The 68,290-nt window shown below is 35.2% G+C and overlaps 6 protein-coding genes and 1 pseudogene across 9 annotated transcripts; 2 read left to right on the forward strand and 5 right to left on the reverse strand.

Moving 5' to 3' along the window:
* Positions 1-6,728: 6,728 nt before the first annotated feature.
* On the forward strand, positions 6,729-8,856 carry LOC107950222 (tubulin beta-8 chain-like). The gene is made up of 3 exons (NM_001327567.1): positions 6,729-7,196; positions 7,293-7,562; positions 8,012-8,856. The coding sequence occupies exons 1-3, from the start codon at positions 6,803-6,805 to the stop codon at positions 8,680-8,682; spliced, it is 1,335 nt and encodes a 444-aa protein (NP_001314496.1). The 5' UTR covers positions 6,729-6,802; the 3' UTR covers positions 8,683-8,856.
* A 1,252-nt stretch (positions 8,857-10,108) lies between these two features.
* Positions 10,109-11,149, reverse strand: LOC107950223 (DNA-directed RNA polymerases I and III subunit RPAC2). Of its 2 annotated transcripts, none has more exons than XM_016885039.2 (4): positions 11,037-11,149; positions 10,790-10,910; positions 10,611-10,687; positions 10,109-10,530 (listed from the first exon to the last, which is right to left on the reverse strand). In XM_016885039.2, exons 2-4 carry the CDS (start codon positions 10,888-10,890, stop codon positions 10,355-10,357), a joined length of 354 nt encoding a protein of 117 aa, XP_016740528.2. In that variant the 5' UTR covers positions 10,891-10,910; positions 11,037-11,149; the 3' UTR covers positions 10,109-10,354. The 2 variants fall into 2 exon arrangements, with proteins under 2 accessions (XP_016740528.2, XP_040946196.1); XM_041090262.1 differs by having other exon boundaries at positions 10,790-10,916; positions 11,037-11,089.
* A 1,074-nt stretch (positions 11,150-12,223) lies between these two features.
* Positions 12,224-13,951, forward strand: LOC107950226 (mitochondrial import inner membrane translocase subunit TIM10). Its single transcript, XM_016885040.2, has 6 exons — positions 12,224-12,382; positions 12,464-12,518; positions 12,860-12,912; positions 13,208-13,246; positions 13,376-13,445; positions 13,709-13,951. The coding sequence occupies exons 2-6, from the start codon at positions 12,477-12,479 to the stop codon at positions 13,760-13,762; spliced, it is 258 nt and encodes an 85-aa protein (XP_016740529.1). The 5' UTR covers positions 12,224-12,382; positions 12,464-12,476; the 3' UTR covers positions 13,763-13,951.
* LOC107950224 (serine/threonine-protein kinase BSK5-like) lies at positions 13,902-16,227 on the reverse strand (annotated as a pseudogene).
* Positions 16,228-16,693: 466 nt separating this feature from the next.
* Positions 16,694-22,701, reverse strand: LOC107949956 (serine/threonine-protein kinase BSK5). Its single transcript, XM_041090263.1, has 2 exons — positions 22,484-22,701; positions 16,694-17,115 (listed from the first exon to the last, which is right to left on the reverse strand). The coding sequence occupies exons 1-2, from the start codon at positions 22,554-22,556 to the stop codon at positions 16,853-16,855; spliced, it is 336 nt and encodes a 111-aa protein (XP_040946197.1). The 5' UTR covers positions 22,557-22,701; the 3' UTR covers positions 16,694-16,852.
* A 3,208-nt stretch (positions 22,702-25,909) lies between these two features.
* LOC107950227 (uncharacterized) lies at positions 25,910-30,731 on the reverse strand. Of its 3 annotated transcripts, none has more exons than XM_016885041.2 (4): positions 30,346-30,731; positions 26,590-29,183; positions 26,242-26,489; positions 25,910-26,117 (listed from the first exon to the last, which is right to left on the reverse strand). In XM_016885041.2, the coding sequence occupies exons 2-4, from the start codon at positions 29,038-29,040 to the stop codon at positions 26,072-26,074; spliced, it is 2,745 nt and encodes a 914-aa protein (XP_016740530.1). In that variant the 5' UTR covers positions 29,041-29,183; positions 30,346-30,731; the 3' UTR covers positions 25,910-26,071. The 3 variants fall into 3 exon arrangements, with proteins under 3 accessions (XP_016740530.1, XP_040946198.1, XP_040946199.1); XM_041090264.1 differs by lacking the exon at positions 30,346-30,731 and adding an exon at positions 29,982-30,091; XM_041090265.1 differs by lacking the exon at positions 30,346-30,731 and adding an exon at positions 30,005-30,023.
* A 27,496-nt stretch (positions 30,732-58,227) lies between these two features.
* LOC107949957 (uncharacterized) lies at positions 58,228-58,794 on the reverse strand. The gene is made up of 2 exons (XM_041089901.1): positions 58,590-58,794; positions 58,228-58,493 (listed from the first exon to the last, which is right to left on the reverse strand). Exons 1-2 carry the CDS (start codon positions 58,792-58,794, stop codon positions 58,228-58,230), a joined length of 471 nt encoding a protein of 156 aa, XP_040945835.1.
* Positions 58,795-68,290: the final 9,496 nt, after the last annotated feature.

The raw sequence follows: 68,290 nt of genomic DNA on the forward strand, positions 1-68,290 counted from the left end.
CCAGGATCCAGATGATGATTCAACTGAACTAGAAAGAATCCGATATGCTCGGGCATATATTCTTCAGATAATTGGAGGTTATCTGATGCCAGACTTGTCACGAAACCTTGTACATCTAAGATGGCTGCTGAAACTCGTTGATTTTAGAGTAGCCGGTGAATTGAGTTGGGGGTTGACCGTGTTGGCAACACTGTATTGGGAGATGTGCGGGGCGACGCGACCCAATAAAGTGAAAATCGGAAGTTGTCTGTCACTACTGCAGTCATGGGCACGATTTCGCTTTCCATTTTTACGTCCTCGAGTGGACCACCTATATACATTCCCACTCATAACGAGATATATTTTATATTAGATTTTACAATTATTACGTAGATTTAAAATATAATAGTATGCTAAAAATTTATTTAATTAGGTGGAACCATCCGACAAGTTATGCTGGATTACCTAGCTGTCTTGAAGATATACAACTTCTATTAGACCAAAAGTTGGAAGCACAAGTAAGTATTAAATAAAATTGATATTTTAATCATGAGCTAGTCGATTGGTATTTAGTATTTAGTATTATGTATTATGTATATAACTAATATTTCCATCATGTTCGTATAGTTTGAATGACACCATACGAGGATCCGGCAATTCAGGCAGTAATTTCAGATGAGTACTTCCAAAATCCAAACGCTTGGCACATGAAAGTCACGTTGGTCAACTATGCGACCGTGGAGATGCACCAGTCGGACAGAGTATTACGGCAATTTGGATTCTGACAACTGATCCGCTTGGCACCTGAGGTGTTGGATGATCATCACAAAATCGACATACGGTAATTGCATACGGATTGGCTGAGATTCTGGTCACACTACATCCAAATGTGGGAAGATCGGTATGATTATATACCTACTCGGGAACCAGTCATCCTTCCTGAGTTAGCGTACGTGCCGGAATACATGCCATGCTTTAGGATTCATAGAAAGCCGTATTTACTGTCGGCAGATGAGAGGCAACAACAATTACGTGTTCAAAGGGAACGACGTGGCCCTTTAAATCCAAGAAAAAGGGACGACGACGCATGCCCATCAACGAGGCCCAAACATTCACCTGGCCTATCATCAGCGGCCATTCAATCACCAGGCCCAGCGAGAGGATCGACACAGCCACCCGACCTAGCAATTCAACTGACGATATCCACAGCACAGCCTTTTCAGATGATGCCAGGTGCGTATCCTAGCCCTTTTATGTATCCTAAACCTTATATGTTTCCTTTTTCTAATCATATGGCAGGTTGGAGTCAATGGCCCGGTTTATTTCCATTTTTCATTTCGCCAAGTGAACTACCGATGTACGTGCCAATGTCGCACGAGAGATCGCAATAGGGGCTGTCGGAGAGCTCTTCTTTTTACTAATCGCCGTCACCGTATGAGTTTCAAACAGCTTCGCCGTTGGTGATGCAAACACCTACACAGTCACTATTCTATCAATGTGGCTCATCGTCCTAACACCGACAATAAGATACCCTACTGGAGGAACCAAAATCCCCACCGGAGCAACCACAACCCCTGTCGGAAGCTGGACAAAGGAGGAATCCAGCACGTAACCGTCGACGGCCGCCTTGGCACTGACTCCGGCGGACACAGAAATTGATTTTTATTTTAATATATTTGTACAAACATTTTGAATAATTTGATATTATTTGATGTAATAAAATAGAAATTCTTCTATATTATTTCATGTACTAAAATAGAAATTTACTTTTACATTTTTAATATAATAGAAATTCTTTTAAATAAGGCAATATGTTGAATAAAGTAATTATAATTTACTTTAATATTTTTAATATAATCGAAATTCTATACAATAAAGTTTTAAATAAGGTAATTTTTTATTTTAAAAATATAAATAATACAAAGTTTTTTATAATAACGTTTAACTATTGCAATTTGGGCATGATCGGCTTGTATGGCCTGGGTTCCTACACCATCCGCACAACTTATGTTGACTGACTGTTTCTCGGATATCCATATTGTTACGTATTCTAGTCAAGCAAGGTCGACCCTTTGGCTTGCGACGTAATTCTCTATCCGGTAACAGCTTAAAGGGAGCAAGCAATACAGACGGCCACTTACATTCATCTGGGACCGGTGGGAATACGCGTCTCTAGACGTTGTACATGTTTTCTAATTTGTAGACTTTGTCGACATAACTCATCGGATCCAGACGGAGATTCTGACAAGCTATAATTACATGAGCGCATGGATAACGAAGTGCGTCAAACATCCCACAATCGTAAGACTTATTTCGCAAGTGTACCCGATATTGCCCGCTAATAACACCTTGGTGCGGTCTGTCAAACTCTGTCGCGTGAAATCATAAGTTGTCTCGATCGTGACAGACTGTGTGCATGGTGTTCGCCCGCGCATTGGCCTTGTTAATTTCTTGCACTACCTTACTGCACCACACATGGCCTCCCTGCATCTGGCCTGCATAACTCCCTGCTCGCTTTGGAAATAGCGCCGCTAAATGAAAATATGTCTCTCGCACAACCAATGTTATCAATAGATAGTGCGTTCCTTTTAGAACGAAATTTATGCATTCAACCAGGTTTGAGGTCATATGACCATATCGTAGGCCGCCGTCGTATGCTTGTGCCCACTGTACGAAAGGTATGTTGCAAAGGTAGTCCACGCCTTCACCGTTAATTGAACGTAAAACTACCAACATCTCATGAAAACAATCTTTATTTATTTTATACCCTGCCAATATAAGTTCATAGTGAATATTACATACCACTCTTTCAATTAGAATAAATTAAAAATGACAAACGAAATTATATTAATTGAGACTAAATACTCATGTTGGTCACTTGTCGTCATTTACTCTTAGATGGATATTGCCTATGGTAGTTGGAAACAACGTGCCTTAAGTAATATCGATGGTGTGTGCGCTGCCATAAGCTTCCCTGTCGATCAATTATAGCTAGTATGACGGTGTCCCGATTTGAAATTACATAGATGTCAGGTTGGGGGCACACATGCCTCCTTAACCTAGATAGAAAGAAATCCTAGTCATGAGCTGACTCCCCCGGAGTTATTGCAAACGCAAGTGGAAGAATTATCCCACTGCCATCCTGTGTCATTGCTACCAATAGCCGATGCGTATATCTACCGAACATAAATGTACCGTCAATTTGTACCAATGGTTTACAGTATGAAAATGCGTCTCGACATTGCTTAAAGGTCCAAAATAGGCGTTTGAACACTTGGCATCCACGTAGCAATCAGTCGTTGTAGTACGCATGTTCAGTTTGAAGGTCCGTTAAGCAACCTTGGACGTATCTCTCTAGGACATGACACCACTGCCATATTTCATTATATGAAGCCTCCTACCCACTATGCATCTTCTCCTACGCCTTCTGCTTAGCTATCCAAGCCTTGCGGTAAGAGGGCGTATACCCCATTTGGCTACAAATATTGGTAATTAACACCGGTACTGAAGTTATGGGATCTGCCTTCACCGTGGGCAGTATCAAGCTAGCTAACATAGCTGAATCTATCTTGGGATGATCTTGTAAAATACCTATAAATGGAGTACATTAAGTAATGCAACATTACATAATAACAGTATTATTCAGAAACCCTAAATACTGTACCTGCAACACATGTATGTGGACCTTTGTACTTTTTAGTCTCCCACAACTCTGTCCTTTTTCCTTAATGAGGCGTAGATTTTCCATGAACATGTATAATCTTGCACTGCACACTTCGCCTCAAACTTATCAGTTTTGGACTTAACGACGTGGTAGTTAACGCCGTTATTGATGCTATGTTGTTTCAAAGCACCAATAAAACTATCGTTGTTGGAAAACTGATTACCAACTTCAATTTCACCCGAATCCAGTACCAAACTTGTACGATCATGCAATCGGTGTGTAGGTTTAGAAACTCTTAACTCATCATCTGCAGATAGATCGACATTATGCATGTGGGCTGGAGGTGAGTATGCCCTGAATTGTGGATCTTTTTCTTCATCTAAACCCTCTTCAACATCTTCAGGTTCGGTTGGAATAGGCTTCAGTTCAGAAAATAATCCAACTTCTGCACCATTGGGCCCGGGTTCTCGAGGTGGATCCACATCAGAGTCATCTTCTAACCCACCATCATCTACAACGTACGAGGTCCGCTCACCGGTGGACATCGCAGGGAGTACATCATCCCTTCTTCTGGGCGTTTCATAACGTCCCCAATTGGATGTAGATTGTCAACCAGTAGAAGTTGATGCCGTTCTCCAGTACGTATTTCCAGTATCAAATATCGACCCACCAATGTGCATGTCCCATCCACCGACAGAGTGTCTTGCACGGGTTGTGTATTCCACACTGCTACCAAACATAGGTCGCTCCGTGTTTTGTAACCCACTAACCGAGTGTCGGGCAGGGGTCGCGTATACCTCTCGAACACTAGTCGCAGGTGCATCATTTGACGATGTAAATTGTACATATAACTCAATATACGGTGCTCCACTAGCGAGATAAGTCTGCACCATTGCCTCCAAGCTACGAGCACATTTTATGTCGAACGAGTCATATGTCACCGGATCGACAGAAGAACAAAATCGATACGTAATAAACAGAACTTTCATTGGCGTCGTTCTGGATATTTTATGCCTAATTCTTTTACGAAGTTCTGTCAAATCTATGTTCTGGTTAAAAACCAGTCACACTGTATTCTCCGACAAAAAAATAACACCGTTCTCAGTGTGGCAAACCTCACTATCATAGTAAATAACAACACTAATACGTTCACTCATCTTCAATTTCTATCCTTCTTAGACTCTCTAAATTTCTTTTGTTGTAAGTAACTTATGCAATATGAGGAAAATTTTTACCTTATTTATAGCCTTAGGCCATGCGCCAATGTAGCAAAAGTGCATCCACGCGGGAGCTTTTTTCAAGAGCTACTGTAGCAAAAAACGCGTCCACGTGGGAGCTTCTTTCAGTACTTCTGTTGACAAAGCATCCTGCTTAAAGCATTTTTGACACTGTTCGCTCAGAAACGTCTACTCGAAATTATTTTTTCAAGAGCTATTGTAGCAAAAGCTCGTCCACGTAGAAGCTTTTTTCAGTACTTCTGCTGACAAAGTATCTTGCTTAAAGCATTTTTGACACTGTTTGCTCAGAAACGTCTACTCGAAATTATTTTCTCAGGAGCCACTGTAGCAAAAGAGCGTCCACATGGGAGCTTCTTTAAATTAATAATTTAATTATGTAACCGTAAACCCCAAATCCTAATTTATTTAAGTTTTTACTTAAAAACTCTAAACACTAAACCCTAAACTAATTTATTATAAATTATAATTAATTTACTCAAGTAACCAGGCAAAAACTAAAAAAAACCCAATTTTTAAAAAATTTACCTAAATGGGCTCGATAATTAAAAAAATCCTAAACCCTAATTTATTTAATTTTTCTTTAAAAACCCTTAACTCTAAATCCTAATCTGATTTTTAAAATTTTTTAATTAAATTACTCAAGTAACCCTAAACCCTAATTTAATTGATTTTTTCTTAAAAAATAATAAACACGAAAACTAATCCAATTTTAAAAATTTTTTAATTAATTTAATTGACAGAACCTAAACCCTAATCCCTTATTTATTTAATTTTTTCTTTAAAACCCTAAACTTAAAAATACCAAAACCCTAACTCTAACCCTAATCCTAAACCAATAACCCAAAACCCTACCGCAGGAGACACAGGCAAAACGCGTCCTTGAGGGAGCGCTTTGCCTACTTGGACATAAAGCGCGCCCTTAAGGGAGCGATTTTTGTCCACGTAGGCAAAACGCTTCCTCAGTGACGCATTTTCCTGCCACGTCCCTTGACATCGCGCTGACGTGGACGCGCTTTCGAGAAAATAGGACCATTCCGGTAAATAATTATTTATTGGGACAATTTCAATAAATTTTTTAAAAATTGAACTTTTTTTAGTGTTTTGCCCCAAAACTATAAAACATTTTAGAAAATTTGTATGAAAAATAATTATAAAAGTTGGTTAGTGATAATTTATACTTACAATAAAATAAAAAAGAGTCGATATTGATGGGGGTAAGGGACATGCAATTGGGACTTGCCAGCTGTGTTTTAAGGTAGAGGTAGAAGGCGCCACCCTCGTAATTTGAATTTTGTTTCAGCTACCCGACAATGCCATCCAGCTGTCTCTTAAAATTTTTTGAATTTTAAAAATTCCTCCTTCTTATTTCACTCCCGCTTCTAGCCGTTGCCTTTTTCTGCCCGTTACCCGTACCTCGTAACCTCCCCCATCATTAATAAAAAAGCCTAATTCTATCTCAAGTCCTTATACTTTTCAAACTTTTAAAATTCAATCTTTTGGTTTTTAATTTCAGAAACTTAATTTTTTAATTGTGAATTTTAAAAATTAAATTAAAATTAATAATTTTATTTAAATTTGGTTAAATTTGAATATAATTTACGAACAGAAATTTAATTTTTAAACCAAATATTAAAATATTAAAATGTTATATAATTAAATTTACGAAAATAAAAAATGGACTAAATTTCAACAGTTCAACGAGTAAAGGGACTGGGGAAAAATTAAACAAAAAATAAATAATTTTTTATGAAAATAAATCAATCTTATCTCTTCCATCTTTTAAAATATATAAACCCTAGCTCTCTCTCATTTTCCTTTTCAATTTTATACCCTGCAGCAACTCTCATCCACCCATTTCTCTAAATTTCCTACATTTTTTTCTTTAGAAAATTTCAGTTTCTCCTTCTCTTCACAAATCAAAATGCGTGAGATCCTTCATATTCAAGGTGGCCAGTGCGGCAACCAGATCGGAGCGAAGTTCTGGGAAGTGGTTTGCTCAGAACACGGCATAGATCCCACCGGTCGTTACCAAGGAGACTTGGATCTTCAACTCGAGAGAATCAATGTCTACTACAATGAAGCCAGTTGTGGTAGATTCGTTCCTCGTGCCGTCCTCATGGATCTTGAACCCGGTACCATGGACAGCATCAGATCTGGTCCCGTCGGCCAGATCTTCCGACCCGATAACTTTGTTTTCGGTCAGTCCGGTGCTGGTAACAACTGGGCTAAAGGCCATTACACTGAAGGTGCTGAGTTAATCGACTCTGTCTTAGATGTTGTTCGAAAAGAGGCCGAAAACTGTGATTGCCTTCAAGGTAAATGAAAGATCTGAGGGAAAGTGAACTTTTTTAACTTATTGTGTAAATAATTGGTGTTTAAATGGTGTATTCTGTTGCTTTGGTTCTTTGTAGGGTTTCAGGTTTGTCATTCTTTGGGAGGAGGAACTGGATCTGGAATGGGAACACTTTTGATATCGAAGATAAGGGAAGAATACCCAGATAGGATGATGTTGACCTTCTCTGTTTTCCCATCTCCTAAGGTCTCTGATACCGTCGTGGAGCCTTACAATGCTACTTTGTCAGTTCATCAGTTGGTTGAAAACGCTGATGAGTGCATGGTTCTCGATAATGAGGCCTTGTATGATATTTGTTTCAGGACACTTAAGCTCACCACTCCCAGCTGTAAGTCTTCCCCAGATTTAGTCCTTTTTCATTTAATATCTTTTATTAGACTCTGTTTGTATGGTTTTAACGTGGTAGCAAAGGTTCAGAACCATGCATTTTATTTGCAATTTTAGTACCGTTCAATCGTTGCTGATCTGGGTTGTGAATGACAATAATTTCCTGAAAGGTTAAATTCGAGTTAGTAAGAACTGGGATCTGTTTATTTAGCTTGGGGATCTTCAGAGTTCTTACATTGTTTCATTTGATCTGTGAATTGTTTTCTTGTTTCATGTTTTAGTGCTTTTCCTACCTAGTGGATGTAGGATTTTGCCTTATGATCTGGCCTAGGAATAAAAATAGTTTCCTGAAAGGCAAAAATTGAGTTGGTAATAACTAGGATCTGTTTATTTTAGCTTGGGGATCTTTGAATTCTTACAGTTTGCTGTTTTCTTTTTGTTCTTTGACAGTTGGTGATCTGAATCACCTGATATCTGCAACAATGTCTGGGGTTACATGCTGCTTACGATTCCCTGGTCAGCTCAACTCTGATCTAAGGAAACTTGCTGTGAATCTCATCCCATTTCCTCGGCTTCATTTCTTCATGGTGGGTTTTGCTCCACTCACTTCAAGAGGCTCCCAACAGTACAGAGCCCTGACAGTTCCTGAGCTAACCCAGCAAATGTGGGATGCAAAGAACATGATGTGTGCAGCTGATCCACGACATGGCAGATACTTGACTGCATCGGCTATGTTCCGTGGCAAAATGAGCACTAAGGAAGTGGATGAGCAAATGTTGAATGTTCAGAACAAGAACTCTTCCTACTTTGTTGAGTGGATTCCTAACAATGTGAAGTCAACAGTTTGTGACATTCCACCCACAGGCCTCAAGATGGCATCCACATTTATCGGCAATTCAACATCCATTCAGGAGATGTTTAGGCGTGTAAGTGAGCAGTTTACAGCTATGTTTAGGAGGAAGGCTTTCTTGCATTGGTACACAGGAGAAGGCATGGATGAGATGGAGTTTACTGAGGCAGAGAGCAACATGAATGATCTGGTCTCGGAGTATCAGCAATACCAAGATGCAACAGCTGATGAAGATGAGTATGAGGAAGAGGAAGCGGAGTACGAGGATTAGGAAGGAAAAACTTTATGCCAGTTGGGCAAATTCTAATCTCAACTTCCAGTTGCTGAAAGAAATAGTCATTATGCTGTGACTGTTGTTGCATTTATGTTTCTAAGTGAACTTTTTTCTTGAGCTTTTCATGCTCAATACTTAGCAAAGCATGCGCAGTTTATGTACTTTACTCCTTTCAAGTTTCTAAGTAACTTTTTTTGTTTCATTTGCTCTTTATATCTCGAGCGCCTTGAAAAAGATGATCAAAAACCAAGTTGGCAATCTATATATTGAGCTGATCAAAAACCAAAATACTAATCATGAAAAAGATGATGTTAATAGAGCCGAGGTGTTTCATCAAGTTAATTTTTTTAAAATTCTTGTGAATTTCACTTAGAATTTTGGCTTGTTAATAAAACGTACAAAAGAAATCATTTTGATTATTACCGGTTGCCAAGATGGAGACCTTCATGCCATTTGAAAATTTCAGGCGAACTTTCCTAAGGTTGAAGGGTGCATAGAGGCATTGCAAAGCATGGGGAATCGTTAACAAAGAGGGATGGTCCTTTGCTGTAATCTATTAATCACTAAGGAGGAAATATTTATATTGGTAGACAGTGTCATATTGGTTAGAAATTAGAATTTTAGGGTTTAACCATGGGGTTGGGGGGGGGGTCCTGCTTATTATGGTTGCTCAGTTTAGATGATATTTTTCCATTCCAGTGAAATTGGCAAGTAGACTTGTGTATGAGCTATTGATTTCTTTGTCCGGTCTCATGCTTTTCTGATGTCATTTTGATAGAGTTTATTCCCTTGACACTCTTGATCCCTGGTTGGAAAACTACTGGTTTTTTGTTGAGTTAGGAGCTCTGTCAATGGAAGAAACAAATGTGTAATGATTTGGTACCGGAAGAGACAACCGAAGCAATGAGCCCAATGAAGTTAAACACAATTTCAAATAACTTCAGAGGTTTCTAGCAAGCAGTGAAAGATTTTATAGGTTCTGGAAAACAAATGCAAACCGAAACTCAATCATTCGGTTAGTTGATTGTATGGTTCCATTTTGGTTTTAGAAGTGTTCAAACCACCGTGAGGCAATCTTAATGTAGAAGACAGGAAATATTATAGTTTGTGCGGAAATGTGCATAAGAATATTGTGTATTGTTGTTGTATTTGATTGTGGAGCATATGCACATGTGTAATCCCAGAATTTGTAATTGATAACTGAAGGAATAGATATGATTTCTGCATTTACCTGTTATAAAATGGTAGTTGATGTTTATCGATGCTTAATGAAGGCTAGCAAGCAGGCTGAGGACGCTCCCAAGAAGATAATCAGAGTTCAAAAGTGCTGTTGGAGATCCATACCACGTTTGTTGAACCCAGGAAAAACAACTCCGAACTTGATGAAACCAAACAGAAAATCCCCAAAGCCTGAAATAGTGGATGCTAACAACATGCTATTGCATTCTCCCTAACTCATTCCTTAAATATAAATAGGTTTGTGCAAGCAAGGTAAACCGAATAGCTTGCATAGGCAACTCTAGTTTGCAAATCCAATCAAAATAGTTGATGATAAGTGAGATATCAAATGAAAAGCTTTCGATATGATAACAAAAAAAAGTAATTCAGATTGAGCCAATGACCACATGATAGTCTTAAGATGTGAAAGATAGATAGCAGGAAATCATTTTCATTCACTCTCTTCTGAATCATCACCACTACTGTCTTGTGAATCAATTTTCATGGCCTTCACAGCATTGCTTGCTTTAAAATCTTCAATAGCCTTGTCAAAAGTGCTCCTCACATGCCTACACATCAACATCAGATTTTGACATGCATCTTTCAATACCTCTCTTGCTGGATCACCTGCAAATTTTCACATTGAACAACTAAAGGAACTTGAACCCAACCAAAGTACTTGAAAAAGAGTGTTATATTGAGTTTACCAGTGGTTTGAACTCTAATATTAACTCGAGCCTCAGAAGGATGAGGAATACTGTAGCCACAGAATGTAACCCTTGGGCTGCACAACATAAAAATGATAGCTTCCACTTTCAATACAATCACTTAAAACAAATAAAACCCAGCATGAATCAAAGCCAAAAACAGAGGTGAGTGAACTGACTCTTGATTCAAAGTGAATCTAACAGCGTTAGCTATGGTATGATCCTCATCAGTTAAAGAAAAAGTGGCAGCACTATTATCAGTGAAAGACCCGTGTTCCATTGTTTCCTTTAATCCAATTTCTAAATCTCCAAACCAAGAAACAAAACTATTAAAAGGATGAAATTTAACCCAATAATCATTGGGAAAACATATTTTTAAATAAAAAATCAAAAGAAAAAGAGAAGCACAAATTCTCTTTAACTTACCCGCCTGCAAAACCCTAAAGCTTTAACACCTTCTCTCTCTCTCTCTCTCTCTTTTTTTTCCAAATAAAAAGAACTGAGAAAAAGGAGTTACGTAAATTACAAACCAGGCTTTTAATTTAATTTACCATTTATTTAATTATTTATAAATAAATTTTTAAAAAAAGTGTGTATATCAATAGCTTATCATTAGCTTCAAATTAGTGATTTAATAATTTTATAATATTCATAAAAATAGGTTATCAGATTTTGATAAATTTAATAATTTTTCAAGTTAATTTTTTTCTATTTTAAATTTTGTGATTAATTTTTTTGTTAGTTTTGTGTGTTCAAAGTGTCATCAAATTATACCATTTTTATATGTCAATAAATTATTTTATATAAATATTTATTTTTCAAATGTTGTACTCATGCTATTTTTCTTGTCTATTATATTTTAATTAAGTAAGTTGGAATCTATATTTTCTTAACTATTGTAATATTATACTTAATTATTTTCCTAATTTTTAAATTAGAAGAAAAAATTAATTGGAGTTTAGGAAGTATAGTGAGGGGTAGGGGTGTTCATTCGGTTAACCGACCCGAAATTACTATAACCGAATTAACCGACCTTCCAAAAATTTTAACCGTTAACCGAACCGATTTTTTTTTTAAAAAATTTAACATAACCGAAATTTTTTCGGTTAATAAGGTCGGTTAACCGAATTAACCGAAAATTATGTATTTTTTATTTTTGGTTAAAAATTACCCGAATTACCCGAATTACCCGAATTACCCGAATTAACCGAATTACCGAAAAATACCCGAATTTTTTTATTTTTTATTTTTAAAATTTAAAAAATTTATAAATTATTAAAGTAAATTGAGTTTTAGACTTTAGTAAATTGGGTTGTCTTTTAGTTTTAGTTTTATTGGATTGGGTAATTGGGTAAACTTTAGTTTTTAGTTTTATTGGGTTGGGTAATTGAGTTTGGGTTGGGTTGGATAATTTTATTTATTAATTTTTTCGGTTAACCGAAAATTTTCGGTTAACCGACCGGTTTCGAACCGAATTAACCGTTAACCGAAAAATCATAAAAAAATTAACCGACCCCCGACCGAAAAAATTCGGTTAACCGACCGATTAACCGAATTCGGTCGGTTAACCGAATTTTTTCGGTTTTACCCGAATTATGCACACCCCTAGTGAGGGGCATATTGTAGTAAAAAGTGAGTGGTAGAGCGATTCCTAAAACCCTAATTTCAATCCTAGTAAATAACTAAGAAAACTTCTGCTGCCATTTCCTTGTTTCGGCGAATCCTTAAACCCTAACGAAAACAAAACTTTGATCCAATCAGAGGAAATTCTTGTAAGTAAATATATATTTATTCTGTCTCTGATATTGTTTAAATGCTTTCCCTTGAAATTATGGATCTTGTTGGTTGCTCAGGGTCAGGGCTGTAATGGCTGCCAACAACATGCCAGCTGGAATAGACAAAGAGCAGGTTAGCTGAGCTCTCTCTTTTTTTCCCCCATAGTTTTAAATAACTTTGCTTCGAATTAGTACTCTTGAATTGAAGAAAGACTTGATCTTTTTCCATTGATCGGTTTGGGCTTTTTGTTTTATTGAGTTCGGAGTGTTGAAGTAATGTTTGGGTCACCGCTAGTCTCAATGGATCAAGGTGTTTGTTTGTAATGGAACTGACTGGAAATGGTGTTTTGAGATTCATTTCGTTTTGGGTTTTTGTTGAAAGATTGTGAATTGTGATTGTATTTATCTGTGTTTCTTGTTTTTCTATTTTTCCGATCCGGGTGATTTACAGTTCATGTTTTGAGCACATTGCAGGCCTTTGGCATGGCGGAAACAGAGATGGAATATAGGGTAGAACTTTTTAACAGGTAAGGCAGAATTGCCCAAATTTTGATGAATATGTTTAGGGTTAAACAAGAAATGTCATAATTGCTATGCGAAATGCATGTAACCTTCGTTTCGCCGTGTAAAACTCCCTGTATGCTCGATATTATCTGCTGAGCAAGGAAAATTTCTTAGTAGAGAACTTGAAAGAGGACCTCAATGGCCCGGTTTGCTTCTGTGTTATCAATAGTGTGGCAGTATTTTCTGTTACTTTGCATGCTTTTATGCCACCAATCCTTGAATTTCTGAATTCAGCATGGTTTTGTGAATGTCGCTCAGGCTTGCACAAACATGTTTCAACAAGTGTGTTGATAAAAGGTACGAGTAGTCCCAACACCGTGTTTCTTGTTGTTTTGATCTATCTATTTAATTGATTTAGACTTGGTAAAGGGTTAATGTTTCTCCCTAAAAAGATACAATGTCCTTGACAATGCAATTCTGCTTTAGGTACAAGGAATCTGAGCTAAACATGGGGGAAAACAGTTGCATTGATCGCTGCGTTTCTAAGTATTGGCAGGTAAACTTAGGTTTCGTAGATTTTCATATGCATGTTTTATTGAACTTTTAAGCATGACTTGTACTAATTTTACGTTGTGTTGTATTTATGGCCGATATGCTTGGCAAAAGGTTTCTATAATTCAGCTTTCTTGTTTGGTTCGAACTATGCTTGGTTTGGATACTTATGACGCTTTGCCTTTAGAATCGTTTATCATTGTGTTTATTTCCTAGTTTGGTGGCTGACATTTGGCACTTATACGCACAACCTTTCGTGTTTTGTAGGTGAATAGCATGATTGGTCAGATGCTCAGTGCTGGTGGTCGGCCTCCGATGTAAAACAGAGTCATTGTCATCCTCCTCCCATCTTGAATTCGTTTAAAATGTAAAACAAGGCTAAGTCCTGCAATCGACATTAGCAATTTATCTTTGTTTGGAACAGCTAATCAAAACTTCTTATAAACCAAGCTTTCATCCATAAAAACACCATTGCTTTTTGATAAATAACACATCAAACTTGCTTGTTAACTGCAAATAATCTCAATTACATTGCTCCAATCTTTAACCAAATTGGCAAAAAAATGCGAAAGGGTGACATAAGACGGGAAGATATAAGGATATTTTAGACAGTTTCAGTTTCTATGATTTTTGGCTTCCAAGTTTGTACCGTCTTTTAGGGTTTCCTTGGCATCATTGTCCATCCCAAGGCTAAACAGAGCAGCTGCTTGGAGGTAGAATGCTGCGGGCCACTCCGGAGATATTACCTGTGCTTGCATGGCATCTCCAAGGGCTTCTTGTGGCATATCATTCATCATGTAGCACAAGCACCGTCTTGCTAACACGGTTGGCGATACCATTGTCTCGCTATCAATGAACTAACACAAGGCGCATTGTTAAAACAATTAGGCCTATTGTTGAAATTATCCAAAGGTACTGAGAATTTTGATTGCAGACAATGAAATGGTTCTGCAGATTGCCCAATTGTAAACAAGACTTACGTGAGTGTAACATTCGATGGCTGTTCCATAGTCTTTTGCTCAGAAAGCAGTATCGCCGCTTTTTTTCGAATTTAGGGTCTCCTGTATTTGATCTGTCCACATTTGGAAAGAAAGCTACAAAGTAGCAAAATACAATGCCACTTAGCATAAAGCAATTTTATCAATACATGTAAAAAGTTCACTTATATGATTTTGATGATGCTAAAGAAAGTAAATAACGCAATTCTCTTCTTCTAGCAGCTTGAATAATAAAACTGCCAACAATGAAGACAATAAGAACATTATTATATTTATTGAGTTCGTGTCTTACTAAAAATTGTTTTGTGAATTCACCAGTGACTCAGATTTGAAACAACATATAATATATGGATTGCTAACCTCATTTGCAGTTCCCTCGTCATCTTTATATCCGATCTCTTCCAGTATTTCGTGTATTGCAGTAAGATCCATTCTTGAGCATGCTTCTCTCAGAGGTGTTAGTGACATTGTATGCTTCAAGGACGTTGTTTCATGTGAAATGCCCATCAAAACATGTGATGGAACCTGTTACATAGAAAAGGTAAGGGAGCAATGGTTAATTCAACTAGTCGCATACTTACGTGTAGCAGAATAATGAAACTGGCCTCAGCACACAATGTTTTAAAGAAAAGCTACACTTTACCCCTACCATAAAGCTTCAAGCTAGTGTCAAGTACATTATTCACAAAAATTACAGAGGAGGGTCCTATCTGCCAGCAAAATCTGAAAGAGACTGATTATAAATTATACTAACAGAGCATAGCAAGGTCTCTATTTGAAGGTATAATAGTGAGGAATAATATGAGCATACCTCAGTTCCCTTCTGAAGCGGAGTAAGAGCAGTTACAAGAGACTTTATATTTGGCCTCTCACGAGGTTCATACTGCAAACAGCGAGAAGCTAAGCGGACTATTTCAGTCCCATCATCATTTGAAAATTGGCCCTCCAGACATGAGTCCATTAGCATCAGAAAATTCTTACCACGTATTAGGTCAAGTGCCTGTGACGATGATAACAATCCAGCATTTAAGCATTTAAATTATCTCCTAAGGCCATCCTACCATGCAGTTTGGATATCCACAGTTCGAGTAGTTTCTTCAATCACTATAGAAAAGATTTCAGAAGAGAAAACTCACATGGCTCGGTGGTATATGCTTGCCACTAAGAAGATCAAGTAATAGGGTACCGAAGCTGTAAACTACACTCTCTGGTATAACCCTTCCTGTCAAAATAAGGCGCCTAAACTCAGCTAAAGAGACTTTAATTCCATGTGGTATGAGAACCTAACATACATACTAAGCTTAATTGATATACCCTTATGGATGGACTATTGCAATATGTAAAAGAGTTCCATAAACTTTATCTGTTTAGCATATATTTACCGGTCCTTAGGTATTCTGGAGGGGCAAAAGCCAAGTTTGTACTATAACTTTTTCCATCTCTGCTATTCTTCATAAGGCCAAAGCTCGAGAGCCTGGGATTACCGTCCTATCAAGAAACAAACAGCTAAAGATAAACACCACAAAATTCAAAGTGAACATATGCAGTAAGGTTTTAGGTTCAAATAAGGATGATAAAGATCGAAATTACCTGATCAAACAAGATTCTATAAGCATTAAGGTCATGGTATAAAGCCCTTCCCCTACAACTACAATATTCAAGCGCTTGAGCTAGAAATAGAGCCACTCTCAATCTCATTGCCCATTTCATATGCTGATTTTCCCCTACACCCATTGCAAGTTGCAACCAAACACAAAATAATTAGTTAAGATCCATTTCATTACTCATTTCTTACACCAGTATAATCGAATCAAACTATGGATCACATATAAAAATGGTGAATTGAACTAAATGTCCCCAAACTATCACCGAGATTCTAAATTGATCCTTAAACTTCAAAAGTTTCTAATTAAGTCTTCAATTGTATCGATTAGGATATTCTGTCAGCTTAGCCATCAATTTAGTCATTAAATGCAATTCAAATGTGACAAGGATGATTCAATTGTAAAAAATATACATTTGTGCACTCTATTTACAAATTGATCTACGCATTTTAAAAAATGATCAATGTCATATTTGAGATAGCATTTACGCTCAAGCTAATGGTTATGGTACAGATATTTTGAAGGTCCAATTAAAACATTTTAAAATTTTGAGAATAGTCTCAGGACGTTTACTGCAATTAACCCATTTAGAAACCCCCGGGGGGGGAGGGGGGAAGGTTGAAGAAAAGAGTTGAAATTACAGTGAAAAAGATGCTTAGAGAGAGTCTGATTAGGCATAAACTCAGCAACCAACAATCTTTCATTTCCTTCACAGCAACAACCAATCAAATTCGCCAGCCTCTCGCTTCTTAATTGGCCAACTGCTTTCGCTTCTTCCTGTAAATCAAGAACAATAAACAAAACCACAATCAAAATAAATTATAGTAAAAATGGAGAGAAAAAAGAGAGTAAATATATACAAGGAACTGTCGAGGATCAGGCCAAGCGGATCTATTGAAGCGTTTAACGGCGACCAAACGATCCTCGCCGTCGAGCTTCCCTCGGTAGACTACATTGGGAGCTTTCTCCCCATGCTCCGATACAATGTTGTCGGTACAGAAGCCGGACGTGGCGGCTTTTAATTGGTCCAAGCTATACTCGATGAATCCAGGTAAGGATTCCTTCTCATTCTCTAAAGTAATAAGAAAGGAAGGAAATCACTAAAACAGTAAAATACTGGGGAGAAAGTGATGGAAAGGAGTCTGTTAACATTATGATTAATGGCAGACAATTTTAATGGAAAACAATCCAAGTGGTGCAAGTTTAGCACCCTAAAGTTGACTTTGAAAAAGTGGCATGGGATAATTTTTTTTGGTCCTTGAGATAATGGGCTATTTATTGTTTGGTCCTTAAACCTCAACTATAAATAGGCCTTCTCATTTCTCATTTCAATTCATCCCAACCAATCTTTCTCTCTTAGTTTTCTCTCTTCTCCCATTTGAGAATTCTTAAGGAATTCTATTTGTTTGTAATACTTTGAAGATAGTAAAGTTATCATTTGGTGTTAGTGCCCGAGGACGTAGGTATAATTTACCGAACCTCGTTAAAACTCTTGTGTTCTTTCTTGTCCTATTTTTCTTTCAATATTTGAGGGTATAATAGTAGTATTTAATTGTGCTATTAAATTACTATAGAAGGGATATTTTGTCTAAGGAAAGACTTGGTATTTAAGAGATCCATGTGATCCACCTCTCTTTCCTGGGAATTGAACTTTGTGTGATTTTTTAGTACAATAATTTACACGCTTCCGACCCTATTGGGACAACAAGTGGTATCAGAGCCGAAGGTTAATCGTAGTATGCTCTGTGGTTGCAGTTTAAACTGATCTTCCACATCAAAAAAGATTTCCTTAGGTATATTGAAAGATTATGGAGAAAACGGTCGGTGTAGGAGCTTCAACATTGTCCATGTGGACAAGACCGACAATTACAAATGCAAGATTGGCCGTGGAGATCTTTGATGGCACGGGCCATTTTGGTATGTGGCAAAGTGAGGTCCTAGATGCCCTTTTTCAGCAGGGTCTAGACATTGCCATTGATGAAGAGAAACCAGATGATGTACAGGAGAAAGATTGGAAGGCGATCAATCGGTTAGCATGTGGCACAATTCAATCATGCCTTTCTCGAGAGCAGAGGTATGCTTTTTCAAAGGAGACTTCTGCAAATAAGTTGTGGGTGGCACTTGAAGAAATTTTTTTGAAGAAAAACAGTCAAAATAAGCTCCACTTGAAGAAAAGACTGTTTCGCTTCACATACGTCCCAAGTACCACAATGAATGATCACATCACCAAATTTAATCAGTTAGTCACTGATTTGCTGAATATGGATGAGACATTCAAAGATGAAGATTTGGCTTTGATGCTGTTGGGGTCACTTCCTGAGGAGTTTGAGTTCCTAGAAACTACTCTACTTCATGGCAGGAGTGATATATCTCTGAGCGAAGTCTGTGCGGCCTTATACAGTTATGAACAGAGAAAGAAGGACAAACAGAAAAACTCAATCAGAGATACAGAAGCTTTAGTAGTCCGAGGTCGTTCATACACTCGGAAGAAAACTCAAAAGGGGAGATCAAAGTCAAAGTCCAGACTCGGGAAAGATGAATGTGCTTTTTGTCATGAGAAAGACCACTAGAAGAAAAATTGTCCAAAGCTGAAGAATAAGGGAAAAGCTACTGTAGATGCTTGTGTTGCAAAGCATGATACTAGTGACTCTGAACTATCACTGGTTGCATCATCATCGTCGTTCCATTCAGATGAGTGGATATTGGATTCGGGTTGTACCTATCATATGTCCCCTAACCGGGAGTGGTTCTCTGATTTAGTAGAACTAAATGGATGAGTTGTTTATATGGGCAACGACAATGCCTGTAAAACTGTTGGGATAGGTTCAATCCAATTAAAGAATCAAGATGGATCAACCAGAGTTCTGACTGATGTTCGGTACGTGCCCAGTTTGAAGAAAAATCTCATCTCATTGGGAGCCTTGGAATCCAATGGTTCAGTTGTTACTATGAGAGATGGGATTTTGAAAGTGACATTTGGCGCACTTGTGATATTGAAGGGCATCAGGAAAAATAACTTGTATTACTACCAAGGTAGTACAGTTATTGGAGCAGTCGCTGCAGCTTCCGGCAACAAAGAATTGGACTCAATGCAGTTGTGGCATATGAAGTTGGGACATGCCAGCGAAAAATCCTTGCAAATTCTGGCAAAGCAAGGATTGTTGAAAGGTGCAAAGGCTTACAAATTAAAATTTTGTGAGCATTGTGTTCTGGGAAAGCAAAAGAGAGTGAAATTCGGTACTGCTATCCATAATACAAAAAGTATTTTGGAATATGTTCACTCAGATGTGTGGGGGCCTTCCAAGACACCTTCATTGGGAGGGAAACACTACTTTGTTACTTTTGTTGATGACTTTTCCAAAAGAGTTTGGGTGTATACCATGAGAACTAAGGATGAAGTGCTTAGAGTTTTTCTTAAATGGAAAACTATGATCGAAAACCAGACTAGCAAGAAAATCAAGCGGCTTAGGACGGACAATGGAGGGGAATATAAAAGTGATCCGTTCTTCGATGTGTGCCAAGAGTATGGTATTGTTCGACACTTCACAGTTAGGGATACACCACAACAGAATGGATTGGCAGAGCGTATGAATCGAACATTGCTTGAGAAAGTTCGATGTATGTTGTCCAATGCTGGGTTGGGCAAGCAATTTTGGGCTGAGGCTGTGACATATGCTGGCCATCTTGTTAATCGTTTGCCATCATCTGCATTAGAAAGAAAAACTCCTATGGAGGTATGGTCTGGAAAACCGGCTACAGATTATGATTCCTTACATGTGTTTGGATCCACTGCATATTACCATGTGAAGGAGTCAAAGTTAGATCCGAGGGTAAAGAAAGCTCTCTTTATGGGAATCACTTCTGGAGTGAAGGGATTTCGTCTTTGGTGCTTAAGCACAAAGAAAATGATCTGTAGCAGAGATGTTACCTTTGATGAATCTGCCACATTGAAAAAGGTAGCAGATAAAGATATTCAGACGAGCAATACTCCACAGCAGGTGGAGTGTACTCCAAAACAGGTGGAGTTTGAGCAGATGGGGATTGCCCAGTTAATAAGTCTAATTCTCCAGCCACAATGGAGGAATTAGAGGTTGAAGAGGTTCTGACCCAAGAACCACTAAGTATACCAGAACCAGTTGCAGTTGCAAGGCCACGGAGAGAAATTCGTAAACCTGCTCGATTTACTGATATGGTGGCCTACGCCCTTCCCGTTGTTGATGATATTCCTATCACTTATCAAGAAGCAATGCAAAGCTTAGAAAGTGATAAATGGAAAAGCGCCATGGATGAAGAAATGCAGTTTCTCCGGAAGAACAATACTTGGGAGTTGGCGCAATTACCGAAAGGTAAAAGGGCAATCGGATGCAAGTGGGTATTCGCAAAGAAAGATGGATCTCCTAACAAGAAGGATATTCGCTACAAGGCAAGATTGGTAGCTAAAGGCTACGCTCAGAAGGAGGGAATTGACTACAATGATGTATTTTCCCCTATTGTGAAGCATTCCTCCATTAGAATTTTGTTGGCCTTGTTAGCACAGTTGAATTTGGAGCTAGCTCAACTTGATGTTAAGACAGCTTTCTTGCATGGTGAGTTAGAAGAGGAGATCTATATGACTCAGCTCGAAGGATACACAGATGCTGGTGGTAGAAATTGGGTTTGTAAGCTGAACAAATCGCTATATGGATTGAAGCAATCCCCGAGGCAGTGGTACAAGCGATTTGATAGCTTTATGAGAAGGCAGAAGTACACAAGAAACAAATATGACAATTGTGTATATTTGCAGAAGCTGCATGACGGATCTTTCATTTATCTACTCCTGTATGTTGATGATATGTTAATCGCTTCGAAGAGCCAAAATGAGATAGATAAGCTGAAGGCTCAGTTGAATCAAGAGTTCGAGATGAAAGATCTAGGTGAGGCCAAGAAGATTCTCGGCATGGAGATAAGTAGAGATAGACCGAGAGGCAAGCTCTGTTTGAATCAGAAGCAATATCTGAAAAAGGTATTACAATGTTTTGGTGTAAATGAAAACACAAAACATGTAAGTACCCCACTTGCTTCTCATTTGAAACTTAGTGCTCAATTATCTCCGAAAACTGAAGAAGAAAGAGAATATATGGCAAAAGTCCCATATGCTAATGCAGTTGGGAGTTTGATGTATGCGATGGTGTGTACGCGGCCTGACATTTCACAAGTTGTTGGAGTTGTGAGCAGGTATATGCATGATCCTGGAAAAGGACATTGGCAAGCTGTGAAATAGATTTTACGGTATCTTCGAAAAACCGTAGATGTTGGTTTAATTTTTGAACAGGATGAAGCACTTGGTCAGTTTGTAGTTGGATATGTTGATTCCGACTTTGCTGGTGATTTAGATAAACGTCGTTCAACTACGGGGTATCTGTTTACTCTTGCGAAAGCCCCAGTGAGTTGGAAGTCTACCTTACAGTCTACAGTAGCTGTGTCTACTACAGAGGCAGAATATATGGCAGTTACAGAAGCTGTTAAGGAGGCTATTTGGCTTAATGGATTGTTGAAAGACTTAGGAGTTGTTCAAAGTCACATAAGTTTATATTGTGACAGTCAGAGCGCTATTCATTTAGCGAAAAATCAAGTCTATCATTCAAGAACCAAACATATCGACGTAAGATATCACTTTGTGCGGGAAGTCTTTGAAAAAGGAAAAATTCTATTTCAGAAGATTCCAACAGCAGATAATCCCGCAGATATGATGACCAAGGTGGTAACAACAATCAAGTTTAATCATTGTTTGAACTTGATTAACATCCTGAGAATTTGAGCACCTTCAGGTGTATGACGCTCGAGAGTGCATTTGGAGGCACTACAAAAGATAGCTTTATCAAATTTGGGGAGTTGAAGGAAGTGTGTGAAGATGTGATTATCCTAATCAAATCTTCAAGGTGGAGATTGTTAACATTATGATTAATGGCAGACAATTTTAATGGAAAACAATCCAAGTGGTGCAAGTTTAGCACCCTAAAGTTGACTTTGAAAAAGTGGCATGGGATAATTTTTTTTTGTCCTTGAGATAATGGGCTATTTATTGTTTGGTCCTTAAACCTCAACTATAAATAGGCCTTCTCATTTCTCATTTCAATTCATCCCAACCAATCTTTTTCTCTTAGTTTTCTCTCTTCTCCCATTTGAGAATTCTTAAGGAATTCTATTTGTTTGTAATACTTTGAAGATAGTAAAGTTATCATCTGGTGTTAGTGCCCGAGGACGTAGGTATAATTTACCGAACCTCGTTAAAACTCTTGTGTTCTTTCTTGTCCTATTTTTCTTCTAAGGGAAAGACTTGGTATTTAAGAGATCCATGTGATCCACCTCTCTTTCCTGGAAATTGAACTTTGAATGATTTTTTAGTACAATAATTTACACGCTTCCGACCCTATTGGAACAACAGAGTCAACTGAACTAACCGAGATTGGAGGAGTCGTTGATGTTTGACGGGCAGCAGCAGCAAAGCGATAGTTTGGAGCAACGAGCTCCCATTGCTTAAACAGAGAATAAAAAAGTTCTCTACTTTTCTTAGCTTTTGAGATTGGCAATGGAATTTGAAGAATGGAAGAAGAAAACTGATACTGCTGCTACTACTAAAACCAACAATGGGGGTGTCTGAGAAGCGAGAAAATAAGTAAAACAAGAAATTTTTCTTTTTATGCTTTTCAATTCACACCATTTTCATCAACAAGATTTTGGCTTCAATTCATTAATTCATTTATGTTCCTCCTTATTTTATTTATTTATATTTATATTTTATTATTTTACATCAAATATATAACATGTTGAAGTCATTTATGTGCTTTAATTATTGCTGATTCTTTCGGAGGTAGGACATATATTCTTTTTCGTTCAAGTATTATTGTATGCATATGCTTGAATTATTTGGTGTCCTGCTTTTAATCTTTGATTCTGATTTTTTTTATTAATTTCGTTTTAGTTTTTGATTATATCTGTTTTTTTTTATACAATGCATTGAACTATTTATAGTCTATTTCTAACCCATAAATAAGAGGATAATTGAACACATATCGTCCTACATTGACAATAATACTTATATCAATCGAATTAAGACTCAACCGACTTGATTGAGATTTAATATTTGATATTTTTTTCGTTTTAATTTAGTTTTTTTAATGTCATTAGTAGATTTAAAGATGGGGACGTGCATGTGGTTTGGTCTTCAAAATTATAAAATTTCAATACGGTAATTTTAAAATTTTTGAAATTATAAATTAATATAAAAATAAAATTATATTTGGATATTTTTAAAATTTTATATTTTAGTTTTTTCTTAAAAAAATTATTACTTAAATAATGGTCATCGGATTCCCACATGGCACTGCCTATGTGTTTGGAAGATAATAAGAGAACTTAAGTCATCACATTAAGGAGAGCAAATAGTGATAAAAACATTATAAAAAAAATCGAACTATATCAGAGTAAAGTAAAAATAAATAAATAAATAAATAAATATAAAATTTTCAGCATAGTAGAAGGACTAAGACCATTATCTACTTGCTAAAGCAATGGTTTCACAATGCTGTGGAGTTGCTTTCAAACAGCTTTGGTATATATATATATAATATTTTTTTTAAAATCAAAATGTACATTGCAAGTAACAGTGATTAATTCTTTCATTGAAGGTATTCTCTTAAAAGGTAAACAGTTGACCATGAAATATATTCTATTCCTATGGACAACAATCAAACTTTCTATCTTATAGTTAAGGGATAACATAACCAAACACTAGACCACACCTCACGGTTCTCTTTTTTATGTAGCACATGCACTAAAAGCACTTGGGAAAAGGAAACAAAAAGGAGGAAAGTTGATGCAACTGCAACAAAATCTACTTTACGAAAAAGGGATTGACAACGAAAATGGCAAACAAAGGAGATTTTCTTGGCATGGCATCCCCCTGTACCCGTAGATTTTAGCATTAAAGAAAAAGGAAGGAAACAGTCGCTTTGATGGTGAAAGCAACTATGAAAAGCTATGCAATGTTATATGTGGCATCTCCAATATCATATCCTCCTTTGGAGAAAGAGAATATAGTGCTTATACGAGTCAGAAAATTGCTTTAGGAAGAGTTTAGAAAAGAGTTATAAACTTTAGGAGAGTGATAGTACAATTTTACTATCATATTAACTTTTAATTTTACAAATTTTGAAGGGACTAAATGAGAGATTTACCATTTTTAGGTTGGCCGACGGTTTGATGTCTTTTAGGCATATTTTATATTTGAATGAGAATGAATGTTGAGAAAAAAAATTTGCTTTAGATTCTGACCCGGTTAGACCCCAAATGAATCAAACCTAATGTGACCAAGGTATGTTTGAGAGACATTACAGAAACACCGTTAAGCAGGGTGAGTGATGAAAGTAAAATTTGGATTCCGAATCATAAATTTTATTAGGATAGATAATGTTTTTGGGAGGGGGTTATCAATTTGGTGATAAATTTAGAGGGAAAAAAGGAATAGCAATGGCAAATGGCAATTATTTAAAAGAATAATTGGTGGAAGCCAGCTTCCTATAAGCCAAAATGAAAGGCATCACATGTTATGTTCCCTAATCTTTGTCCACTGTATAGTGTAATAAAAAAGCCCTACCAGTGGCCTTCAATGTGTATCTTTCAGCATTTGCTCATTTTCTTCCTCATCTTTGAATATGACAATTGAGTCGTATATAATTGGCTATTGTGAAGAAAAATGGGTAATGGCTCATTCGAGCAACCCTTTATTGTTGGATTTCACATCGAGTGTCTCAACATCTGGAGATGAGGTAGACAAAAATGACAAAGTAACTATTCACGAGGGCATCACAAGGATGTATTAATGAAAAACAAATCTTTGAGCATACAAGCAAACTGCCATGGAAGACGTGTATATTCTCTGACACAAGGAAACCGAGTAATACTTCAAGCAGCCATTGTTTGTCCGGTTTCATAATATGTAGGCAGGGTTGACTAATCGTGACTCCATGCCATATCCCTGATGATAGGGTAGACTAAAATGACAAAGAAACCCTTGACATGGGCGTCACGAGATTGAATAGTGGAAAAGGTCACGACAAATAGTCAAATACCCTAAAAACAATATGCAGGAATGCATTAATGGTAAAAAAAAAAAACTCTGCCTACACTAGGATTATGTGTGTGTGTGTATATATATTCAATGGCCTCAAGCCCACACAAGGAAACAGAGTAACACGTCAAATGACTAAACAAAATCAATGAGAGGAGGTCACATGGAATTTGAAAAAGTTGATATTTCATTCTATTTCAAAGGGGGTTAATTACATCTTATAAGTAACCGAACAGAGTAAGAGTGTGAAGCTATCATCAGCTTGAGCTGACATAATCTAAATCACCATTTATCAATCAATCCAACTGCAATGTTGTGATTGATTGATAATACCTGATAAAAACACCTAACCAACCAACATGGATAATAACCGCAAATTTTTGCTGATATTTCATGCTGAGCTTGAAATTGCCAAAGAATTCCCATTTAGGAATGCCTAATGTCCTTTGCCATCCCTATTATTTCTAGCCAGCTTGTAATCACCTACAAGTGCAACACAGCTAATCCTACAATAGTACAATCAACCATCCAAAGGAATTGACATGTACAATCTAGCCATTGAAGTGAATGGCCCTAAAGTGACGGATACTGGATATACTAAAGTGTTAGAACTCAATGAATCAAAATTTTAAGAAAATGGTTCAAAAAAAGAACCTGGAAAAAAATCCAGCAAGTACTGACGATAAGGATTCAGTTCCTTAATGCAAGAAAGGCACCATCAAGCATGCTGAAGTTCATTGGTTAGGAGAAAAGCAGATAGCAATATCATAATTCCTTGATTATATGCACACTTACACTGATAGAAACTTTTGCTCATACTACATCAGTCATTGCTTCTTTTGTCAAAAGTGAAACAAAATATGACGACCTGAAGCTCAAAGGGAACCTGTCCCTGGCTTTCACAAACGAGCCTTGTTCATTACTTCTTATTTTTCATCGGTGATAGATATCTCACAGACCATTGCCTAACCAAAAAACAGAAATATATATGATATATAATTCTACCTTTACACTTATTTACATCATCATTCACATTAGTGAAATTTCTAGACCCTTCCAACTGGTGAAATGGGTGGATATGAGACATACCTAGCAGGGCCCTCTCCCTCAATTTGATTAGGTTCATTTGTTCCATCATTTAATATGGTTTCCCCTAAAGTTCTTTCTTCATACAAGGGAACTGATTCTGAAAGCTCAAAGTGGTTTCCACTATCCCAAACAGCTATACAAATCGAAAATGCTTGCATAAGAGAAAGCGATGAATTGAACTCAACTGAATAGATACCGTCATTGAAAGAGGCCAAGCTGAAAAAAGGCATGTTGTCTTGTGCACCTCCCTGTTAGTTATAAATTAAAACAAAGACAAGGTTCAGTTGACATTTTCTACTATAGTATAGTGGATGCTTTAGATGATTAGAATAGGATCGAAAATCATACCTGAAAGAAAAGTTCAAATTGATTAGAAATTGAAGAACCTCTCAAAGAACTAGGGCGCTGGTTGCATTGGCTCTTATTAGACAGAATCCTAAGTTTGCAACCCAAATCCCAGCCACCGCAATCACATGCTCCACCAGATTTCCATCGTTGGATCAGTGATGAAGGTTCGCCTTTATTTGGCAGGCTATGTACACCACTTGGAAGTATGACTGTAGCATTAATGTTTCGAACACCCTCAAAAGAATCCTTTTTCCCGGAGTTGAGTTCAAGTTTTATGTCTGGCAGACACTCTTTTGATGTGGCCTCAGGCAAGCTCTGACGCTTATCAATCAGATACCCATCTCTGATTGAATTTCTGCTGTTCTTTTTTGGGATCTTGACAATAATAGCTGCCTGCTCATCATTTGGCTGGGAATCAGATGCTTGTGTATGTGCCTGTCCTACGTCCAAGGTAAGAAGAACAAATTCTCTAATGCTAAATTGATCCACATAGTTTGGCCTGGACAAATGAGAAAACTCAGAAACAGAAACCTTCATCTGGGCAACAATTTTAGGGGCACAATCCTGACCTTTGCCTTTTCCTCCTTGATTTATCCACATACCGTTCTTTTTCCTGACTTCTTTAACAGCAAAGAATGTGTAAATGCATCCATAGTCACCCTTACTTGAAGAGCTTAACATCTTCACTGTAGCAGCAAGGATATTACTCTCATTATCAACAGCGAATGTGAACAGAGGTAACCCATTCTTTACTTGAACTCTGAGAAGAGCTTGAACTGCTGAAGATCCGCACTTTTTGTTCAGTGCTGAATCATTTACCATTGTGCTGGTTGTGTCTGATTTCACTTTTGCTGGCTGCATAGTCATAGTTGAATGTCTTGTCCGTTCTGATGACTTACAGCCACCCTCTGTTATAATTGACTCCTGTAATTGATTGGTAAAACTGCGACAGTTCACTGCCTTTGGTTTCAGAAGCGGCTCTATTAGTCTTCTCAAAGGGCTGGACCTTGCTCTGCTTTTAGCATTGAGTTTATCACCACAAGAAGTATCAACACCAGAAGCAACAAGATTCTCTGGCTTGGTTTTGGCAGAACTACATGTTGAGCTCATCTGAGGCATAGAAGAGGCCTCTTTGAGGCCAGAACTTTTGCCTGTCTTACCCATGCTGAAGCTAAAACGACGGAAAGGTGAAGTGCTTCGAACTTTTTCAGATGCAACCTTGGGTACTTCTGTCTCTAATCCTTTGCAAGCCTCATTTGTAGCAGAACTTGTGTTTGTTGCATGTATCATTTTTTCCTCTAGATTTCTGCTTCTGGAAGAACTAATTTCTACCTTTGCTGCACGAGGTACAGATTGAGATCTCTCTGATTTAAAGCCATTATTATTTAAATCTACCAAACCCATGGCTTTAATCTGTAAATGTTTGCTACCATCAAGTTCAGAACGCAATGGACCTGAATGATAGAAACTGGAACTAAGCTCACCACGGCGAGCCTCTTTAAATGTTTCTGTGAAGGTCCTCTGCCCAGGTTCTGTTTCCTCTTTACACAACTTCGTTGTTAAATCAGAAAGGTTAGCTGCTCCTGAATGGTTCATTTTGGCTAAATCTCTAGGCAAAAGGAGGACAACTGTGTTCCTTTTTTCAGTGACATCTTGGTTAGCCCCTTTTCCAACAACTTCTTGATATATCTCTGCCTTTTTCATAAATTCACCACGTTGGTTCTTCATTTTCACCTTCTCACATGATGCCATGTTATCTTTTACCCCACTTGGCACAGTTACACTTTCTGAAACAATCTTTGGGAGCATTTCCCTTCTCTTGAACTTGTCCGGCTTGATATGTGGATTACTTTTGCAAGAGGATTTTTCTCTGATGAATTTTTCTTGAACAGTGAAGGTGCTTCTCTGGGTAGTCTTGAGATCTTGAAACTTTCCACCACTTTCCCTAGAGGGCTTGACAAATTGCAAATGGCCCTTTTTGGGAACTGACATTGGATGAGATTCCAGTGAAGGTCGCTGTAACCTTTGATTACCGGGAGAGCAACTGTGACCTGTGCTTGAACGTGCAGATGATTCATCTGTTGATAATGAGGAAGAAGTGTTGCTACTGGAAAGAGAAGAGATGCTAGTTCTATGTGAAATCTGTTTATGGCTACCCTGCCATTTTTCAAGACGCCCCCACTCAAGGACCCCAACATTTAAAACTTTCTCTTGAGGTTTTTTTGCTCCTCTCTCCAGATAACTTGGTAATTTTGACATGTACTTCACAAGCTCTTCTTCATCATTTGCCTTGATATCAGCATGTTGCTTTTTATGCTCCCATGAAGATTCAGGTGAGACATCTTTTCCACCTTTGGTAATTTCTGGATGAAGATCGGTGTGTGACAAGTTAGGCCTTTCTGGTTTAAACCTGCCTTGCATATTTGCCCTCCAGCTTGCTTGGTGCAACATGGTCTTTACAGAAGTTCCAAAGGATTAACCTCTTGAATTCCGTTTGAGCTCTAATTGGCATTCCATAGTCTGTATAGGTATTAACAACCTCAGATCCCTTTCAGCTGCACAGTTTGATTCAGTTCATGATCATTCATACCACTCTGGACATAAGAAAAAACATTATATAAGAATATTATAGAACCAGATCAAATTGAAAACAAAACAAGTCAATCACATGCATAGTGGCATAAGATTCTTGAAGCAAATGTTGGATGAAACTTTAGTAACTAGAGCAACCAAGAGAACATAACCCCTAAAGCAACAAGCATTGATTCTCTTAACATTGATGAAGTTGTGGGATATCCCCACAAGCAGCAATGTTTATAGTATTGAGTATTTAACTAGTCCTTACCCTTTAATAGCTAAACATCATTCAAAAAATGGCCAAAACTAAAAGCTCTTAACCCTTTTTGCAATATTATTATAACACTAAATAAACTTAGCATAAGCATCCCCGAACACTTAACAGTTGACATTAAAAATACTAATACACCAATAGAATGAAGAGCAGCAAATGCCAAAACTAAAGATTGCAACAAACCAGTTACGCCATAAAACTTATTTCTCAAATAATATCTCCTAACTCAGTAAGCACAAGGGTTCCAGTCAAATTTGTTTCCTTCTGAGTACACCATAAATCAACCACAGATTGCTATGTGATTCCTAGCTAAACAATTAAAATCCATGCACTTTTCTTTTAATACTTTCCAGACTATGCATCAAAAACTAATTCACAATCACCAGAGCTCAAATCACTTAAAAAAACAAATTCACTACAAAAGTAGACCTCTAGCGAACAATTTCCGCTAAATGGTTCTAAAAATCTTATTAAAAGTGAACGAAATTCTCAAAAGTTTAAAGAGCTCAAGGTTGATAAATTGAAAAAGGGCGGTGAATACAAAATTGGAACTGAAACTGAAACCAGAGAATCTTGATGTACAGTTTGAAAAGAACCGACAGTGAACTAAAAACCTCAGCTTATTCAAACTCAAAAGCTTCTATGAACTAAAAACCTCGTTTATTTCACCAAATCAATCACACGCGATTTATTTTCTCTTTTTAGAAAAATAATAATTTCTTTAAAGAAAGATTCACTTCACTTTATCTCTTTTCTCTTTTAGGAATCCAAATTCTAACAAGTGTCCAATGTTTATCAAATCATTCTTTACAAAAAAGAAAACAAAAGAAATGTACTTGTTAACTTCAACACTCAACAGCATTAAAAAATTTCCCCGGGAACCAACCAGAAAATGAAAAACATACCGGTCCGAGTACTGGAAAATGCAGAACGGAATCGCCGTCAGTAACGGAAAACACCAACGCCTAGGGGAAGAAACGCCACGTTTCGGCCGCGCATTGGACAGTAAAAAAAGGACAAACCAAAGAAGATCAGAGGCGAAAAACGAGAGATAAAAACGCCAGAAACAATGATGAATCTCCTCGAAAACAAAAACAAAAAAAAAACAATATAGCTTTTATAAAACAAAAATTTTCACTTCAAAAATCCCAAAGCACAAAACAAAGTCGCAGCCGAAGAGAGATTTATTTATTTGGTTTAATGGCTCGAAGTGTAGACTAAAGACAGTCAAAGCGAGCCGAGAAAGTGGGTTGGGATAGTTTGTTGCAATTGATTAATGTTTTTTTATTAAAAAAGGTAGTTTTTTAATCGGACAGTTGTTAATGGAAGATTTATGAGAAATGATTAAAATCAAATGGTCACATCAGATCAGAGAGATGGGAGACGGGAGAGGGTCATGTTCGGGCGGGCCGTACATAAAAAAGCTTGTATACGAAAGTGGTGGGTCCACCGCTTGATTAGATCTTATATTTTGTGATCGGCGTCATTATTGATTGATGAACGGTGTGATGGAGTTGTTGATCATCTGTATATATGGGAGTTCTTCCGTCTTCACCATTCTGAATTCTTTCCGACTTAGGGTGAGTTTAGATACGCGATTGGTTGTAGTGCGGTGCATTTAGTTTATTTTTTGTCTCACGTTACAGTATTGTTACAATATCTAATTTCACCGCCACCGTTGTTTTTACACTAATCGCAGGTAAATGCACCGCCCATCCAAACTCACCCTTAGATTAATTTCTATAAAATTTAAATTATTTTTTTATCTATATATAACTTATATAATTTAAATTATTTTTTATCTATATATAACTTATATATAAGTACAGGCATGTCAACTGGAAAAAATATTTTTAAAAAAATTATATTATTAAATTTACATTTAAAAATAATTATGATATTTAATTTAAAATTATTAGTTAAATAAGCTTAAATGAAATATAAGTTATGAAAATTAAAACATTGAAAAATTATAATGTAATAAAAATGGTGAGAATTATATATTTAAAAATAATTAAAATTTAAATTACAAAAATAAAATATAGAAAATACATTTGTGATAATTATAATTATAATTTACAAGTATTAGTTAAAAATGTGCTAATTTTATTATTGTAAAGTAGAGTTATTATTTAAATAGAATTTTAAACATATTAATTACCACTTAATTAATTTGAGTTAATTATATTAATTAGTTATTATTTTGAATAATGTTACTTTGCATTAATTATACAGACTAAAACTATATTGTATGTTGAGTATGTTATATTTTAATTATTATTTGAAATCTTTTATTATAATATTTGAATTGTGATAAGTTAATACAATATTAAATATGTAAAATAATGTGCATGTGACATTAAAAACTAGTAAAATTTTCGATACAATTACAATTTAAAATTATTACAATTTTTTAAATACAATTTTAGGAGTAAAGGATGAGCTAACATTGTTCGAACTCGTGTCAAATAAGTGTTTAATAAATATTTTAACGATCGCTCCAATAAAATCAAGAATATTTTAAATTATTATAATTGATATTGGAATTATTTTTATTTATAGTAATTTAACTTTTTACAAAAGTAACACAAAGCATATAAAAAATAAAATGGTACACCAAATACTAAAAAATCTACCAAATATAAAACTAGATAATAGAAATGAGACACTGATTTATGATAGTCTATAAAAATAGCTAATAGAATTGATTTCAAAGTTAAATGGTAAAATTAAATTAATTCCAAAATTAGTTAGAAAATATAATTTATTGAGTAAAGTATGTTTATAATCTTTGTACTTTTAAAAAAATTAGGATTTTAGTCTTTATATTTGTATTTGTATTTTTAAGAATTTAGTCTATCTACTTTTTAAATTTCAAAATTCAGGTTCAGCTATTAAATACTGTTAAAAATTTTTTTGTTAATTTCAGGCTAATACAACATGCTTTTTTAATTACATAGCTATCAAGTGAGTAGTTTTTTTTTCAAAATGTCACAACAACAATTTTAACTAAAAAATTAATTATGTTAATAGTTGGACATAATTTTAGAAATCTAAAAAGTAAAAGGACTAAATTTCTAATTTTTGAAAAATGCAAGGACTATATGCACATTGTAACCTTATTTACTATGATTAATAGTGGATCTTAATTTTTATTTTAAGATTATAAAATTGATGGGTTCTTGGTCTTATTGCATCATGAGTTCTTCTACTTAAGCTTAGTTTAGATGGGCGGTGCGTTTAGCTCCGGTGATGTTAAAAATAATAATTGCGGTGAGATAGTTACTGTAGCAGTGAGATTAGAAACAGTGGTATGGTGTGTGTTTGGATTCAAACACAGCTGTAGTAGTGATGTGAGAATAGAAAATGACTATTAAGGATAATGGTGAGCAAAACTCTATTCGATTTGAAAAAATTGAAAAAATCTGAATTTTGAATTAATTGAATCGAGTTATTTGAATTATTCGAGTCAACTCAAATGAGTAATTCGAGTTTCGAGTTTAAACTGAGTTAAATTTTACAATTCGAATAACTTGATTAATTCGAATAATTTGAATAACAGATTGGTGTAAATACCCTTTAGTCCCTATCAATTTTGAAAATGAACAAATTAGTCTTTCTCAATAAAAATTACAAAAAAAATCAAATAATTTTAAAAATTTTAAAATATTTATAAAAATTTCAAAATTTATATTTTTGAAAAAATTATAATAATTTAAAAAAATCTAAAGAATATATAAAGAAAGTTTAAAATTTTAAAAATTTTTCTAAAATAATAAATTTAGGACCTAAATAAGTTAATTAATAATTCAAGTTTATCATCCTAAAATATCTTATTATTATTATTTTGCTTTCACAAAGTTTTCAAATATATGTGGTTTTAAATTTATCTGCTTAAATATAAAATTAGTTATATTCTAACAAGATTTTAATTTGACGTGTTTAATTTTTTTTAATTTAATTCGAATAATTTCACTTGATTCGATTTGACTCAAATTTCATTTTACTCGTCTCGACTCGAAAAGAATTTCAAATCTAGTTAGGATGATAAAATAGAACTCGTTGACTCGATTAGCTTGAAATTTTTTCACTTGATTCGATCAAACGCTCACTCCTAATTAAAGACATTAAATTAGAAATGATATATGATAAAAGTTTTTAAAATTATTTTACTTTTATGAATTTATTAAAAATATGTGAATTTATAAATCCATTTAATAAAAAATTAAAATTTATCTTCCGATATATTATTAGAAATATTTTAATTAATTATATAATAACTATTTAAGTTCCCAAATCTGAAAACAAATAAGATTGAGACAGAAATTAATTTAACTTTCAATGATTAAAAAATAAAAAAAAAATAAAAGTATGAATATTTTTGTGAGTTAAAAATATTTTCTGCTTTATTGTGCTGGACTAAAGGTAAAAGCTCTAGTCAGTTTAAAGGCTGCCAGGGTGATTGAAACTAAGTTAATCGCACTATTGAATGTCATCCAAACATTGCATCAATGAGATCGGTAGGAGTTTTTTATGCCGACTGCACACAACGACGTTAATTGCCAGACCAAGGGAGGCCTTATGATTGTTTCTTATTTTCCCTGAAATGATACGATTTATAAATTTACTGTAAGATTAGAATTTTCCAATAGAAAGGGAAAATTAGAATATGTTTATTATTAATGTGGAGTATGCCTCACATTTTTTGGCCGAAACAAAGTTGACGTCCTAACGAGGTGACATGTTATGCAATTTTCTCATTTTCTTCTTGCAATTAAATTCTAATTATTTGCCCCAGTTAAACTCTGATTAGTGTAAATTATTTTAATATTATTTGACCTACGAATTTAGCCTATAAATAGATCTATTTCCACCCTAGAAAAATAACTCATAGCACATTTAGATATTAGCTTTTACAAGCTTTCAGAAAAATTTTGTGTTTACGTTTTGATGGTTCTTATTTCAGATTTCGAGTTTAGTTTTATTTCTATATTTGTACTCTTCATTTTTGCCGTTTTAGTTAAATTATCATTGCCCATAGCTTTTTATCCTCTTTAGAGAGATCTTTTCACGTAAAATATTTATGTTCTATCCTTTCAATTTTTTTGTTGTTTTACTTATTTGTTGCTTAATCGAGTTTATCTCTAATAATTAATATTAAAATTGAAATCAATTTAATTTAAATAATTTATCTTTTATTTAAATTCATTAAATATGTAAATTTAATAAGTTTTGAATTTAATAATTTTTTAAAATTTTTCATACTTCTTTTATTACCCTATTGTCTTAAAAAAAATCCATTTAGAAATAAATTAGTGCGACAGTGAGAATAATAAAAAGAGAAAAGGTTGATTTGTAATTATTACATATATTTTGGTAAAGTTGGAAGTGATGATTAGAACTATTATTTTCAAAATCACTTCTTACAAAGCAATAAAAAAAGATATTGTTGTCATCACATCATAGGATCTGTCTTTGTCTTTTATTCCTTTTTTCTTTCTACACCTTTTATTATTATTATTATTTCTCTTTGAATTCACATATTAATTCCTATAAATGATAAATGTACGATATTAAGCCCTCGATACTTCTATTTGATGTCAGCTTATTTTGTATTTTTTAAGTTAAATTTGACGATTGATCTTTAAAAAAATCGAATTTGACAATTAATCTTTTTAAAATAGTTGAATTGTTGTTTTTTAATAAAAATATTTACTAAAATGTTAATTTTTTAAGGGTAAATTACACCAACAGTTACTCAACTTCGGGGCAACTGACAAAACAGTCACTTTGGTTTCAACTCAGTCACTCAACTTTCAAAAAATAACAAAACAGTCACTAACGTTACCGAAAAATGACAAATCAGTCACCTACTAACAATTTCCGTTATAGACCTAATGATATAGGTAATGTGGCCAGTTAACTAGCAGGCCACATTGGATGTCCACAGTGGAAACCCACCCAATTTAATAAGAAATTAAAAAAAAACCCTAATAACAGAAGAAGAAGAAGAAGAAGAAGAAGAAGAAGAAGAAGAGGCTGTAAAATCCCTCTCAAAGTCTCCAACGCCCCCAATACAAACGACCCTAGAAACAAACCAGCAGCACCGACGACAGGTGCTCCGGCCACTACCACTTGCACCACCATTAAACTGGGTTAGGGTTTTCTTCCCCAATATTCTTCTTCTTCCCTTAGTTGTTGTTGTTGTGGATAAATTTCAACCTCTTCCAACACTTGCACAGCCAAATATATAATTCACTAATTTTTCTAAGGCTAAACTTTGTTCCACGGATAAACTTCTTTCTAAAATATTAAATCACCAGGAAAAAAATAACCTTCTCTGCCTATTTTTGGTCAATAACAAGGTTGATTTACCAATAAAAGCTTAATTTTTTTTATAAATTTACCGAAATGGGCCCGATATTTTATTATTTACCGGAATGGGCCATTTTCTGGCAAATCGCGTCCACGTCAGCGCGATGTCAGTGGACGTGCCAGGAAACCGCGGCCACGTCAGAGCGCTTTGCTGATATGGCAACAAATCGCCCCCTCGTGGACGCGATTTGTTGCCACGTCAGCAAAGAGCTCTGACGTGGCCGCGATTTCTTGACTTGTAGGTTTTTGAATTTTAGGGTTTAGAGTTTTAGGGTTTTTAGGATTTTTAGGGTTTTGGAGAAAAAGTAAACAGATAAGTCGCGCCCATGTGTACGCGCTTCTTTATGGAAACATCTGCCCTTGAATCTACAAATGTTGAGCATGCATTCACTGAAGTACTAACTCAAATACATCATGTGATCAGTTGAAAAGCACTCGAATGAGGGAATGATCAAACAACATTGCCCAAGGGACAAACCATCAATGTCGGCTCTCGGGATGATGTTTCAACTGTGAAGAAAGATGGCTGCTGTTCTGCATAATTGTTAGATGATTCCGAGTGTCCAAATTTGCTTCCTCATTAAGCACAAGCTTTCCTCACCGTGATCTTTCTCGAGATCTTTCGTTGAAGACAAAGAAATCACAGCATTCCAGGGATTTTCTTATAGTTTGTTCAGACATATCTAGTTTTAGTATTTTAAATGATTTTCATTGGTTGTGGAGAATAAATTTTAAATTAGCTATCATAATGTTTTGTATTTTCAAAGGAGTATTTTATGTAATATAACAGATAAATAGGGATAATTTAGGTATTATAAATAATTTAAATAATTTAGTGCAACTATATACATGAAATTTCATTAGTTGCACTGTTCACGCGTTGGGCAAGTCGCAGCCACGTCAGTGCGCTTTGCTGACGTGGCAACAAATCGCCCCATTGTGGACGTGATTTGTTGCCACGTCAGCAAAGCGCGCTGACGTGGCCGCGATTTTCTAGCATATCCCCTGACATTGCGCTGACATGGACGCGATTTGCCAGAAAAGGCAAATTCCGGTAAATAATAAAATACCGGGCCCATTTCGATAATTTTTTTAAAAAATAGGCTTTTTTTAGTAAATTGCCCCAATAGCAATATAGAAGTAATCAAAACAATTATTGAAGGCCAATAAGAAGAATAAAACAGGAGAAAGAGAGAAAGATATGGGTTTTTAGTATTTTATCAGTTTCTAAATCCTAATTTTGGTTTCAATTTCTTTTTATTGTCTTCTCCTTTCATTTCAAAGTGATTAGACAGAGGAAACAAATAAGGTGAAAAAGAAAAACACTCAACACAGAGAAGATGAAAAAAAGAGTTTTCAGATCTAGGTCTCTCTTTTCATCTTTTGCTTCTCTATTGTTTTTCTTTTTCAGATATGAGTTTTTTCTTTTTTTCTTTTTCGTCGTTTTCACGTGGGATGCCGACATGGAAAGTTAATGGGCCACCTCATCTTTCTGTTACGTCTGTAACAGTTGTGACTGTTTTGTTATTTTTTGAAAGTTGAGTGACTGAATTAAAACTTGAGTGACTATTTTGTTAGCTACCCCAAAGTTGAGTGACTGTTGGTGTAATTTACCTAATTTTTGAACATGATAACATGTATAGCAATCTACACGTACTTCATACTAGTTTTTTTTTTTAAATTTTTTATGAATTTTTAAAATTTTTTGTACAGTTTGAATTTTTTATTTTTGAATATTTTTACAACTTTTAAAATATTTTTTCAACATGAATACATGCCAACATCATTACAAATTTAATGTTTTAGTCAATATTTTCCTTAAAAAATACATTTTGACCTTTTTTGAAAGGTGAATAGCTAAATTCATCTTTTAAAAAAACTAAATTAATAAAAATGTAAATATGAAGGACTATATTTGACATTATACCTCTTAAATTATTAAACTTAAACTATGTGAAATAGATATGTGCAGCATACATAATGTCGTGGCAACATTATCTTATATAGGCAAATCATATGTGTAGTACTTGTGGATTGAATAATTAGAATTGATAATAGTTTCGAACTCAATCATTAAATAATCTCTATCTTCGTTCATAGTAAAGAAAAACATATGAATAATATAACAGTTAAAATATACTACAAGCCCTTGTACTTTTTGTAGATTTAGAATTTAATCCTTTTTATTTTCAAAATTTTAGTCTTTTTACTTTTCAGATTTCAAAATTCTAATCTAACAATTAACCTTATTAAGCTTATTTTGTTAAATTCACTTGTCCAAACCAATACCTAAACTATACCTTTTTCCCCCAAATTAGTACCTAAACCTTTTTTTGGTCACAAGTAGTACTTAAACTATACTCCGTTATCCAAATTACCCAGTCGTTAAAAAAAACCAATTGGCCAATCATTTCATGACACATTGCAATTCTTAATTTAAAAAATCCAGAAAAAATTGAATATTATTTCCTTAAGATTTTTTTTAAAGATAAACATATTCATCTCTTTTACTTTTCAGCCTAGAACTCTGGTGACTGAAAATTCAAGAACCTGTCGAAAAATTTATCCAAACCTTATTTTTTACGGAAAAACCCAGATTGTAGCAAGCTTCTTTTCCATTTTTAAACCTCGATCTAGATTCTTTTTCCACCTGATTCAAAATCTATATATTATTTTTCTTAAAAATAACTTTCATCATTTTTTTCTATATACTTTGAATAAAATAGTCAATGTTGGGTGAACCCGTTGGATCTGATAACCTGAGTGTAGTATATTCGTTTATAAACTTGTAATTTTTTCAAACAGATTGGTTAAAAAAACAATTCATGGATTACATGAATATACTTTGTATAATTGTCCTTATATGATTTTTGCATGTAAAACAAAATAGAAGCAAATATTGGCTGTCTAATATTTAAACTAATACTAAGCGGTATTACGTAGTCGGATCTTAATATAGAAAGACAACTTATATTAATAGATGAACCTAAACATGTACTTAGTTTAATTGAAAATGAGCAAATTAATTGAAAGACTAATATGTCATCTATCAAGTCCAATTGATGAGATGTTTTGTCTTGGGTATCAGAGCGGATGACTCCTCGAAGATAAAAACATAGATGTGACTGACTGGACTGTTAGTAAATCGGACTATGTATGCGTTTATGGATAGATCCTAAATTCGTCTATGAATTTATTCACTTGTGACATTCATAGTGTGGCATACCTAAATCCCGAGTGGATGACGAACTATGTATGCGTGACTCATATACTTTGATGTAAGTAAAAGCCTAAGTTCAAATGGATAAGGAACCAAAAACTGGTGCATTGGGTATACGGCTTCTGTAGCAAGTAGCGTCATTCACAATAGTGGAATTCATAGCCCAAGACATGGGTAAATGATATCATCTCATTGGCATTACACGGTTGATGAAAAGTAAACGTGGTCAAGGGTTGTTCGTTTTTGTGATGAATAATTTGATTAGGATTTGATAGTAATTGACTTTTTATGAAGGAAGATGTAATGGTTACCATGAAATAAAATATGATCATATTGGGAGAATGAATTTTTCCTAAAGAGATTAAAGATATCCTATGAGGGTAACACACTTATGACAAGGTCATTAGACGGGCACTGATTGAGTTGCTTTCGTAATGGTATGTTGTTGGGGAGAGCTCAGTCACGATACCATAGTGGAATGGTTTAGTGGCTAAATGACTTTATAATTAATAGGTGAAAAGCTGAAACTTAATCATAAATCATTTGAGCTTTAATTGCATATGTCTAATCGATCTCTCCGCTAGCTTGTTGAAACCAAAAATAAATTACATATTGAATCAAATGAACATAAATGGATTGAAATGGTGAAAATGGAGAAATGTGAAACATTTGGAAATGAATGTGGTTTTCTCCAAAATGAAAATAAAAAATAAAAACAACCTGAAAATGAATTTATGATTTTCGAATTAAATGAAGTTTGAAAATGAGAATAAATCATTTGGTTATAGTGAACTAGTTGAATGTAAAAATATTAAATATATTTTCTCATAAATTTTTTTATGGTAAAGTCGTCATGATTTTAATGGAATTAGAATTGAGTAGAGAAAATTATTTAATTGGAAAATTAATTGAGATTTTTATTTTGGAAAATAGAAAAGTAAATATTGGGTTGAATCAAGTTATAAAGTATTGAGTTACATGTCAAAAGGGAAGGACAACAAATCCTAGTATTATTAACTAGGGTTTTCGCCCCCTATATTTCCAGTTAAAGTAGGAGTTCGGTTTTTCTATTTGAAATAGACTTCTACAATTCAACAAATGTTTCACTTCTTCTCCCTATAAATAGATGACACCGATAGGGCTAAATATACAACTCTAAGATATTGTTACTCTGCCTGCAAATAGTGAGAGTTTTATTCTCTAAATATTAAATCAATTTTCTGGAATAACAATTCTACTAGTTTCTATTAAGAAGATATTTTTTTTCATTTTCACGCTAAAACAAAGAGAACTATTTCTGGTTCTGTGTTCGATTCAAATCATTTGAGCCTACACTCAAAGCAGTTTGTGGTACCAAAATAGCGGAGAAGGTTAGTAACACCCCTAACCCGTATCCATCACCAAATCCGGGTTACGGAGCATTATTGGAGTTTACAGATCAAACAGATAGAAATTTCAAACATTTTATATCATATAATATTCAGGTTAGAAACCAATCAAACTCATACATATTGTCCCTTATTCAAGCCCTCGAGACCCAAAATACGCATTAGAAACAAGACGAGACTAATTCAGAAACTCAGAGAATTTTTCGAGATACATTAAAAATTTTCAAAGCTGTAGGGTTCACAAGCCCGTGTGGTCAGGTCATGTGACTCACACGGCCAAGTCACACACTCATGTGTCTGGTTGTGTGGGCATTCGAAGTAGGGACATATGGCCGTGTCTCAGCCCGTGTCTGTGCCCGTGAAACTCTCTGACTTGGGTCACACAGCTAAGCCACATGCCCGTTTACCTTTTGAAATGGCCTCGCACGCCTGTGTGCTAGCCGTATGTCTCACACGGCCCAAGTCACATGCTCGTGTATCTGGCAGTGTAGACCTAAAATGTGCTTTAAACAACAAATTTACCATTTCCTACAAGCTTGGACATTAAACAACTCAAAAACCATTCGTTTAACCTGTCCAAAACACAATCAAACACATTCAAAACATGCCAAAACAATCATCCTAGGTGCCTAACCAATGTACCCTCATCGGTACCACATTTATATTATCAAAACATCAACCAAATTAAAATTATAAACATGTCAAAATTCATCAATTTGGCCTAATTCAAAACTACCTAAAACATTAACTTAAATTTATATGCACATATCTAGATTTGGTTCAATTTACCATGCCATAATATGGCTTCAAACACAAACACATGTTTATATGTATATACCAAACCAACATTATATTTATAACCTCATTTACAATCCATCCACAAAATAACTATCATTTAGAAGTCCTAGGTACATGCCGACACAAAAGATAAACATCACCACATTTGAGTTCGAGATCGTTGTTAGATGTTGGATTGACGATCAAAAGTGAAGTACCTAATCTGCACATGGAAAAACAAAACTGTGAGTAAAACTCAGTGATATTTCTGTAATCCGAATATTTAAAGTCAAGATAATATAATATGCACAATTAAAATATAAACACATATTAATGACTAAGATCACAACTATCATACGTCAACCTTTTGAATTCATACATATTAGCACATCATTTCAACATCATTTCGTACTATACTCAAATTGCACATGCTAACATATTTTATTTAATTAACAATGTCCCAATTCACACAATTGCTATATAAATAGCTATTCACATATCAAACCACAATTGTTTATACATTGGCAATAGCCATTCAATACTCAATTCATGAGTACATAACTCATGTATCTCATTTAGTCACAACATATCTCATTTTCATGTTTCAAATCTCTATCCCATTTTCAATTCACATACAATATCACCCAATATCAATTATAGAACAGTTTTATTTAATTACCCCTATTAATTCGTCTTAAACTCGGATGGATACATAGATCCAGCCAACACACCAGTTTGACACTCAGTGCCTCATCGGATAATTCGAAGTAATATGCGCCTAGCGCTATGTAAATTTGACACCTAGTGTCTCATCAGTTAAACCAAAGTAAATTGGCACCCAGTGCCTCATTGACTCGAAGTCGAAGAAATATCTGAACTCTTCCTATCCTATGGCATGCCATCTATATCCGACTCAGCCCGATACAATTAATAGAGTTTAATTTCACATTTTAGATATAACCAATATCCAATATTAATTTTCATATAATCAGATATATACACATGAATTAAATTCAATCTATAATAATAAATACATTTAATATGTATCTACCAATTCAATCCATTTCAATCAATTATCAAAATGTCAATTACTCACCTCAACTCTTACCATATACATTAAATTGAATTATAACAATTAACAACTAAATTCAGATTATAGAAATACAAACCAGGAATTCTGAGCTATTCGACGTTGATTTTATCTTTTCCCTTTTTAGTTGAGGATTCCGGTACGACGTTAGCTACAGAATTAAAACAATTAAAATTCATTAATACAATAAAATTTCAATTTCATATTGAATATTAAATATTTAAATTTTTACTCAATATTTGTCTAAATTCTAATTTAGTCCCTAAACCGAGACTAATTTTCATTCTTCACCTTTAATTCTATATTTTATACGAATTCTAATTTAAACTAAATTTAACTCCCTATTTTCACTTAAACCCCTAAATTTCAAAATTTTCACAATTTAGTCCCTATTACTCAAAATTTACAATTTGTTCTACAATTTAATCCTTTTCTATTTCTAACTTAAAAATCTATCAATTTAATCCCTAATACTAAAATTATTCAACATTAACAACACTTAAAAACTTAATAATTACTAAAATTTCAACAACGGTTGGGTGATACTTAACATCGTAATTCCAAAAATATACAAAGTACAAGAAAAAAGGACTAAATTGACTATCCAATTAAACTTTGAAATTTTGAAGCACTTGGCCTTGCGTGACTTCTTCTTTGTTTCTTTCTATTTTTCTTTCAAATTTTGTTTGGCTTTATCTTTCTTTATTTCTTTTACTTATTTGTTTTATTATTATATAATATATATATTTACTTAATAGTTAAGATAACATATTATAATATATTTTAACTTTAATTATTAAATATATAATAAATTTACACATAATTTATTTAATGCCGTCCCACCTAAAAAAATAGCGTAATTACTCCTTTAGTCCCTTTAATTAATCTTTAATTTATAATTCAACTTTAATTTAGTTTTAATTTAAATAAACTGAATTTTTATAATTTAATTTAATTTAGGTTTATTCTGTTGTATTAATTTAATTTTAATTTGAAAGTGCCTCATGTCACAAAATGATTAGTTAAGAGATTTTTTTTTACGCCTAGGGTAATTGGGGTAATAGATTATAATTTAGGTACTACTTTGGACAATAGAATATAGTTTAGATGCCACTTGTAACTAAAAAAAGTTGAAGTACTAACTTAAGAAAAAGGGGTATAGTTTAAGTACCAATTTAAGAAAAGGGTATAATTTAAAAACTATTTTGTGATTTAAAGGAACTAATATTAAAAACTAATTTTTTTAACAATATCATTATAAATTTTGATTATATCTGTTCTTTTTAACACAATATTTAAAATTACACATAGCCCCTCCCCAACTCATAAATAGGAGGATAACGCGCTTCAGTGCGCTTAAGCCTACGTCCTTCTACATTGACAATAATACTTATACCAAAGAGTAAAATAATTAAAGATTAAGGTTGGAGTTAAATGAGAGAACAAACGGTTGTTTGCCTTAAACGTAGACGTCCAAAATTATGTAATGCTAAAGTCATTTGTCTCATCACAATCCACTGCTGAAGCAGATTTGGAGTTTTGTGGAATGTTACTATCACCAATAATTTTACTCCCTCCATTATTTAACTTGGTCATGCTATCATCTTTATATTTATTCATGATTATTCCACAGTCAATATTTCAGCCAAAAATTAAATGAATTGATCTTGAAATTAGATCAAATTGATAAAATTCAATAAGTACAGATGTTGTTAATCGTTGGGTTAAGAGGTCTAATAGATGTTTGACGCATTTCATCTGTACTCAATGATTATGAGCTCCTACGTGGATTTCGCACAAACTTAGTGGAGATGCATGGTACTTGAGGCTTGCTAAGCTGAAATGTGTAACCTGTTGGAATGTTAACTTCATTAGGAGACACGTATCAGGTTGTATTTAGATATATTATGAGGTACAACAAATATAAAAATTAAAATCAATTAGTTCAACCAGAATTAATTGGGTCAACGATTCAATAAAAGAAATTTAAAACTCAGTTAAAAAACCATTTAAAAGCTCAAAAGAATTTTCAAAAGATTAAAAAAAGTTATTCATAAATTTTAGTTAATTTCCATCATCATATTTTTGCAAATATAATTTTTCCTAATTTTATAAAATTTTTAATTATTATTATTTTCACTTGTCCAGATAAAAGGGTTCAACATGTTGAACCTCTAATATGATTTCTTCAACCATGCAACAAAAAGCAAATTAAACTCCATAACTAATAGATGGCCAAAAAGAACCCTCAATAACTAGTATTGATAAAAGTTTTGTTTTTCATTAATGTTATTACTTTCTTTAAAAAAGATATTGTTTTAATTACATTTCTTCTATAAAGAATAATAATGCTAATGGAGGGTCACTTACACTTAAACTTTTGCATTAAATTTATTTAATTTGAATTTTTAACTTTTTTTAATATTAAATATACAATTTTTTTATTTAACAGAGAGAATTATTAATATTTCCAAAAAATTAAAATTAGAATTATACAATTTATTCAAAGGAGTTAAAGATTTATGATTACACTTTATCTCTACTCGAATAAGTACATTTTAGAACTTTTGTTAAACTCTAGCATGGATAAAAGAAAAACTTTTAATATGTTATACATAACATCGATAATGGCAATAAAAATGATCGCAAAGCAATAAGAAAGAAAAACAATAACACACATATTTTACATTAAAAATCTTTATCAGAAAAAATTACGGGTAGAGGAGGAGAAATTCACTAATGTTGAAAAATCAATAATACAAGAGGAGTTCGACTACTCTTATTTTAAGGGTTAAACAATCCTGTTATAATCAATGTCTAATAGAAGAAGTATAGTCCTATATAGATTCAATTTGTGCGATCCTCGATCCTTCGCCCCCCACAGATTTCCCTATTTTGCCTCTTTATTTTATTTCTTTTAACAAGTGACGAGATTCGGATCACACAACTCTAACAATATAAATTCAAAAGAATTAGTATATTATAAATATGATAAATGGGTGCTTTTTGTGTGAAATTTTCAATTGAGCCACATGAGGGGGCAAAAGATGAATTGGCAATGAATTATTAGATATGATAATGAACAAGAATTCTATGAAACATTGATTACTGAAATTAACATTTGCTCCATGTTATAGTTCCTTATTGTGGTGGTGCACATGTGGGTCTTTAAATTCCCCACTCATTACACTAATCTAAAACAAAACCTTCATTATATAACATACCTTTCTTTGTAAAGGATGAAATTATTCCTACATTTTCTAGTCTTGGGAGACTATGATAGCAATTCTTCATCCTCTAACATAAATGGATCATTCATAGGCGTACTTTTATAACATTTTGAATAAAATCAATTGGGTCCTATTTAAGTGTAACAAAAAAAAATTAATTTTATGTTTTAGTTAATTGATTATTTTTTCTCTCCAATTATTTTGATCTGTGCTAATTATTTATTGAATCATGTGCGTGTTAAATCTACTTTCATGATCAACAATTTGTATTACTATGATAATATTGATTTGTCTTGAAAAAAATTAAAGTTGAGATATAAATTGAATAGATTTAGGTTAACATTAGTGGCGATAACTAATAAATTATTTGTGGGTAAGATAAGAATATGTTTGATGCACTAATCAACTGATTAAATTTGTTTTTAATGAATTAACTCAACTTACCTAACATAGCTATTGCGAACAGGGAATAACTTAGCTAGATATTGAAAAAATCTAGTTAATATATTTGTATCCTAAGTAACTTAATTAGACATTATGTTAAAAAATAAATATGATTAAAATTTATAATAAAATTATTAAAAAAAAGTCGTATAAATTAAAAAACAAAATATGAACCCTTTATATAAAATTGAGGCATTTATGGGGCGAAGCCCGTCGCTGGGGGCCGCCCTAGAAGTAGCAGTAGATAAAATAAAGGTAACCCATTGAAATGGATCTTTGAAAGATTTTGGGTTGTCTTCTTGGTCGTCTGATGGATCACTTTCATTTCCACCATCATTCATTTCACCGACAGTGGAGTGGCTCTTAAGTTTTCATGTCACATTCCAACTGTTTTTGCTTACAAATATGGTTTATATTAACACCTCATTATTTGGGTCGGGTCGATTTAAAATTTTAGATTCGTTTTTTAAGTTCACTTTAGTTAAAAAATAGGTCTAAAATTTTATTCAAATTTAGTTCAGATTAAAAATGTTAAATTTGAGTCTGATCCATCCATATTATTTTATTTTAGATTACTTTTTGTATGAAATCAATTTTTAAAAATATAGTATATCAAATATACTAAAAATATTAAAATAAATAATTCTCAAAAAATTGAAAATACATTGAGAAAAGTCTTTATACTTAAATAACACTAAAATAATTGCAACTTAGCAAGCAAATGCCTTTAAAATAGTAGCAAAATTAACAATAAAATAAGAGTTATACAATATCTAAACAATAACAACAAAATAGTAGTAATATAATAGCGAAAGGGTAGCAAAACAGCACCGAAACAACAACAAAAAATAGTAGCGAAACAATTGATTCGGGCCGGGTCGAGCTCAGGCCAAAAAATCCTATCTAGTGCCCGACCCATTTAAAATACAGGCTTTATTTTTTTATTCAAGTCCATTTTTTCAGGTTTATATTTTTGTCCAAACCCTTCCATTTTTTGAGTGGACGGGTGGCCCAACCCATTAGATCTATTCATATCCAATGCCCAATTAAATTGACGGAAGGATTTTAATGGTACAATATTAAGGGTATTTTACTAAAAAAGACCCATTTCCAACATTATTTACGGAAATGGGCTGCTTAAAACATTATTTACTGAAATGGGCCAAAAAAACTCAAAACGCCCTACGTGGAAGTATTTTAAGGGGAAATTAAAAAAAAATGCCTCCTCGAGGGAGCGGTTTTGCCATGTCAGCAAAAACACGCTGACGTGGAAGCACTTTAGATCGTGTTTTCTAGGGTTTTTGGGTTATTTGCATGTTAGTGATTAGGGTTTATGGGTAGGGTTTTAGCGTTTGGTTAGTGTTAGGGTTTTTGAAAAAATAAATTAAGGTTTTATGGTTTAGGGTTAGTGTTTTTGAAAAAAATTAGAGTTTAGAATTTTTAAAAAATAAATTTGGGTTTAGGGTTTTTTAATAGGTAAGTGATGCATTTTGAAAAAATTATTTTGACGAGATGATTTTTTTTGTACAGTCAGTAAATGTACAGAAAAAGCTTCTAGCTGGACGCTTTTTTTGTATAGTTGATTCTGAAAAAATAATTTTGAAAAGATAGTTCTGAAAAAATATCCCGGGATTCACGGGAAATCTGATAGTTGGGTTTAAAAACGCTTCAAGTAGGATGCACTGTCAGCAAAAGTACTAAAAAAAGCTCTAAGCTGGACGCTTTTTTTGTACAGTTGATTCTGAAAAAATAATTTTGAGAAGATGGTTCTGAAAAAATAGGTTGAAAAACGCTTCAAGCAAGATGCATTATCAGTAAAAGTACTAAAAAAAGCTCCCAGCTAGACCTTTTTTTTTGTACAGTTGTTTCTGAAAAAATAAATTTGAGAAGATGGTTTTGAAAAAATAGATTGAAAAACGCTTCAAGCAGGATGCACTGTCAGAAAAAGTACTGAAAAAAGCTTCCAGCTGGATGCTCTTTTCAGTAGTGTTGGTGACAGTGCATCCTACTACCTCTTACGCTATAAATGAGCCAAATTTCATTCTCTTGTTGCATAAGTTACAGCAAGAGAAGTTGAAGAAGTTCAGAAGAATAAAAATTGAAGAAGTTCAGAAGAATAGAAATTGAAGATGTTGATAAGATATAAGTTGATTTATCGTATTAATATTTATACAAATCATTATATTTTTGCATAATTTTTTTTTTAAATTTCTTTCGACAGATAATTTGGTTGAAAATGAATGAACATATTAGTGTTGTTATTTACTATAACGGTGAGGTCCGTGACACCGATAACGACGTTGTTTTTTTATCAGAGAACAGAACGTGATTGGTTTTTAACCAGAACATAGATTTGACAGAACTTTGTAAAAGAATTAGGTGCAAAATCTTCAGAACGACGCCAATGAGAGTTTCATCTATAAAGTATCAATTTTGTGCTTCAGCTGATCCCATGACATATGACTCATTTGATATCAAAGGTGCTCGTAGCTTGGAGACGATAGTGCAGACTCATCTCGCTAGTGGATCACCCATCTTGAGTTATATGTGGAATTTTCATCGCCAAAAAAAACATTTGCGACTTTAACATCTATTGTTGTTCGGGAGGAATACACGAGCCCTGCCCAACACTCAGTTAGTGGGAGGCAGAACACAAAAGCATCCGTTTTTTGTGGCAGTATGGAATACACGACCCCTACACGACACTTTGTTAGTGGATGAGACATGCACCTCAGTGAATCGATGTTCAATGCTGGAAATACGTACTAGGGAATGACATCAACTTCTAGTGGTTGACAATCCACATCTGATTAGAGATGTTATGAAACGTCCACGAAAAAGGATGATGTACTCCCTACGACGTCCATCGACTAGGGGACATCGTACGTTGTAGATATTGGTGGGTCGGATGATGAGTCCGACATGGATCCACCCTGAGATCCCAGCTCCGATGGTGTAGAAGTTGTATTATTTTCTGAATCAAAGCCTATTCAAATCGAACCAGAAGACAGTGAAGGGGGTTCAGATGAAGAAGAAAAAGATCAACGATTCACAGCATACTCGCTTCCAACCTGCATGCATAATGTTGATCTATCGACAAATAATGCATTGGAGTTTTCAGATCTACCACACATGAGGCGTGACCACACAAGTTCATTGTTAGATTCGAATGAATTGGAAGTTGGTAAGGAGTTTTCCAGTAATGATGGTTTTCTCAGTATATTGAAGCAATATAGCATCATGAATAATGTTAACTACCTTGTGGTTAAATCTAAATCCGAGAAGTTTGAGGCCAAGTGTGCAGTACGAGACGGTACATGTTCATGAAAAATCATGGCTTCGGCTAAGAAGGTGACAAGGTTCTAGAAGATAAAGAAGTTCAAAGGTCCACAAATGTATGTTGCTGGTACAGTATCACTGAGTGTTTAGGGTTTTTGAATATTACTATTATTATTTAATGTTGCATTATTTAAAGTACTCATGGGTTGATAGGCGTTTCACAAGATCATCCTAAGATGGATTCAGATATGATAGCAGACTTAATACTACCGGTGGTGAAAGGGGATCCCAAGACTGTTGTGTCGATATCAATTACCAATATTCGTAGCCAATTCAAGTACAAGCCTTCTTACCATAAGGCCTGGATAGCTAAGTAGAATGCGTTGGTTAATATGCATAGTGGGTGGGATGCTTTATATAATAAGGTGTGGTAGTGGTGTCAAGTGCTGGAGAGGTATATCCCAGGTTGCGTAACAAACCTTGAAACGATTCCTGCATACTACAACGATCGCTTGCTCCATGGATGCCAAGTGTTTAATCGTCTATTTTGGAGCTTTAAGCAATGCCGGGACGTATTTTTGTATTGCAAGCCATTGATACAAATTGACGGTACCTTTATATATAGTAAATATACCTATCGACTATTGCTGGTTGTGGCACAAGATATTAATGGGAGGATCCTTCCAATTACGTTTACAATAACATCGGGGGAGTCAGGTGACAATTGAGATTTCTTTCCCTCTAGGTTGAGGAGGCATATCTGTCATCAACTTGATATCTGCGTTATATCGGATTGGGGAGCTGGAATACTAGTCGCAATTGAGCAGCAGAAAAGTCTATGAGATCCCACACACCATCGATATTGTCTAAGTCACGTTGTGTCTAACTACTTCGGGCAATATCGGTCTACCACTGAACAACGACAAGTGACCAATATGAGTATTTAATCACCACCAATATTATTTGGTTTGTAATATTCAATATGTTTTGAATGAAAGAGTGGTATGTAATTATCATTATCCACTTATACTAACAGGGTATGAGATCAATAAGGACTGTTTTCATGATATGTTGGCGATTTTATGGTCAATTAATGATCAATGCACAAAAAGGCAGTCTACGATATGGTCATATAGTCTCAAACCTGGTTGAATGCATAAATTTTGTTATAAAAAGAACGTGTCATTTTCTGATAACCTCGACTGTGTGGGAGACATACTTCCGTTTGGCAGCACTATTTCCAAAGCGAACAACGAGTTATAAAGGCCAAATGCAGGGAGGCCATGTATGGTGTCGGAAGGTGGTGTAGGAATTAATAAGGCAAATGTGTGGGTCAACTCTATGTGCATAGTGTGTCATGATCGCGACAACCTATGGTTTTGTGTGACGGAGTTCGACAGACCGAACCAAGGTATTACCGGCAGACAATATCGTGTACACCTGAGAAATAGGACTTGTAACTGTGGGAGGTTTGACGCACTTCATTATCTATGCACTCATGTAATTGGAGTTTGTTAGAATCTTCGTTTAGATCCCATGAGCTATGTCGACGAAGTGTACAAATTAGAATACATATACAATGTGTAGAGACACTATTTCCATCAGTCTCAGATAAACATAAGTGGTCGTCTGTATCGCTTGCTTTGTTTAAGATGTTACTGAATAGAGAATTACGTCGCAAACTAAAAGGTCGATCGTGCTTGACTAAAATACGTGGTAATATGGAAATTCGGGAGATAACGAACCAATAGATGTTGTGCGGGTGGTATAGGAACTCAAGTCATACAATTCGAACATGTCTAAATCAAAATAGTTTCTAATTTATTAAATGAAACTATGAAAAAATAACTTGTATTGTCTTATTCAAAAGAACTTCTATTTTATTAAATAAGACAAAATATAAAAATAATTTGTACAAAAATATTCAAAAAAACTTCTATTTTATTAAATGAAATAATATAAAAATAGTTTGTACAAATATATTAAAAAAATCAATGCATGTGCCGATCGGAATCAGTGTCACATAGGGAGGTAGACGATTATGCGTTGGATTCCTTATTAGTTCAGCTTCAAGCCAGGGTTGTGGTTGTTCAGAATCAACTTCCGATAGTGATTGTGGTTGTTCTAGTTTTGGGTGTTGGGAAGATGACCTACCTTGATAGAATAAAGATTGCGGAGGTATTTGCATCACCCATGACGGAGGTGTTTGAATCCCATAAGGCAATGGGGATTGGAAATAAGATGAGCTCTCCAACGGTGTCTCGTGCAGTTCCTCCTGCGGCAATAACCTATATATAGTCAGTTGAATCGAAGTCATCGGGAAAGGAGATGCATTGGGTCATGCATTCCAACCTTGCACAGTACTGGGAAAAGGAAACATATAAGGGCTAGGATACACACTTGGCATAATCTGAAGAGGTTGTGGTGTAGGCATCGTCACTTGCTCCGTTGGGCCAGGTGATTGTGTAGGCGCTATTGATGGGCCCGCCCTGTCAGCCTTTGTCCTGTCCATGGATTTAAAGGGCTCTCTCGTTCCCTTTTGACATGGAATTGCCGACACATCTACTCTTTCAAGAGCAAATATGGCTTGCCATGGATTCTAAATCATGGCATGTAATTTGGCTCGCATGCTAACTCTGGAATGATAATTAGTTCGCGAGTAGGTATATTATCATATTAATTTTCCCACATTTCGATATATTCCGAGAAGAAGATTGACCAATGTGTATTCGGTCGTTGTAAGTAGATTTTGTGCTCTTCATCGAGCACCTTAAGTACCACGGGAATTGGTTGTTGAAATTCGAATTGTCGCAACACTTTATATTAATGGTAGCGTAGTTGACTAATGAGACCCTAACATGCCAAATGTTCGGATTCTATAGGAATTCTTCCAAAATTACTGCCTGAATTGTCGGATCCTCGTATAGTGTTCATTGAAACAGTAATGACCCATTTTTGCCCGGGCCCAAAACTAAATAAATAAAACCCAAAATAAAAAAATAAACAGTTTATAGTCCAAAAAAATTACAAGCCCAAATGCCCAACAATAAAAAAACCCTAGCGGCCCGATTGGCCCAAAAGCTTAAACCTATTTTCAACTAGAAACAAACCCTAGCCTTGCTGCCGCTGCCGCTCCCTCACGCTTCTAACGCTCACTTGCCACCACCTGCTCCATGACTGTCACCTACAATGAAGAATAAGCATGCAAGCAGTAGCAAACAAAAGCAAGAAACAAAAAAATATTGTAACAAATCGGCTATAAAGCCACACAAAAACCAATTGTAATAGGGGTGATTTTGAATACAAAAAAAAACAGAGAAATAAAATACAAAAAAAGGAGAACAATCAGATTCAAGCAAAAATTTTAGATCAAAAGTAAATTTTTTTTCTTTGAAGGTATATTTTCATTTTTTATTGCATATTTATTTTTAATATAGCAAATAAATATTCATATATATTTAAAATAAAAAAATCTTATCTTTTTCGCGATTAGAGAAGACAGAACCGAAAGGTTCTCTTTGTTTTTGATTTTTAGGGTTTTTTTAGGGCATTTTAGCCCCAAATCGGGGCTATACTAGAAAAGGCGAACAAAAAGATGATTTTTTTGAACTTTTCGGCCACCGTACACGGTGGCGCCGTTGCCGACGATCGACGGCCGCCACGGTGGTTGAAAATGATTTGTTTCACAAAAAAAATTTAACTTAAATAAGAGTTGAAAATGGCATCATTTAGGTTTTAACTTCAGGCGCCAAAACAGTGTCATTTTGTGATGCGACCCCGCACGGCCCGACCCGCTCCAGGGGGATCCGCGTGTTATTAATTTTTGGGCCATTTGCGCTGTAGCGACCTAAAAATTGAGAACGGGTGCTAATTGAATTGATTGCTGAAAATTTGAAAACAGAGTTTCGATTTTATTTAAAAAAGGGAGTCGCCACCGATCTTTTTTTTAGGTGTGATCGGACACCTTCAAAATTCTCTTTTTAAAAGAAAAATTTATTTTTAATTTTTTCTAAAAAAGAGGTAATTTTAGGTCTACGTTAAAATCCAAAGAAAATTAGAGTTCGGGAGTCGGTTACGCGCGAGGAAGGTATTTGCACCCTCGCGACGCCCAAAATTGGTATCTCGTTAAATGCGCGTTGTCTTAATTCTCAAAAATGCGAGTTCAATTTAATATTTTATCGTGATCCGATTAAAACACGATATTTTTTTTAAAACACGAGATTTTTGAAACACCATAATAATTTTTTGAAAACACGAAAATTTTTGAAACACGAGAATTTTATTTTGGAAACACGAAACATTTTTGAAAAATTACGAAACACGAGAATATTTTAAAAAAACAAGGATATTTTTTGAAACATAATTTTTTTTTGAAAGCACGAAGATTTTTGAAACACGAAAATTTTTGAAAACACGAAAATTTGTGAAAATATGAATTTTTTTTGAAACACGAATTGTTGAAAACACAAATTTTTTTCTTAAGGGCGTATCGTATTTAACACGAATCGGTAAAATTCATTCAACATAGCAATGAAATCAACGAATTTTTGTCAAATCGATTTGTTGCCTTATTTATTAAAATTTTAAAAAAATAAAATTTAAGAAAACATAAATACAAAAAAAATAAAAAAAAACACGAAAATTTTTGAAACACGAGAACTTTTAAGTTTCTCAATTTTTAGAAGGGCGTCTCATATTTAACACAAACCGACAATATTCACCCAACATAGCGATGAAATCAACGGCTTAATGTTAAATCGATTCGTTGCCTTATTTATTTAAATTATTTAAAATATAATAAAATAAAATTAAAAAGCATAATTACAAAACATGAAAATGCTTAAAAATACACTAACAATATTAAAAATATCATTAAAGGCGCGAATTAAATTAAAAATAGATATAAAAGAAATTTCCAAAAAGCCCAAAAATACGAGTGATAGAAAAGGCTACAAGACTCGAGCTCCTCTTTTTTTTCTTTTTCCTTTTCTTTTTTTCTTTCTTCTTTTTTTTTTCTGGTTGGGCAGCCTGCGCACTGGGCCTGACTGCTACTGGGCCTCTGGGCTTGGGGGCTGCTGGACTGGACTACTGGGTCTGGGCCTATTGCTCCTGCTGCTGGATCTGGGCCCGGAGCCTGCTGCTGGCGCTGGGCTGCTGGCCTGCCTGCTGAAACTGGTCCTGGCTGCTGCTATTGGGCCTGCTGATGTGGCCTACTTTTACTTCTGCTGCTCTTCTTTTTTATTTTTTCTGGGATTGTTGGTTTTTTTTGGGCTGTTGCTGCGGGCTTGCAGGGTCGGGTCGGTTCGGGTCGGTTTGACCCATCTGTTTTAGATTTTTTTATTTTTTTATTTCCTTTTTATCTCTACTTTATTCTTCTTCTTCTTTCTTTCTTTCTTCTTCTTTTTTCTTTTTTCACTTCTCCTTCGACAGTAGCTCCTTGTGCTGCCGATGACGCTCCCCCGCCTAGTGCAACGGTCGACGGTAGCGTGCGGTGGAGCTCTCCTATTCTCCTCCCTTTCTTTTTTTTTTTCTTTTTTCTTCTTTGCTTTTTTCTTGCTTCTTGTTTTTTTCTTTTTTTTTACTTCTTAGTTGCTTTGCTAGGTGTTGGGACGGTGGCGTTGCGGCTGTAGGGACGGTGGTGCAGGCACGACGGCGGCAGCGGGCTTCTATTTTTAGTTTTTTTTACTCAAAATTGTTGTTTTTTTTATCTTTTTTTCTCTCTTGCTTCGCTCTCAATTTTTTGGGATTGAATCCCCTTTTATTCTTGATTTTTCCTTCTGTTTGTAAGTAGCAGATGGCTAGGGAAGAGGGAGGCCATGCACTGGGCCGACGGCCGAAAATCGCGGAGGGCAGGTGCGCAAATCGCGCTTGTCTGCTAGAGGGACCAGATTGTAGATGTAACAAAAATTCTGGGGCCAAAGTGTAAATTTGGGAAATTTGGGGTCAAAATGTAATTTTGAGAAAGATAAGAGGTTAAAATGCAATTTTAAGAAAATTTAGGGGTCAAAATGCAATTTAAAAAAATAAAATTCGTTCCGGACAAAATTCAGTGATTACAGCTGCCCCTCTTTGCACATTGCTGTGAAACAAGGATAGAGCAAATACTTAAAAGCATTGAATTTTGTTCGACTGCCCAAAATTTTCTTTTTATTTGAAAAGTAGAAATCGAGAATAGCTCGACGTGCGACCCAAAGCTCAACTCACCTCTCGAATTATGAGTTGATTTTTTTTGAAAAAAACATAAATTGAAAAACACCTCGGCGTGTGACCCGAGGCTCAACTCACTTCTTGCATTATGAGTTGATTTTTGAAAAAAATAGAAATTTAAAAAGTACCTCGGCACGTGTCTGAGGTTCAACTCACCTCTCGCATTATGAGTTGATTTTTGAAAAACAGAAATTTAAAAAATACCTCGGCATGTGTTCGAGGCTCAACTCACCTCTCGTATTACGAGTTGATTTAAAAAAAATAGAAATTTAAAAAATACCTCAGCGTGTGACCTGAGGCTCAACTCACCTCTTGCAATATGAGTTGATTTTTTTGAAAAACAGAAATTAAAAAAAATACCTCGGCGTGTGACCCGAGACTCAACTCACCTCTCGCAATATGAGTTGAGTTTTTGAAAAATAGAAATTGAAAAATACCTCAGGATGTGACCCGAGGTTCAACTCACCTTTCGCAATATGAGTTGATTTTTTGAAAAATAGAAATTAAAAAATACCTCGGCATGTGTCCGAGGCTCAACTCACCTCTCGCATTATGAGTTGATTTTTGAAAAAAAAAATAAATTGAAAAATACCTCGGCATGTGCCCGAGGCTCAACTCACCTCTCGCAATATGATTTGATTTTTGAAAAATACAGAAATTGAAATGGTTTTGAGAAAACGAGAATTTAAAAAAATATATTATCAGGTAAAACTCGAAAGCCTTCTTTTGCATCGATTCATTGCAGCTGCCACCAAAATCTCTTGATCTATTAAAATACCTGTGTATGTCATGTGTGATGCTGTTATGATATGCACATGTTTGTCCTAAATGCTTTTATGCCAACATGATCATGCCATGCACCCTGGGCTGTTTGTCACGTGTCCCCTTTTTCGTGAGGGACTGAATTCATTGCCTCAATCTTTGACTTTTCTCTCAGATTTCATATTTCTCCTCAAATTCTGTGATTCCTTCGTACATCACCCTCGTGCCCCCTGTTGAACTTTGTTCTTGCTTTAAGGTCCTTGTACTTATCAAATTCTCATCCAGGTAATGTTCAACATTCCTTTTGTTTAGAGTATGTCATCTTACTATTTATCACTTAAATGAATCAAATAAGAATGCATGAAAAAAAAGGCAAAGTAGGCATGAAAGAAATACCTCACATTCAATTTTTTTCAAAAAAACAAACAAAAAAAATGACAAGGAATAGTTCAAATAAAGAAAGCATCATAAAGAAAGGAAAGTGAATTCAATTGCCACAAATGCTCTAGATATCCAATGCATGAATTTCTCCACGTTTCTTCATCCTGGGTCTTTTCGAGCACGGCTTATTGTGTAAAAGATTTCAAGTTTTTGAGAATGCTTCAAATATTGTAACCTCGACCTTCGACTCCCTGTTCAAGTTGTATTGCTCCTCAAGTCTGAATCTGCTTCATTAGGAGGCCCTTTCGGGTTTTCATCCTAATCTTTTTTGTTTATCAAGATGCCCTTTTCGGGTTTTCGTCTTGATTTTTTTTTCATTTTTAGGCATAATATTTCTTCACAACATCTGAGTCCACTGGATTAGGTAATTATTTCCCATCCATCTCAGTGAGAATCAGAGCCCTTCCTAAGAATGCCTTTTTTACAACGTATGGCCCTTCCCAATTTGGTGACCATTTTCCTCAAAAGTCTTTTTGTATCGGGAGGATCTTCTTTAGTACCAGTTCCTTTTCACAGAATTCTCTTGGCCGCACCTTTTTATCATGGGCAGTAATCATTCTTTTCTGGTACATCTGTCCATGACAAATTGCCTTCAGGCGTTTCCCTTCAATAAGGTTTAATTGATCATATCGAGCTCAAACCCACTCTGATTCTTCTAACCTTGTCTCCATCAAGACGCGTAGGGATAGGATCTCTACTTCGATAGGCAGAACGGTTTCTATCCTGTAGACCAGAGAAAAAGGAGTTGCCCCCGTAGATGTCCGTATAGAGGTATGATATGCGTACAAAGTGAAAAGTAGCTTTTCATGCCAGTATTTATATGTCTCAGTCATCTTTTCGATAATCTTCTTAATGCTCTTATTAGCTGCTTCTACTGTTCCATTCATCTTCGAGCGATAGGGTGAAAAGTTATGATGCTTTATCTGAAATTGGTCACATACTTCTTTCATCATCTTGTTGTTCAGATTAAAAGCATTATCTAAAATGATCCTTTCAGGTAGACCATATCGACATATGATCTCCTTTTTTAAGAACCTACAGACTGCAGCCTTCGTTACATTAGCAAACGAAGTGGCTTCTACCCATTTTGTGAAGTAGTCTATAACCACAAAAATGAATCGATGCCCATTGGAGGCCTTCGGGGAAATTGGCCCTATAACATCCATGCCCCACATAGAAAAAGGCTACAGAGAAGTCATGACATGAAGGGGCAAAGGAGTTGCATGAATTTTATCGTCGTAAATTTGACATTTGTGGCACTTTCGTGCGTAGCTAAAGCAATCCATTTCCATCATCAGCCAGTAATAACCAAGTCTCATAATCTGCCTGGCCATAGTGAAACCACTAGCATGTGTTCCATAAATTCCTTCATGAACCTCTTCAACTATCTTTCTGGCTTCAACAACATCCACACATCTCAGGAGCACTTGATCTTTTCCTATTTTGTATAGAATATCCCCGTCAAGAACAAATCCAATCACCATTCTCCTGATTGTTTTTTTGTCATTCTCGTTTGCTTGCTCGGGGTACCTTTGATTCTTGATATACTCCAAGATATCATGGAACCATGGTCGTCAATCTGACTGCTCCTCAATGCTAAAACAGTGCGCGAAAACCTCATATATGCTCATTTGGAGAAGCATTATTTCAGTTCCTCTGTTTACTTTGAACATTGAAGCCAAGGTGGCCAGAGCGTCAGCCAATTGGTTTTCTTCTCGTGGGAAGGAATTAAAAGTCACTTCTTTGAATTCTTTGACCAATTCTGCCACGAGATCGTAATACTTGACTAGTTTCGAATCTCTTACTTCCCAATCTCCACGGATTTGATAAATCAATAATGCTGAGTCCCCATACACCTTTAGAATTTTGATTTTTCATTCAATAGCTGCACGAAGTGCCATGATGCAAGCTTCATATTCTGCTATATTATTAGTACAGAAGAAATTCAATCTGGCAATAATCGGGTAATGGTCCCCTTCTGGTGAGACTAGGACTGCTCCTATCCCGTGTCCCAATGTTTTCGATGCACCATTAAAGCTTATCTTCCATGGTTGATCTCTTGATGATTTGCCTTCCTTTTCGGAAATGCACATTAAGTCCTCATCTGGGAAATTGAATCTTAAAGACTCGTACTCTTCCATTGCTCGACTTGCCAAGAAGTCAGCTATCGCTCTTTCCTTTATCGAATTTTAGCTTACATACACGACGTCATACTCAGACAATAAGATCTGCCATCGTGCCATTCTCCCTGAGGGTACGAGTGATTTCATCTTGTACTTTAATAGATCTAGCTTTGAAATTAACCATGTTGTATGATACAACATATATTGTCTGAGCCTTCGAACTGTCCAAATCAATGCACAACAAAAATTTTCAATTGAAGGGTAGTTTGCTTCATACTCTGTGAACTTCTTGCTGAGGTAGTAAATTGTATTTTCTCTTTTCCCTGACTCATCATGTTGTCCCAATATGCAACCCATTGAGTTTTCGAACACGGTCAGGTACAATATTAAGGGTTTTCCAGGGGTCGACAATATTAGTATCGGAGGATTAGACAAATATTGTTTTATCTTGTCAAAGGCCACTTGGCACTCCTCGTTCCATTCTCCCGGATTATGTTTTCGAATGAGTCAAAAAATTGGATCATACTGATTGGTAAGTTGAGTAATGAATCGAGCAATGTAATTCAACCTTTCTAAAAATCCTTTAACTTCCCTTTGTGTGCGCGAGAGAGGCAGTTCTTGTATAGCTTTTATCTTGTCTGGATCAACCTCGATACCTCTCTCACTGACAATGAAACCTAGTAGTTTTCCCGAGGTAGCCCTAAACATACATTTGGCGGGGTTAAGCTTCAACTGGAACTTTCTTAACCTTTCGAACAGCTTCTTGAGATTCCCAATATGCTCTTTTTCTTCCCAAGATTTGGCAATCATATCATCGACATAAACTTCTATTTCTTTGTGCATCATATGATGGAACAACGTCACCATGGCTCTCTGATAAGTTGCCCCAGCATTCTTTAATCCGAACGGCATTACCTTATAGCAGAAGGTCCCTCATATTATTATGAATGTAGTTTTCTCCATATCCTTGGGAGCCATCTTTATCTGATTATAACCTGAGAAACCATCCATTAAAGAAAACAAAGAATGCTTTGCCGTATTATCCACTAAAGTATCGATGTGTGGCAAAGGAAAGTTATCCTTGGGGTTTGCTTGATTCAGATCACGATAATCCACGCACATTCACACCTTGCCATCTTTCTTCGGTACCGGGACTATGTTAGCTACCCACTCTGGATATTTTGAGACTTGGAGGAAGCCAGCGTCAAATTGTTTCTTGACTTCTTATTTTATCTTCAACAGCATTTCGGGTCTTATCCTTCTTAGCTTCTGTTGAACAGGTTTGCATTCTGGTTTCAGTGGGAGCTTATGGACCACAATATCTGTGTTTAACCCTGGCATATCCTGATAAGACCAGGCAAACACATCATTGTACTCCTGGAGCAAGGCGATCAAATCCCGCTTGGTGTTTTCTGAAATGGAAGTCCCAATCTTCACTTCTTGTTTCTTTTCTTCACTCCCCAAGTTCACTGTCTCAATAGATTCTTGATGGGGTAGAATATGTTTCTCTTCTTGTTCTACCATTCTCAGTACGTCAGGAGACGAGACAAAATCTTCAACATCTTTCTCGGCTTCGAATTCTCCTAAACAAACAGCCTTCTCGAAATCGATTTCAAGACTTGTAACAGGATTGTTCATACCATGGATATCTGAGCACCTGAAAGGTGAATGGGAAAAAAAACTATAGAGGAGCATCAAAGTATTGGAATCAACACACATAATGTTGTGGAATGATATGATATATATGTAGAAAATAGCTATGAGAAGCGGGAATAATTACGACACTAATGGAAATGAAAAGACCATGACAAAATGCATCTTCATTAATTTTCATTGAAATGATAAAGAACAAACATAAGCTCTTACAAAAGGAATTCTATTACTTAGGAACACGCAAAATAATGGAGAATTAACATTGGACATTACTCTGGAGAGGACTTAGAAACTACAAGGAGGTCCACAGCAGTCCAGTTGTTCAAAACATATCCTGGAGGACAAGGGCGTATTATCTCGATTGCATCACCCTCGTTGTCAACAACATTTATGCTAATGTTCTGAAATTTTTTTCATTAAAAGCGATTCGTGGATTGTCTTGCCTCTCATCTTCATTTGTTACCGCATTTACATTCCCATCAGTAAGGTTAGGAAGAGGATTTCCAGTCATATTACTAATGCCATCAAATCGCAGAATGCCAGCATCGATAAGATCTTGAACCCTCCTTTTAAAGGCAAGGCAGTTTTTTGTGGAGTATCCCTGATTCCCAGCGTGATACACGCAACTAGCGTTAGGATCATACCACTTCGGGTATGAGGGCTTCAAGGGTGCCATATAATGTGGGGATATTAATTGCTTATCCAACAGTTTTGGGTATAACTCTCCGTATGACACGAGAATTTGGGTGAACTGAGGTTTTTGAGAATTGGGTCTCGCTGGTCTTTGCTCATTTTTGGGTTGGTTTTGTATAAGCATAGTGTTTGGTGGGAACATGGTGAACGGTCTTTGGTTATTCATGGCGTAGATAGGGTAAGAAGGAGGTATTTAACAGTAAGGACCTTCGAGAGGAAAGTAAAAGTTTGAAGGTGGACAATAACGAGGTCGTGGTTAGGCTGGGTACGGATTGGAAGTACAATGGCTCTCGGTTCCAACCATATGGGTTTCTGGCTCCTTTTTCTTTATGGGTACTGCCCTCTTTGAACTCTCGGGACATTCCGTTCTCTCACTCTTGATGGCGATTTCTATAAGCTCCCCGGATATTACAATGTCTGCAAATTCTTTTGTGGCACTCCCTACCAACTTATCGTAAAATGAAGCATTCGGAGTGTTGATGAAAAGGACCGTTATCTCTGTCTTAGTTAACGGGGGTTCCAACTGAGCCGAGATATCCCTCCATCTTTGTGCATATTGCCTAAAAGTCTCTGTCGGCTTCTTTTCCATCATTTGTAAAGTTAGTCGATTAGGCACCATATCCGATACATGCTTGTATTACTCACAAAATGCTGATGCTAAATCCTTCCATGATTGGATTCTCTCTCTGCTGAGCTGATTATACCATCGAAGAGCTGAGCCAACCAAACTACCTTGAAAGTAGTGTACCAATAATTTATCATCATTCACGTAACCTCATTTTTCGGCAAAAATGATAAGATGCGCCTTTGGACATCTTGTTCCATCATACTTCTCAAAATCTGGCGCCTTGAATTTTAGGGGTAGAACCAGATCGGGTACCAAACTGAGCTCTTTGGCACTCAACGCAAAGAAGACTTTAGTACCTTCTATTGCCTTTAGCCTTTCTTCCAAGATCTTATACCTATCTTGAGTGTCATAATCATCAGTTTTTAACTTTGCTATTTCCACTGGATCGTCCAGATATGGAACAGTTAGATCTGCTGGATTAGCCCCGAGGTTCGATACGGATATACCTTGCCCTAGATGAGCAGGTAGTATAGGACGTTGTTCTAGAACTGTAGGTTCCTCTTGAGGATATCCTTTTTGCATTGCATGAGAGTGAGGTGGAGTGAATCCTGGAGGGTAGAGAAGATCTTGATCATTATTAGCTCTTGACTGAGGCTCCATGATGTCAGGGCTTTGCATGGGTCCCTTTCCTTTGACCAAAGCTGTCATCATTTCCATCATTTTAGCCATTTGATCTTTTTGCTCGAGTGATTCTTCTCGAGATCTCACCATCATATCTCTTGCCTCTTGTTGTGACTTGGCCAATTGCTCTTGTAACTCTCTTTGGACCCTTTCCATCTTTTCAATTCATTCATTAAATTCAGTGTCCATAGCTCTAGTTCTTAGACGTGCCCTGTAAGGATGATGTGATTCCAGCCTTGTAGTACCACCACTGTGGATTATATGGTTTTAGCCTCAGTGAATGATTGGGGTGATATGCACATGCAATGAATGAATGAATGAATGACCAATGAATGTTAGCCATGCACGAATATGCAAAAAAATTGGTGTTGATTTCAAGATAGCCCCATATTTTGGCGTTTCGTTTATCAAAAGAGTCCATTACAAAATATTTTGCCAATGAAGATGCCCCTAGTGCTTGAGTCTCACTATTTCCAAATCCTAGTAAAATCTTCAGGGTTATTCTGACGAGCATTCGAAGTCGCCTTCCCGAAAAGATCAGAGATATATCTTTCCTTTCAATTGTCCTTTTTGCTTTCTGGGTTCTTAAAGACCAATTTCTGACTACATAATTTTTTCTCGGTTACTTGCGTAATTGACTCCTCCATCAGAAACTCATTTTTGGCAACCAATCTCTAATCAACACCTTCCTAATGGGATGCCTATAATGCGTGATGAAAAATGAAATGAAGACAAATAAACTTAGTTAGCAATCACGACAAATATAAACAAAGAAAAACTATGAAAAATCTAACAAACCGACCTACGTTTTTTGTTTTTTTTTTACCCCATTATGCTTTACAAAAATAAACTTACCCCACATGATAATCTACCCGATCCACTTTTATTAAACAGACCCGATTCCCTCGTAAAAGATGTAAACGAAAAAAAATACAAGGTAAAAGGCGTTTCTCCCATGTACTTATTTGGTAACTATCCAACAGACAGAGGTTCGGCATGGCTCTAATCGGGTGGCTCGTACGGTTCACTATATGTGGTTTTGGTTCTAAAAAGGTACTCGAATTGTCCATACTATCACCTACTAAGGCTAGTACGGAGCCTCGGTTATCGCCCATCATAGGCTCGCGAGCTCAATTCGAGGGATTACATTTACTTATGCCCATGCGGAGGGGCAAGTTAACTCACGAAAGCATAAGTCATATGTAACCCGGAAGTATTTCACTAGCCTGTGTGGAGGGACGAGTTAACTCACGAAGGCGTAGCGTTTACTTCCACTTAAACGGACGGAGCCCGGGTAGAGAGCTCATGTTATGCAAGAATGCAAGTGCACGGTATGTGGGGAGAAACTCACAAACCTTTTTATTTTTTATTTTACTAAAAAAAAACTAAAACCGTAAAACTTAAAGCTGAAAAGAAAAACAGAAAAATAAAACAAGTTAGAAAAACATTAATTTAAAAACCGAATACAGATGCATGGCTTTTCAAAAATAAATTCAAGGATCACGATTAAAAATTAATTTGAACAAAGAATTTTAAAAATTTTGACAACACGCGTTTAACATCAGACTCGACTCTCAAAAAAAAAAGTCCCCAGTGGAGTCGCCAGCTGTAGTGACCTAAAAATTTTGAGCACGGGCGCTAATTGAATTGATTGTTGAAAATTTGAAAACGGATTTTCGATTTTATTTAAAAAAGGGAGTCGCCACCGATCTTTTTTTTAGGTGTGATCGGACACCTTCAAAATTCTCTTTTTAAAAGAAAAATTTATTTTTAAACTTTTCTAAAAAAGAGGTAATTTTAGGTCTACGTTAAAATCCAAAGAAAATTAGATTTCGGGAGTCGGTTACGCGCGAGGAAGATATTTGCACCTTCGCGATACCCAAAATTGGTATCTCATTAAATGCGCGTTGTCTTAATTTTCAAAAATGCGAGTTCAATTTAATATTTAATCGTGGTCCGATTGAAACACGATACTTTTTTTAAACACGAGATTTTTGAAACACCATAATAATTTTTTGAAAATACGAAAATTTTTGAAACACGAGAATTTTATTTTGGAAACACGAAACTTTTTTGAAAAATTACGAAACACGAGAATTTTTTTAAAAAAATAAGGATATTTTTTGAAACACAAATTTTTTTTTGAAAGCACGAAGATTTTTAAAACATGAAAATTTTTAAAAACACGAAAATTTGTGAAAATATGAATTTTTTTTGAAACACGAATTGTTGAAAACACAAATTTTTTTCTTAAGGGCGTATTGTATTTAACACGAATCGGTGATATTCACTCAACATAGCAATGAAATCAACGAATTTGTGTCAAATCGATTTGTTGCCTTATTTATTAAAATTTAAAAAAAATTTAAGAAAACATAAATACAAAAAAAATTAAAAAAAACACGGAAGTTTTTGAAACACGAGAACTTTTAAGTTTCTCAATTTTTAGAAGGGCGTCTCATATTTAATACAAACCGACAATATTCACCCAGCATAGCAATGAAATCAACGGCTTAATATTAAATCGATTCCTTGCCTTATTTATTTAAATTATTTAAAATATAATAAAATAAAATTAAAAAGCATAATTACAAAACATGAAAATGCTTAAAAATACACTAACAATATTAAAAATATCATTAAATGCGCGAATTAAATTAAAAATAGATATAAAAGAAATTTCCAAAAAGCCCAAAAATACGAGTGATAGAAAAGGCTACACGACTCGAGCTCCTCTTTTTTTTCTTTTTCCTTTTCTTTTTTTCTTTCTTTTTTTTTTTTCTGGTTGGGCTGCCTGCGCACTGGGCCTGACTGCTGCTGGGCCTCTGGGCTTGGGGGCTGCTGGACTGGACTGTTGGGTCTGGGCCTATTGGGTCCGCTGCTGCAGGTGGCCTACTGCTGGAGCTGGGCCTAGAGCCTGCTGCTAGCCTGCCTGCTGAAACTGGTCTGCGCTGCTGCTGCTATTGGGCCTGCTGATGTGGCCTGCTTTTATTTCTGCCGCTCTTCTTTTTTTATTTTTTCTGGGTTTGTTAGTTTTTTTTGGGCTGTTGCTGCGGGCCTGCAGGTCGGGTCAGTCAGTCGGGTCGGGTCGGCGTGACCCGTCTGTTTTAGATTTTTTTCTTTTTTTTTTCTTCTTTTTTATCTCTTCTTTCTTTTTCTTTCTTTCTTTCTTCTTCTTCTTTTTTCTTTTTTCTCTTCTCCTTCGGCAGTAGCTCCTTGTGCTGCCGACGACGCTCCCCCGCCTGGTGCGACGGTCGATGGCAGCGTGCGGTGGTGGTCTCCTCTTCTCCTCCCTTTCTCTTTTTTTCTTTTTTCTTCTTTGCTTTTTTCTTGCTTGTTGTTTTTTTCGTTTTTTTACTTCTTAGTTGCTTTGCTAGGTGTTGGGACGGTGGCGTTGTCGCGGTAGGGACGGTGGTGCGGGCACGACGGCGACGGCGGGCTTCTATTTTTGGTGTTTTTTCGCTCAAAATTGTTGTTGTTGTTGTTTTCTTTTTTTCTCTCTTGCTTCGCTCTCGATTTTTTGGGATTGAATCCCCTTTTATTCTTGATTTTTTCTTCTTTTTGTAGGTAGCAGGTGGCTAGGGAAGTGGGAGGTCATGCACTGGGCCGACGGCCGAAAATCGCGGAGGGCAGGTGCGCAAATCGCGCCTGTCTGCCAGAGGGACTAGATTGTAGATGTAGCAAAACTTTTGGGGTAAAAGTGTAAATTTGTGAAAATTTTGGGTCAACATGTAATTTTGAGAAAGACAAGGGGTTAAAATGAAATTTTAAGAAAATTTAGGGGTCAAAAAGCAATTTTAAAAAAAAAACGAAATTCATCCCAGAAAAAATTCAGTGATTACATGCGCGAATGGTCCTTCCTCTTTTTAAAGCGGATTTCAATGTGGTCCCTTTTTCTCTTTTTAAATCTGGCCATTCCATTTTATTTCATTTTTAATTTAGTCTCCTGATTTGCCGAAGGTAAATGCACTTAGCAAGGTTTTGGGATATTTTCCCGATTAATCCCTCATTCTTTTTGTGCATTTTAGAGTGGTCCTTTGCATTGATTTACCATTCAATTAATTTATTTTTCTTATGTTTTATACCTGTAATTTTGTCTAAACTACAATTTCATCCCCTTTACAGATTTTATTTGCATATTATTTTTATTTATTTGTGTATTTATTCATGTATGTACCTTTTTTTCCTTCTTTACTCTTTTCATTTTAAAAATATTTTATTGTTATTATTATTGTCATATTTTTATCTCGTCTTTGCCATTTTATTATTCTTCACATTTAAAAAAATCTAAACTTAACATTATGTATATCTATTTTACTTATTTATTATTCTATACGCTTTATGTACATATTAAAGTTTGTAAAGTTAATATTTTCTTTTTAAATATTTGTTGATTCGTGTATTTTCTTACTACTAATATTTACTTATTAATCCATTTGTTTCCTCCTTTTTTTATGTATATGGTTTCATTTTTTAAACATTTTTATGTTATGTTTGTTTGTTTTATATCATGCCTTTCCGTTTTATTGCTTTACTTATTTATCGAGACTCCTTTACCATTATTGTATTCATCTTTGTTATAATATTTTATCGTATATTATATATCATTTTACATATTACTTTAATTTTTACCCAAATACGCAAAAAATGAAAATTTCAAAACAATGCAATATTTCACATTTGGGAGATTCGAGAAATCGTACCCTAACTTACGGGGTTTTGATTTTCTTGTTGAACTCAAATAACCGAATATTCTTTCAAAATTAAAATGCACAAGTTTTAAATATAAAAATTAAAAGGCAAGCTTATTCTTGAGGTTTCAAAAAGTCGTGTTCTAACTTACGAGATGTGACATTTTGTTATCTCGAGACGATAGGGTCTTTAATGTTCGTTTTGATTTACCCCAACGATTTTAATTAAAAATAACATTAATAAAGAGGGATTGTATTTTAAATTCTTTTCAAGTTTTCAGTTTTCGACATTAAGACACTAATTAATCGACTAGGTACCAATTTTGGGCGTTACGAGGGTGCCAATCCTTCCTCGTGCGTAATCGAATCTTGAACCCATTTTTCTGAATTTCGTGGACCAAAATTATTGTTTTAATAAATCAAGTCGTTTATTAAAAATAATCGCTTTTCGAGGTGACCCGATCACACCTCATCAAAAAGGATTGGTGGCGACTCCATTTTCGTTTTCAAATAAAAAGTCAACCCCTTTTTCAAAAAAATAGTTTCGACAGAAACTATATGAACTTGATAAAAATATTAGTTATATAGATAATACTAAGTACGAAACGACTATATTATGTATATATAGTTCAAAATGAAATATATACTTACATGCGCTTCTGACCGTTGGTCTAATAGAAGCTGTATATCTTCAAAAGCGATAGGTATTACCAATATAACTTGCCGAATGGTTCCACCTATTTAAATAAAATTTTAGCATAAAATTATATTTTAAATTTATGTAATAATTGTAAAATCTAATATATATTTTACCTCATTAGGAGTGTGAATGTATACGGGTGGTTCACTCGAGGACGTAAAAATGGAAAATGAAACTAAGCCCATAAATTTAGCAGTGAGAGGCAACCTTCGGTTTTGATTTTATTTGGTTGCATCGTCTGACACATCTCTCGGTACAATATTGACAACACGGTAGATTCCCAACTGAGTTCACCAGCTGCTCTAAAATCGACGAGTTTCAAAAGCCACATCAGATGTACGAGGTTTCATGACTTGTCTGGCATCAAATAACCTGCGAGGATCTCAAGGATGTATGTCTGAGTGTATCGTATTCTTTCTACTTCAGTCGAATCATCCCTCGACCTCCGCAAATATAATCTGGAATAACGCCCAAAAGATCGTAGCATATGACTCCCCATCCACTGGAGACCTTAACTGTAACTACACG

The sequence above is a fragment of the Gossypium hirsutum genome, chromosome D03 (assembly GCF_007990345.1).
Source record: "Gossypium hirsutum isolate 1008001.06 chromosome D03, Gossypium_hirsutum_v2.1, whole genome shotgun sequence".
In the NCBI taxonomy this organism is placed as follows: domain Eukaryota; kingdom Viridiplantae; phylum Streptophyta; class Magnoliopsida; order Malvales; family Malvaceae; genus Gossypium; species Gossypium hirsutum.

Excerpts from the sequence above, each read along its gene's own strand:
- LOC107949957 (XM_041089901.1), bottom strand. The coding sequence starts at position 58,794 with ATGGAAGAGTACGAGTCTTTAAGATTCAATTTCCCAGATGAGGACTTA. Across the intron at positions 58,494-58,589 it reads TGCCAGATTGAATTTCTTCT|CATTATTGATTTATCAAATC; the intron begins GTACTAATAATA and ends ATGGGGACTCAG.
- LOC107949956 (XM_041090263.1), bottom strand. The coding sequence starts at position 22,556 with ATGGGAGCTCGTTGCTCCAAACTATCGCTTTGCTGCTGCTGCCCGTCA. Across the intron at positions 17,116-22,483 it reads CAACGACTCCTCCAATCTCG|AGAATGAGAAGGAATCCTTA; the intron begins GTTAGTTCAGTT and ends TTATTACTTTAG.
- LOC107950227 (XM_016885041.2), bottom strand. The coding sequence starts at position 29,040 with ATGTTGCACCAAGCAAGCTGGAGGGCAAATATGCAAGGCAGGTTTAAA. Across the intron at positions 26,490-26,589 it reads AATTTGAACTTTTCTTTCAG|GGAGGTGCACAAGACAACAT; the intron begins GTATGATTTTCG and ends TATAACTAACAG. Across the intron at positions 26,118-26,241 it reads GAGGGAGAGGGCCCTGCTAG|GCAATGGTCTGTGAGATATC; the intron begins GTATGTCTCATA and ends TTTTTTGGTTAG.
- LOC107950226 (XM_016885040.2), top strand. The coding sequence starts at position 12,477 with ATGGCTGCCAACAACATGCCAGCTGGAATAGACAAAGAGCAG. Across the intron at positions 12,519-12,859 it reads CTGGAATAGACAAAGAGCAG|GCCTTTGGCATGGCGGAAAC; the intron begins GTTAGCTGAGCT and ends AGCACATTGCAG. Across the intron at positions 12,913-13,207 it reads AGGGTAGAACTTTTTAACAG|GCTTGCACAAACATGTTTCA; the intron begins GTAAGGCAGAAT and ends AATGTCGCTCAG.
- LOC107950223 (XM_016885039.2), bottom strand. The coding sequence starts at position 10,890 with ATGGAACACGGGTCTTTCACTGATAATAGTGCTGCCACTTTTTCTTTA. Across the intron at positions 10,688-10,789 it reads AGATTCACTTTGAATCAAGA|CCCAAGGGTTACATTCTGTG; the intron begins GTCAGTTCACTC and ends TATGTTGTGCAG. Across the intron at positions 10,531-10,610 it reads TATTAGAGTTCAAACCACTG|GTGATCCAGCAAGAGAGGTA; the intron begins GTAAACTCAATA and ends GAAAATTTGCAG.
- LOC107950222 (NM_001327567.1), top strand. The coding sequence starts at position 6,803 with ATGCGTGAGATCCTTCATATTCAAGGTGGCCAGTGCGGCAACCAGATC. Across the intron at positions 7,197-7,292 it reads AAACTGTGATTGCCTTCAAG|GGTTTCAGGTTTGTCATTCT; the intron begins GTAAATGAAAGA and ends GGTTCTTTGTAG. Across the intron at positions 7,563-8,011 it reads TAAGCTCACCACTCCCAGCT|TTGGTGATCTGAATCACCTG; the intron begins GTAAGTCTTCCC and ends GTTCTTTGACAG.